Source organism: Antechinus flavipes, chromosome 5 (genome assembly GCF_016432865.1).
Source record: "Antechinus flavipes isolate AdamAnt ecotype Samford, QLD, Australia chromosome 5, AdamAnt_v2, whole genome shotgun sequence".
Classification (NCBI taxonomy): domain Eukaryota; kingdom Metazoa; phylum Chordata; class Mammalia; order Dasyuromorphia; family Dasyuridae; genus Antechinus; species Antechinus flavipes.
In genome coordinates, this window is record NC_067402.1 from 241,479,756 (window position 1) to 241,551,844 (window position 72,089).

The following is a 72,089-nucleotide window of genomic DNA, read 5'->3' on the forward strand; positions in this document are numbered from 1 at the left end:
GGTTTCTGAATCGGGACTGGAGTGGGGATAAAATCTGGAAGTTTTTTTTTTTTTTTTTAATGTAAAAATGCCAAGAGGGGAAATTTTAAAATAAATTTTAAAAATACAGCAAAAAAATATAAAAAATATCCCTATCTTCAATAATGCTTTTAAATTTTTTTTTTTTTAATTTTTAAAATGCTCTTAAAAAAAGGATTAGCTGTTAAATCAATGAGGAATTTCAAATGATCTGCTGGCTGAAGGTCTGTCTGGCCTTGGGTTTTAGCTTAGCTGTGGGTTTGAAGACTTCTAGAAGATTAGAATGGAATATAAACACATTTGATAAAGCAACAATTACATTTACAACTGGATTGATCCAGTCCAGAACAGAAATCTTGCAGAACAGATAAAATTCCCAAGATTATCAAGTGAAGACTGGGGATGCTGCCTCAATAAGAAAGCATGAGCAGTGTGACTTTAAAGGGGCAGTTAAGGCAATAGAAACTTACTTAGAAACTTTTCAGTGCTGCAATTTATAGAAGTTAACATCAAAAAAAAAAAAAAAAAAAAACCCACAACAAACTTGTCAACATTTGAGTTGGGGAAGATAAAAGAAGATAAAAGTTGGATTATTTTTCAACGAATTTCTTAAAAGTTGCCCTCACTTTAGGTGTGTGTGTGTGTGTGTGTGTGTAGTGTATGTATAGTGTTCTTTACTAATGGAACATTCTTCACTGCAACTTAATCTATTCATCTAGGGGAAAAAATACAGGGATTCAATTACTAACGAAAAACAAAAAAAGACTGAAAAGGTTTAATCTGCTAAATTTTCAACTTTATAAATATAATAAGATAAGGCAAAGCTAAAAGGGAATACTGAAAATACAATGACAATTCCAGTTGTTTTCCCAAGGGCAAATTTTAATATCTGTATTTTTTATTATCTGTACAATAAACGAAATTGCCAGTATGCTGCGATTTCTTTCATAAAATCTACTCTCATGCAAAAAAAGAAAAAAAATTTATTGATTGGGTGTTAGCACATAAGAAAAACCAATTGGTTTCCTTTTTCGGAAATTAACAAAGGGCAGTTATTTTTTCCTCTAAAATTATTACAAGAATGTCCCGTCTGTTCTACTCCTACAGAATAACATTTAGTCTTCGCAAAGACAACTTCACAAAGAATGCTAAATTTTGTTTTATATTAACTTGAAAAACAAATCCTAATACCAAAGATTTTTTTTAATTAGCCAATTTTTTTACCCCTCTGCTAATTATCCTATATATATATCAAGGAAATATATATATATACACACACACACACACATATATATATGTATATATATATATATATACACTAATATATATATACTAATTATCCTAAAAGAATAGGGATGAAAATGCCACAGCCAGTCACAGTTCAAGTTCTACTTATGGGAGTAGTATCTAATCAATGGGAAGATGAAGAAGAGCACCAAGTTTAGTTACATATAAACAATGGAAGTTATATATAAACACTGGAAGTTCAGTTATCTTTAGTGATCAACCACATTATTCATAGTGTAATGAAAACATTTCTACCAAAGACTAGAATTCCTTATAAGGAAATTTTCAAGGCTAAAAAGCAAACAAGACAGGTAGAATCCCATTTTAGCAAAAACAGTAGTAAGCTGTTTTAATGCTGTTTTTCATACCACAGAAATGCAAATCTTTGTTAACCTGGTTATTAGTTTTTTGTTCATTACAAAATCCATATAGCAAACATAATTCACATTAACTTATGAAGTTGGCAATCAGTAAGAAAGTGTTCTGTTACATATAAAAAATACAAATATCAGTATATAGCAATAAGCATGCAAAATGTTATGTTGGTTGTTCAGTTCTTAAAAAAGAACTGTTTCTTGGCTCCAAGTGGCTGGGCTAGTGGGGACTACAAAATTATTATAATTAAATTTAAAAATAAATTAAGACCAATCACACACTAGCAGAAATCTCAGGACAACAAACTTCCTTTAAATAAATAACAACATTATGAACTATGGCAGTTCACAAATCAATTTAGAAGCTCTGACATTTTGTAGGCCCTCCTAGTTTAAGTAGATAACAAGAAGCCAGGAAACCATTTCCACCACATTCCTCCCTTTCTCAATATAGAAAATTACCAACACAACATTCTGGGGGGGAAAAAAGTGTCAAAACTTGTTAATAATCTTTGAATACATTCAAATATAATTTCAGCAGGTCCCAGTGAATTTAGGAATTTAGGAATGTTTCTTTTAGAACACCTACCCCTCCATTATTTGGTCACTACACAAATGTGGCATATCTCTGATAATTGCTTCATGTAACTAAAAGCCAATAACCATTTACTCTTCCATTTTTAGCAGTTTCTTTTTTGAAAAGGGTTGTAATAAACAGCAATTATGATTTTCTTTAAAGTTCATTCAAATGGGATTCTACCTGTTGAAGAAAAACAGAAAGGCAGGAAGAAATAACTGATCAAAAGATACAGAGGAAAAAAAGCGAGATCAAATTTATATCACTAAAAGTGACCTGACAGTAAAATTAATAAAGGACAAATTAGAGATTTAAATTAAAGATCTTTCCATAGCAAATTTTCATACAGTAATTGTGTTCAGTTAAGGATTTCCAGAAGTTATAATTAAAATGTTCTGAAGTGAAAAATAGATGGCACGATGCAAATGTTTTTTCTGCATATTACCCCAAGAATATGCAAATATGTTTTTTGCATATTACCCAAAGTCATGCTGATAGGAGAGAAGTTATAATATTTCTAAGAATGAAATATAATTATTTTAAATTCTTGGCCTTCCCCTTTTTTGAAATTCACAAGATTAACTTCACTATCAAGCCTTAAATAAATCAAACACCCCCCCAAAAAAAAATTAACAGTAATTAGCCTGAGGTATTTTAGTATGGCTCTTACTTTCTCAACTTTCTCGAAGTTCATTCTTGGAAAAAGAATGCATTAATGCCATTAAATCCAGAATCCTCATAATTTTCCATATAGTCCAGGGTCCTAATTCTAGCAGGAGCCACAAAAACCTGCCACAAGAATGCCTCTTGTACAAACCTATGATAAAGGTACTCTCCATTGGTTTTCCAGTCTGAAAATTACAATCCTAATTCAAACAAAATGAACTAAATATAACACATACACAATAAAGGTTAAAATGTCTGACCTTTTAATGACCAAGAACAATTGTTATATAATGTAACTTAATAAGCCTCAACACTCTTGTGAGGTAGGTAAGTAAACAATACTACCCATTTAAATATATGGATAGATTTAGAGGTATGAGTAAATAATATACTCACATTAAGCAATGAGAATTGGATTATTACTCTCTCCCTGGTTTCAACCCCAAGACCATAATAAATTTAACTTTAACAATAATGATCTTTAAAAGGGTTATGATGAATTAAAATTTTGCCCGCTGGTTCTTCATTCACACATTGTTAAATCTAATACTGCTTTTTAAAGTCTGGTCCCCTCTCTCAAATAATGTTAAAACTGTAAAACTTCCAAACTTGTCAAATTAAGACATTACTCCATGAGGACTAACATTCTGCTTGGTAATTTATCTTGAAATTGCAACAAAAGAATTTGCAATATATTTCTATTAGGTGGTATAAGTGATCACTTTCAATGAACGTATACCACAATACCACTAAGAAAAAGATGTTTAGATGGACACAGTTACACAAGTAGAAGAGGACACTAACTTCTGAAAATACTAGGTTTTATTCACACCCCAGTGGTAAACAATAACCTTAATAGGATGACTGAGTTTCTTTGTAAATCACTATGTCACATTAAAATACAAAAGTCCATAAACAAGCAGACAGTTAATAAACATTAGATGTGGTCTTACTGGAAATTCTTAACCGTATACTAGTCTCTTCTCAAATCAAATTTCAAAATGCTTTGTCTCTTAGTTAGTACAAGTCACTGCATTTCTCTAACAAAGTAATGAAGGCACAGCTAGTGCAAGCAGACTTAAACCCATTCAACTACTGGGCTGAAAAAATACTTTGGTTGGTTCTTCAGAAGGATTTCTTTTTTCTAAAACAATATTGGTCTCAACAGTTTGGATTATTTTCGCAGCTGCAGTCTAATAGCTACATGACAAAAGACTTCACAAGAACCAAACTATGTAGCAATGGACATGCGTTAGGGGATTCACTGCATTCTACATATCCGGCAGAAATTATACTATTAAAATGCTAGGTAGAATGAACCTATAGAGTTTGAACTGGTTCTTAAAAGTTCATTTTTTCTTTTTTTCCTTTTTTAACAAAAATTGTTTACTTGATTCTACCAAGAAAATACAAAACATAAGGCTGTAAGTAACTACTAGTTGTGTTTAGGCTGGGACAGTGCAGTAATCCTCAAGGCCACAGCACACACTGCTTACTGCTGCTTGCACTCGGCTGGGTTTGGATCTTTCTGTGGAAAGGAAGACAGAAAACAGTAATGTCACTTTCAGCAGTTCTCTGTAGCTATCAAAATTCCCAGGTAGTTCTTCTAATTCAAGGTAGAAAAAGTACAATTCCTAAGAATTCACTCAAAGAAATCACTCAGTTGTATGCTTGATAAAACAGACATGTGATGTCTGTTGATGATGGGAATTAGAAGCTTAACAGGCTTCCTTATACCTTAGACAAGGTATAAGCCCAAAACCTTAGGTTTTTTGCTCATTGAATCCAATATTTATATGACTTATTGAAAGGAAGGATTGAAAAGGAAGTTTTTTTTTAATTTTGCCATAATGTCAACAACAGATTAAAAAACAAAAATGAAGTTACAAGGGCAAAAAGATAGATATTAAATAAGATTTTTAAATAAGAGCTTCTAAAATCAGTAATACTTGATATTTTAATAAGATTTTAAATAAGATGATAAGGTTGATTCTGGAGAACAATGTTATATATTATATATTATGTAACAATTATATGTTATATAACATTATATATTTATATATTAAAATATGTATATTATATATAACAATATATATTCATCTTCAATTGTGAATGAATTTTTTTAAGGACAGTTTAAAGACATGAAAATAATGAGTAACAGACCTGGGGGGAAGGAGGAAAAGAACAAAATAAATATTTATAATTACATATATAACATTATATTTACATTATTAAATATAAAATATTTATTAACTATCTATTTGATACATATTATTACATGCCCAAAGAGCTTTAAAACTGTATATCCTCTGATCCAGATGTCTACTGGGTCTGTACCCCAAAGAGATAATAAAAAAGGGGAAAGGACCCACGTGCAAAAAATTGGAAACTGAGTGAATCCCCATTAGTTGGGGATTATGTTATTAAGTTATGTTATATGAATACAATGGAATATTGTTTGTTTCCTAAAAAATGATCAGCATTTCAGAGAGGTCTGGAGAGACTTTCATGAACTGATGGCTAACTAATATTATTTCGGAACATTGACAGGAGTCAGACACTGGGGCACTCTGGGAGATTGAGAGCCAGGACTACTCTGGGAGATACAGAAGCCCAGAAGCCCTCTCTCGGAGGTGCAACTAGATTTACTTCATCTCACATCACTGTGGGGGCTGGGCTCCTGCACTTTCCCCACTGAGACCAAACTGGTCTGAAAGGCTCTCGAGAAAGCCCCAAGTGAAGGAGGCAAGAGAGATTCATTCCATTTTCCACCTGGCTGGTTGAAGGACAAACCTTTGGATTTGGAGACATTTGGAGGGAGCTCTTGGAACCAAGCAGAAAGAAAAAATAACCAGGCTATTTTGGAAGGAGAAAATAAACATTTGCAATTTATCACCTGGCTGCGTTTTGAGATGATTATTACTTTCAACTGCAACTAAGGTTGCCTCCAGAAAGTCTCCCCAAGAAACCTGCTTTCTTCCAGAGAGAACTATTATTTTAAAGAACACCACCACCACATTTTGGCGCCCTGAATGTGGGACTGACAGTGGACTTGAGTGGAAAAGCCTGTGATCCTGATCCAGTAGAAAAGACTCCTCAACCCAGAATTGAGAGTGAGTACAACAAAGAAATTTTGTTAAAAGAATTAAAGTAGAATTTCAGCTAAGATGGGACAGAGGTTTAGAAAACAGCCTTCTGTTTCTGTTTAAGGAAAATGTTTAGAGAGCATTGTCAAAGTTATGGAAAGCCAAGGTTTGATTATAATTTTGCAGCAGATAACTGAACTTTTAGAAACTGTTAAAAACATATGTGAGTTGAACCAAGAGATAATAAAATGACTATGTGATGATCAACTTGGCTCTTTTCAACAATGAAGTGATTCAGGGTACTTCCCTGAGTCGTGAGATGGAGAGAGTCATCCCAATTCAAAAAGGACTATGGGGACTGAATGTGAATCACACCACTATTTTTGTTGTTTGCTGCTTGCCCTCTCTCATTTTTTCCCCCTTTTGATCCGATTTTTTTCTTGTACAGATGTGGAATGTGGAATAAATGTGGAAATATATTTAAAAGAATACACATGTTTACTATATTGGATTATTTTCTAAGGAAGGAGATAGAATGGAAAAAAAATTTTAAACAAGTTTTTGCAAGAATGAATGGTGAAAATTGTCTTTGAAAAATACAAAGCTATTTAAAAAATCTACTCTAGACAGAATTTTTCACAGGAAATATCCCAGAAAGTTGCAGAATTTTATAATCAGCGTCATGTTTATCTTTAAAAATCTCATCTTTGAGAACAGAAAAGTATTTCAAATGAAAAACATCAAAAATCTAGACATTTTTGAAAAGTATTATTTTCTTCTCTCACCTTCGGATCATATTCTGGATCATTTTCCTCATCAGCTTCTTCTTCCCCTTCCTATATTAAAGTTCAAAATGCATCCATGAAGTAGGTACAGTAGAAGAAATTTCATAATGTAGGCAGGTTAATCTAAATTATAGTATAGGTCAACAAGTTTTCATCATTACAAGACTTTGATGAAATATGTAATTTAATCTGAAAGCTTCTAATATGAAAATTTCCCAACACAACTCGAGACACATCCAGTCTGCTTTTATTGAAAAGATTTACTGCAGCCAACGTTGAAAAAATTTACTGCAGCTTTTGACTTCTTCAAAGAGCTGATAACCCTGCAGCAGAACAAAATTTTTAAATAAAACATTGTTGCTGATAGTTTTGCAGCTTATCTACTATATACATATACATAGTATACTTTTACCTGTAGAATTATAGCATATATTTTAAGATACATTCCTTTTTTGCTAATGTTTAATGTTATACCAAAAACCTAATGCTAATTTGTTATATATATTTAACAAAACACTATTTTAAAAATTTAGCTGTCTCATCTTGTAAATATTACCTCATCATCAGCCTCTTCACCTTCTTCATCATACTAAAAAAAAAAAAAAAAAATTTAATATGGCAAAATTAAAAACTACCAGAACCAAAGCTATCCTCTTACAGCATACTAGCATTTCTAGTTCTAACACTAATAAGACCAACCAGACCACTCCATCCCCAATTCACTGTAGAATAATAAATTGCTCGAGTCATCAAAAAATATTGAAGATAGGATCCTATATATAGATCTAATTCAATCTTCAAGAGAAAACTAATTCAGAAAGAGGAGAAACCCAAAGTTAACCAGTCAATTTTAGAATCAGTTTTCAACAGCATGATTGTAAAACAATTATTTCTCTGATATATTGTCAATGTTTAAAACAAATTTTATATAAAATTCAAATCTAATCATTTATCATGCCACTAGTGTTAATGTATGATATCATTTAAGAGATCTAACAAACATTATCTTTATCCATTCCAGAATAGTTAACAAGGAAAGTAACAGTTTTAGGATTCACAAGAGCTCTGTTCTCGTCAATGAGATAAGGAAATTCCATAAATATACCCAAGTCACTTTGTGATGACAATGTAATTCACGTTTAATTTAATTACTCTTTATTCATGAGCAAAAAAGGATCTTGCTCTCTAAAGGCAATACTCATCTTCACTTACATCATCATCATCATCTTCAATAGCTTCTCCTGTGAAGTATAATACTGATCTTGGGACTATACGCTCACGTAAAAAGTGACCAATTTCAAAGTCTGCTGCCAGGATAGCTTCTGCATCATCATCCTGTTCAAGATGACAGCATTTTATAAGTAAAAGATTGATAATTAATGACTAATTCCATCATTAATTCACCAATATATTATATATATTCATCATTATACAATTGGTATGGCAGCCATCTCAAATACACAAGAAACAGCACAGCTCTTTTCCTAGCTTATTTTTTTCAACCAAACCAAATACATAGCCAAAAATAAATAAAAAATGACTCATTTCTAATAATCTGAACCAGTGCTTTTAACCAATGTAAAGGGAGTCTTGAAAATGAACAAGAAAAACTATTTGTATTTTCAAGAAAGCACAAAAATAACATGCTCACATTTTATATCAAATATAGACACTACATTTTCTTCAGCGATCTCTTGGATTTAAGAGAAAGAATGAGAGTAAAAAAAAATCTCAAAATAACCTTGCCCCTCCTGGGATTTTAGAATTAGCTTATGTACATGGCTATGTGGCAAACAGTATAGGGGAGATGAGTATGAGAGAACTGAGCAAGTTAAATTAGATGATAGTTAAAAAATATAAATAAAAATAAGAGAATGTAATTGAGTAGCTTCATTAAGAAACCAAAAAATGTCAGGGCAGCTCAAGAGTTTTATATATAAGAATATATCTATCTATCTATATCTATATATATGCATACATTTATATATATATCAAAATATGTATAGTATATATTATGTATAACAATATATTAATCTGTCCGTTTCATTTTCAATTGTGAATCACAATTTTTTTTAAGGACAGTTTAAGGATATGAAAATAATGAGTAACAAATCAAGGGGGGGGGCGCGGAGAGGAGTGAGGGGGAAGGAAAAAAAAATATATATAATTATAATGTTTAATATATAATATATATTATATAAATGTTACATTAGATTATTAAATATATTTATTTTCTATTTGATGTTATATTTATATAAGTAATATATAACATAACAAATTACAAATAAACCATGTATAATCATTATGATAAATATGTAACAAATTACATATATGTTAATTATAAAAATGTGATATAAATTATTATATATTAATATATGTAAAATATATGTACGTACACACACTACACACACACACACACACACACAGTTTTTTTTTTTTTTTTAAACCTGCTAGGGCATTAAATTTTATTAAACCAAGACCTGACTTTAAGATGATTACAGGAAAGTGCTCTTAAAAAAAGTCCTGGTGGATATTCAGTAGTATGCATATGGTTTTAAAAACAGTTAAGCTCAAAAAACAAATTAAAATTCTTATCTTCTAAATGGGAAAAAACTTACCATAAAGAAAACGAGTTAATGGCAAAAATATTATTTCAGAATCAAATTCAGAATGCTTAAGCATATAAAGATATTGTAAAGAAATGCAACTGCCATGTATAGAAAAATATTTTATCAAACAGGAAAACACATAAAACTAATGTCTATCAACAGAACTATATAATGCATATAATGAGAATGTTATTAAAAATTATTAAATGAACAGATATAATTTTATATACTATCATGGCTAAATATAAATATTAGTTATTATATTAAATATAAATATAAATAACTATCAACATAAAAATATTCCATCACAAAAGGCATTCTGTTCATAAAAATTAACACTTCAAAATCTTTCTACATTAAATAATACACACCACCCCAAACCAACAAAATTAGGCACAACTTTCTCTATATAACTTATATAACTACATAACTTAATGCTACTACATTTCTCAGGATCCAGCAGGGGTCACCATAGCATCCAAGAATAACTAACTACTCTGACTTCCAGAACTGAGATGGCCTACAGAAGCACTTTGGGAACTAAATGTTCAAGCATAAGCAACTTCTGCAGGAGTAAATCCAATCATTAATAGGAAAATATTATTCTGTCCAGGAAGTGACCCTTGCAACATAGCATAAAAGCATTCTCATTTCACTGAAGAAACTTAAATGAATCTCAGACAACATGGGTATAAAAATATAAAAACTGGTACATCCTTCAAAAGCCTTTCAATCTCTACATTTTTGAAATTACTTTACTAAAGAAACCAACTGGACTCACCAAGTCTCCACTCTCAGGAACTACAGATAAATGAGAAGCAGGGAGAAAGAAAAATAAAAAGATTACTACCATAATATTGAATATAACTACCCAATCATCCACCCAATCTCAAACTGAAAAACTGTTTACCTTCAGGAGGAGAAAAGAAATTGAAGAAAGAATCGTTGGAAACTGTTTTTGTCACAGTACGAACAGTTCCACGTCCCTTGTGTTTTTGTTTCTTCTTAATAGTTTTCAAAGTGACATTTTTCCCTTTTTTCCAATCTACCTGACACCTTTGAAAAATAGGGATGTTTTCATTATAATTACAATACTAATTTTTAAAAATCCTCAAAAATAAACTAAAATGAACAAATATGCTATGAGTTTTATGTGAGCAACATGGTATTTGCCAATCGGCTTAAGTCCACAAACTTTCTTCTAAGAGCAGGTACTTTTTTTGATAAAAATAAATTTTAATACTTGAAATCAAGAATTTATCTAATATTTGGAAGAACTATAACTGTACATTAACATACACCAACCACCTGTTGATGGGAACACAAGGATAAAAAAAAAAAAAATTCTTGCCCTCAGGGAGAGAAAAATACAAATTGTACTGCGGAAAAATCATGTATGCAGACGTAAATACAAAATAATTTGGGGAAAAGGAGTAGGGAGATTTTAAAAAGGCCTCATGTAGAAAAGTCTAGGCAGAAGCATGGAGGACTATACAAATATAGTTATAGAAACTATGTTACTATTAAGATGCTGACAGAATAAAGAATTGTTCCTACTCCCACAATTTTCATTCTAGAAAATCTGTAACTCACAATATTAGAAATAGCTCCGATTCAATTATAGAGTAAGACATTCCTTTATAAATATATGTAAAACAATCTCACCCTGTGCAACTCATAATTTCTGGTCCGTCAAAGGAGAAGGGATCAGAATCATCTGGCTCTGACCGCATACGATATGTCTTGGTTAACATCTCATTTGTGAAATATTCATTGGGTTCAAAGTGAAATTCTAATGTAAAACTCTAAAGACAGTTGAAGACATTAAGATATAATTTGTTAAAATTTCTTTTGTTTCCACTCCAATAAATAAATACCTGTTTGACAGTACATTAATAAGCAATGCTAACCCAAAGTCCTTCTAACTGAACATAATTGTATTTTACTTGAAATTTTAAAAATGGTCAAATACCAAGAAGAGACGATATGCTAGGTTTGCTATATTTTCAGAAGAACTTTCATACATCCTTTCTTCCGCTTTTAAGTAATTACATTCCCCACCCTCCAATCTCTTTAACAGTCATGCTTCAAATTTCAAATTAGTGTTAAATTGTTTACCATAGGTTGGCCAGCATCTGAGAACTTCACTTTAATATCTTTCAAGTGCTTCAGAATAGGTTCATCATGTTCCTTCAAGTAAAATTATTTAAAAAAAAAAATTTCAAAATGGGTATTTCACCTCTTTTTTCAAGGCAACAACTCTTTCAACAAATTTGATCAATGCAATGGTTAAATTTATTTTCATTATTTTCATAATGCTTAACCAGTAAAATTATAAGCGTTAAGAAACTCAGGCCAAAAGAAAACCACAATGTGGATACTTTAAAAATCCCCTTCTACCCTTTTTCTGCCAAAAGAAGAAAAAATATTATTAAAACAGTGGCTCACATGTCATGATTTCAAAAGACAAGTAGATGTCACTGAGAACACTCAAGTGTTATGTGAAAACAGTCTAAAACATCAATCATTAGGAACTTTTCTTAAACTGTTAAATTATATATAAACAAAACAATTTTACATTGAGTTAAACATAAAATGTCTATTTAAATGTGATAAATACCAGTAGACAGGCAAAGATCTGAACATCCATGGAATTTTTACAATGTATTTCATTTACCTGAACCATATCACTGAGCAAATCAACATTTTTAAAAACAGTCAGCCAAAATTCAGGAATTCCTTTAGGATCTTCTTTTTCTTCATCTTTTTTCTCTTCTTCAAGCTTAGCCTTCTCTTTCATTTCCTCCTTGAAAAAATAAGAGTGTTAATTTACTTGTTAACTTAATTACTTAAGCACTTAACTACTCTTTCTGACTCACTTTAAAAAAAAGTTCATTTTTCTCCCAACCACCAAAAAAATAAAACAAGTACAGTGATAGTTTTGTACTGTAACATTTCTGTCCCACTACCTAATATATGAAATCATGTCAATTAAACACAGAGCAAAGTTGGCTTGGTACGATTTTAGCCACTCAAATACAGTAAAATCTAAATGGGTCACAAACAAAACTTTCTAAAATCCCTATTTAATATTGTTTAAAAATCTGTTTAAACAAGACATTTTACCTTAATGATTAAAAGTTGTACATTATAACAAAAAGTAACTCACTGAAATCTCTTCATCATCATCTGGTTTCCATTCACATTCTTCCTCTGTAGGTTCATAAATTGCATTGATGATTTCACTTCTCTGAAAAGATTAAATCCATAGCTTCTATCTTTAATTAGCAAAAACACTGTTTCACAAAATCCTGTATTTCTGTCAAGCAACAAACCCCAAATTAAGATAAACTGCCATTCTGCCCTTTTACCAATATTAAATAATGGTAATAACCATTTCAACATTAGGTCAAGAAACTAAAACATTTATTCTGTTCACTTTAATTGAAGACACAAATTTCTACTTTTTACAACTGTTATTACATTTTGGGTAAGATATGATAGGGTACATCACCTTATCAAAAAGTGGTTGGTAAAGAACAGCATATTTTCTTTCAAGAGCATGAACTTCCTCATAGAACTTGGCTTCTATCTGTGCACATTTCACCTGAAGGTTTTTGAGAGCATTCACACGTCGCTTAACTACTTTTGGCAAACTGAAATATTTAAAGAGAATCTATCATTATGTGAGTTCCTTTATTTTACTGATAAATCAGATCAAAAAAAATTTTTTTAGCAGTTTAGCAATTTTAGTGCACCATCAATGATAAAAGAATCGACTCTTCATATATAGGACTGCTTGCCATCTTGGGGTGGGAGGGTGGAGAGAGGGAGGGGAAAAAACGAAACATAAGCGAGTGCAAGGGATAATGTTGTAAAAAAATTATCCTGGTATGGATTCTGTCAATACAAAGTTATTATTAAATAAAATAAAATTTAAAATTAAAAAAAAAAAAAAGAATCGACTCTTAACCAAGTGGAACAGATGTTTTGTAATGGATTTTGCTCAACAAAATAAAATGCTAAGCAACTCATATAAAACTGATTTTTCAAAAATTAAGTTTCAGACCAATTAAACACAATTTAAAAAATTTACAGTCGACTATCATGAATCAATAATTAAAAGAGGGATTCCACTAATCAACTAAGTTAAAGAATGTTTTTGATTTACCTTCTATTTTCTTTCAAAATAGTTATATTTCATAGATACTTTCAAATTTTCAGACATATGACTTTAGTGACATTTGGTCAGTCATACATGATTTTGAATTTAACAAGTTGACATAAGTAAAAGTGATAAGTAAATATATAAGGAATACCTAAAAACCAAGTCTTTTCTGGTTGTTCTTTCCATTATCAAGAAAAGTTCCCCTTTCAGTTCATAGCTACCCTAACATTCTGTCACAGAGGAAAGACAAAACATACCACCTCTAATCCCAACCTACAAATGAGACAAAGACAGAGCTGTATAGTAACACTCACTGGACAAGAAGTGGATCTTTCATTTTCACCTCTGCCACAGACTAGTTAGGTGGCCTTCAGAAAAAATCACTTAACTTCAATAGCCTCAGTTTGTCTAAAGTGAGGGACTAGATCACTTAAGTCTTTTTCCATCCTTACATTTCTTGATCTCAGATCCTACATACTAAAATCCAAAATAAAGATTGCCAACATTAATGCTAAGTTATTTAAAGATTAAATAACTTGACAATTTTTTAAATTTCTGGCCTTAGACTAGATATGAGTAAAAAAATCAACTTTGCTATATGGAATGCTCAAAGGCACACCTGTACTACACCTATAGTCTAAAAAAATACTTATTATAAAATAGGATCTCTACCTTTCAATGTATCCAGTTGATGTTCCCACTAAACCATCCAATCTTTCTTGAAGAGCTGCAAGAATTTGAGGATTCTGCATCATCTGAACAGTCAACTGACGAGCTAAATTGAAGAAGGAATTTTTTTAAATTACAATAACTAACATATTAATATAGTCACATTTCCTATAAATCTGTGGTTTAAGAGATCTCAGCTTAGCCAAAATAAATAAATAAATGAACAGTAGGTTATAGAAAAGCACAATGGAGAAAAGCTGTCCTGAATCCTGGTAATGTTACCATATAGCATTACCACATGCTATAGGTTCTAAAGAGCAAATAAGTGTCAATTTAAAGTTTTAATTTTACTAATTTTTTACTAATAATATACTAATTATATTTATATATATTTATATAAAATATGTATTATATATGTAATTATATACAACATATATTAAATGATATATAAAATATATTTATATATTATATATAATATACATTATTGTATTATGTGTTTATGTATAATATTTTATATATATTATATCTAATTTTACAATAATTACTATATTATTGGTAATAATTACTATATTATTTATTATATAGTAATAATTACTATATTACATATTATATAGTAATAATTACTATTATAATTATTACATGGTAATAATTACTATATTATTTACTAATAATTATTATTTTACTAATAATTTACTATATGAATTTAGAAATTAAAGAAGCAAAATAACATCAGAATGTATTCTTATCTTTCATGTAGAAGAAAAAACATATCTGGCTAAAAAACTGCAACACATTTGTTTTTAAAAACTTATCTTTACGGGGCAGCTAGGTGGTGCAGTGAATAGAGCACCAGCACTGAAGTCAGGAAGATCTGAGTTCAAATATGGCTTCTTAATACTTCCTAGCTGCGTGACCCTGGACAAGTCACTTAACCCCAATTGCCTCAGCAAAAATACTCTTTATGGAGGATTTCATTTCTCCTTGAAAATCCAGTCCCTCAAAACATTTTTACAGTCAAAGGTTCTGATAAAGACCTCATTTCTAAAATATATAGAGAATTGACTCTAATTTATAAGAAATCAAGCCATTCTCCAATTGATAAATGGTCAAAGGATATGAACAGACAATTCTCAGACAAAGAAATTAAAACTATTTATAGCCATATGAAAATATGCTCCAAATCATTATTAATCAGAGAAATGCAAATTAAGACAACTCTGAGATACCACTACACACCTGTCAGATTGGCTAGAATGACAGGGAAAGATAATGCGGAATGTTGGAGGGGATGTGGGAAAACAGGGACACTGATACATTGTTGGTGGAATTGGGAACACATTTCTACTGGGCTTATACCCCAAAGAGATACTAAAGAAGGGAAAAGGACCTGTATGGGACAAAATGTTTGTGGCAGCCCTGTTTGTAGTGGCTAGAAGCTGGAAAATGAAGGGATGCCCATCAATTGGAGAATGGTTGAGTAAATTATGGTATATGAACGATATGGAATATTATTGTTCTGTAAGGAATGACCAGCAGGATGAATACAGAGGACTGGCAAGACTTACATGAACTGATGCCAAGTGAAATGAGCAGAACCAGGAGATCATTATATACACCTCAACAATGATACTGTTTGAGGATGTATTCTGATGGAAGTGGATCTCTTTGATAAAGAGAGCTAATTCAGTTTCAATTGCTCCAAGGATGGACAGAAGCAGCTGCACCCAAAGAAAGAACACTGGGAAATGAATATAAACTGCTTGCATTTTTGTTTTTCTCCCTGTGCAACAAGAGAACTGCTTGGTTCTGCACACATATATTGTATCTAGGATATACTGTAACCTATTTAACATGTAAAGGACTGCTTGCCATCTGGGGGAGGGGTGGAGGGAAGGAGGGGAAAAATCAGAACAGAAGTGAGTGCAAGGGATAATGCTGTAAAAAAAATTACCCTGGCATGGGTTCTGTCAATAAAAAGTTATTTAAAAAAAAAAAAAAAAATCCGGTCCCTCATTATGAAACTGTAGAGTGGGGGTCAACTTACTCTGATAGAGGGAATTCCCCAAGATAGTTCTTTACACTCAGGAAAATTATACATTCCCAAACAGGACAAAAGAACAAACATATGCAAGCGCGCAGGCATACATACACATACACATACACACATATACACAATCCAATGCTATAATAAGGAACATTCAAAGGATTCACCCCCACCCTTAAAAATTAGCTCAATAAATCCAAATAGGGTTGGAGGGTAAAGAGAGAAAGTTGGGCTAAAGCAGTAGCATTTGTAACTCAGTGAAGATACAGGTATCAGAAATTATTGGATTCCCATCAACAGACAAAGGCATTTACCTTTGCTATTTGCATCTTCACCAGTTTCTTCTTCTTCCACTTCTTCAACATCTTCCATATCTTGTTGGTCAAGTTCAGTTTCTTTGCTATAATTAACAATTGGAAGATTAACATTTACACGAAGTGAGAAAGAAAAATCTCAAAAATTCATTTCCCCTACACAAAATATTTTTTTAAATGATACACAACTTATAAGATGATCCAAAATTCTCTCAGTCTTTTGTGCTAAAGACAAAATCAACTTGTTACCTAATGGTTTAAAAAATAATTGGTTGTGACAGATAAAGAAAAACTATTTAAAGAAAAGAATCTTGAGCAAATGCTATAAGAGGAATCTATACCATGGAAGGGCTGGTCAAGAGGTTAGGATACAATTCCTTAACCTGAGATTCAACAAATCTGTGAACTCTAATTTTAAAAATATGGATTTTATCAGTTTAAAACATTTATAAGTAGAGATGCCTAAGGAATTCATGACATACAAAAAGGTTAAGAACTCTTGGTACAGGGCAACTTTCTAATCATTGTTCAGACTAGTTCATAATATAAAATAAACAAGATATCCTTGAAGTATCTCACCGTCTTAAACTACCTCACAATCTTTTTCAATTTTAAATCAGGAAGATAAAGGATGAAAGCAAAAGAGATGTCTATGTTTACAAGTGGTATTCATAAGTCTCTGCACCATTGAAATTTTAATGCTGCCATTGTAGGTATGATAAAAACCTAAAGTCCACTCCAATATTGCAAGATTCTTGAAAGCAGGTTTTCATTTTTTAATGTCTTCTATTTTTGACTAAACCCTACAAAAATCTGTGGCACATGGTAGGCACATAATAAATGCCTAATTAATGTAAATCATTTAAGTAAATCCTCAATGTTTAGAACTACTAACTACTCTGGGACACATGGCAGGCAAGCAACAGAAGCTAATCAAGTGGTGTGTTTAGGGAGAATTTTTTCACCTCTATTGTATTGAAGAACTCTAATAGAACAGCAATCAAATCCTCAAGAAATGGGAAAATAAAGCATTACCACATGAAGCATTTAACTATCAAGGCTTGATATTAAAAAAAAAAACCCTCAGGAAAATACCATTTTCCCAAAATGATATTCACACACTACTACTATAATAAAAGGGAAAGATAGGGCCAACATTTTTTATAATGCAAAGAACCAAATTACTTACTTGTCAATGTCCGCCATATTGTAAGACCTTTGTATATTTGAGATCTATAGAAATAAATGAAGTGTAAAAATTTTCATAAATAACAAATTGTTTGAAAAATAGAAAACACAACAGACATAATAACTCTAGGAAGCTAGGAGCCAACATTTCTTATAGCTCAGACCCATTCCCCATGGCAATTTTCACAAACAGCAATTCCTAGATTTCTGCTAAGATCATTTTTGTGACATGCAAAAGTTTGTGACTTTCCCTAGACTATCAAGAAAAGTTTCTGTCACCAAGTCAAACCAGGGTAAAAGACAATTAACAGAAAAAAGAATAATAAAAGGATGTTCCATCATTCTAGCCCGATTCCTGAATGAAAAAAAAAAACACTTGAAATTGATAGTCCAGTCTCTTCAGACACATAGGTCCACATGAAAATAAAATGACAAAGAGGATGAAACCAGGGGTCTGGCTATACAATTACTTTTCTCTGGAGTCTTTTAGGACTTACTTTAAAAAAAAAAGTCCCTAAAAGAGAATGATGGATTTTATCACTAGGTTCAAAGATCTAATAAGGAATTTTAAAATGCTGTTCAAAAAGATTTAAACTTATAATGGCTCCTATACACCTAACAAACTATAAAGAAAAATACTATAAGGTCAAATTGTTTTTATTGCACAGAATTTTGCTGAAATGAACCCAGTGGTGGGTTGTTATGACTACAGTGATAAAAATTTATGTTATGCAACCTTTAAGGTAGGCTTAAAGTATGTTATATCTTAACAGAAGGAAATAAAAAAGATGACCTTGGGATTAAGAGTTGGGTTCAAATTACCTTATCAAAAATTTTCATAGAAAGTAAAATTAATATGGATACAAAGGTACTTTAAAAAAGTCTTACATACTTAAATTTTAAAGGAATTATTTGTCAATGACACTGGGTGATTGATTCTGGCTTTTCAAATTGGCCCAGATCTTCTATAAAGCAAACAAAAATGTCTGGCAGTTACAAGAAAAATAGATTGGAAGGAAAGCTGAGCCCTGTATATAGTCTACTCCAATATTTCAAGAAGATGGGGGATAGAAAAAAAAGGTAATCCAAAAGGAGGTGATACTCCCACATAAAATTTGTGTAATTTGGTAACTAGACTAGATGAAGTGAAGATCAGCTATGATCAAGATTTTAGAGGGAATCTAAAACAAAACATTGGTCAGAAAGAATATCTCAGATTACAAAAAGGTCAATATATTAAGGAAGCTATGAGAACTTCCAGCCATGAAACCTGTCTTAAGAATCATTTCTAATGCAGAACTTGAAATTTGTCAGCTGCTTAAAACTTAAGTAAAAACATACCCCAAAACATCACTATAAATAATAATTCCATACAAAAAGTTTATTCACAAAAGCATAAAACTGGGAAGTCTAATCTTCTTGGAATATTCAAGAATCCCTTCTATTATACAGTGATAGGGTTCTTACTTAGCTTTCATTGTAAATCTAAATTCAAATAACCCTTTTGAAAATAACACCACTCAATTAAGTTTCTTGAAGGTTTCCCTAAAGCACAACAAGTTATACAAAGTAGGTTTGGGCATTTAGGCTAACTCTATGATTTGGAAAAATTATTACGTGAGGCCATTATAAAATGTAAAATTATATTAGTCTCTGATGCAAATATTTACTAACATTTCCTAAGAAAAGAATAATCAGGAGTTTTAGAATCTAGAAGCAAAGAGACTATATATCCCGGAACACTATCCCTATCCAGTTTCCAAACTAATAGACCAATTGTTTTTTATCTCTGCATGAGATGTGGAAAGGACATCTTAACATTATTACTGAGAATCGTCTTGGTGGTAGAGGGTTTTTACCAAAGCCTTCTGGCATTCTACAATAGACAAACAGGAGGTATTGTACAAGTTGCTTTTGACCAACTAGCTGCAGAGAGTTCAGAACAGATTTATTATCCCATAACAGTGTATGAGCAAATTTCTAAGGCTGCAATAAAAGCTTGGAATTCTCTCCCTGGACAGAAAGATGGAAATAATGCTTTCACAAAAATAGAGCAAGGTTCCAATGAACCTTTTGCAGATTTTGTGGGAGGTTTGCAAACAGCTGTAATAAGAACCATTGGAGATAATGCTGACACAGAAATAATGACTATTCATTTGGCTAAGGAAAATGCCAATGAGGTTTCCAAAAGAATTATATGGGGGCTAGACAAAGATGCTTCTTTGGAGGAGATCATAAGACGCTGTGCCACAGTGGCCACAAATGCTTTATTATGCCCAAACTATGATGAACATGGAAAGACAAGGTTCTTCTTGGCAAAGGAATTATAGAAAAATTCGTCGATGTTTTCAATATGGAAAAATTGGACATCTAAGAGCCCAATGTAGATACAGAGATACAATGAGAAGACAGGGTGAGAGAATAAAACCCAAAACCCCATGTCCAAAATGTAACCGAGGCTTTCACGGGGCCTCTGAATGTAGATTGCAGGGAAATGAGAGGCGGAGCCCAGCTTCAGGACCCCAGGTGGGGCAAGATGGCAGCCTTTAAGTTACACTCAGAGAGTCTTTAGAAATTCGATAGTAAGATATGATCAATCAACCAAAAGGCAAACAGATGGAAGAAGGAGATTACACAATCAATTAGCCAAAAGATAATCGGAGGGGAAAAGGGGATTGCAATTAGGAAAAACAGAGTTGTATGCAGTAGAGACTACTGAGATATCCCCTGGAGAGGTGAAATCTGTTCCTGTCCAGCCTATGGATCCCTTGCCTCCGGACACAGTAGGCTTGACCATTTCACCTCCTGAGGGTGCTTACAAAACAGTGGCCATCCACACACTGATGTGGGAAACTGGGGAATTTGTAGCTAATATCCCAGTCACTAACACAGGTAGAGAACCTGTGATTTATCAACCAGGAGTAGTAGTAGCATCAGGCTTACTGTTACATACCCCTGATAGACAATCTGATGATGGCAGAGTCCAGGAATATTTTAGACTGCAGCTGTGACAGATGACCGACCTATGCTCACTATTTATGTGAATGGAATACCACTAAAAGGATTGGTAGACACAGGTGCAGATCATACTGTAATTAGAGGTGCCAGCTGGCCCAGTCACTGGCCAAAGATTAAGGCAGACACCTATATGTCTGGTGTAGGAGGATCAATAGCAGCAGAAGTTAGTGCTGCCCCTATGAAATGGACATTTGAAAATGAAACAGGAGTTTTTACTCCTTTTGTGGTTGAAAAAATCCTCATCAATCTGTGGGGAAGAGACATTTTGCAGCAGATAGGATTACAATTAAGTACTTCGGCTTTTTAGGCAGGGCTGCTGTTGAAGGCCTGCCAGCACTCTCACCAGTTCCTATTCAGTGGAAAACTGATACACCAGTGTGGGTAGAACAGTGGTCCTTAACAAGAGATAAAATTCAGGCCTTAGTAGATATAGTGCAAAGCCTTCTGGCATTCTACAAGAAATAAAGCAATAAACATTTTAAAGAAATAAAGTCACAAAAATAATCATTCCTTTTTGCTCAATTTTTCTCTTGGGCTCATAAATTAGTTCAAAGATAAATATGGAGACCCATATAAATGTTTATAATTGTAAAAACAAAACTACACACCAACTTAATAATTTGCACAAAGACAAAAGAAAGAACAGAACAGAATACTTTACTATGACCATAAAATAAAACTTGTATGCACAAATGGAGAATGGAAGGGGTAATTTAAGGCAAGGTGGGGGGAAGACAACTTTATAACCATTTTGTACTTTTATAGAAATTGTGAGGTTGGGGGGAAAATCGCGAATGACCCATTTCCAAGCTTGTCAATTTTAAATACTCAAGTACTCCCAGTATTTGTACTGCCTTTATCTCTGCTATCCTACCAGCATATCATCCAAATACAATAATTTTCAAAAATTCTAATTATAGCTACTGTATTTCACAAAACGTCACTATCTATACAAGGAATCTTGCTCTTCCAGGACCAGTCTTCTACAAAATAAAAGCTTTTTCAAGTTTTATTTCTTTTCTGTTATGTTCCTAGGACTAAGGACATAAAAATCAACCAGAACCTTATGTATTTATACTGCAATGAAAAAGTTTGGGTCTCTGGGAATGACCTCTGTCTTCACGCCTAAAATCATCCCGGTTGTAATCATCTCTTGAATTCCATGACCGATCATCTTTTCTACCGTATCTGTCTTCATAGCGATTTCCTCCTCCTCTGTAATCATCTTGCTGATAGCCATTACCAAATGCTCTTCTACCACTGCCTCTCCTAGAATCAAAGCCTCTATCATAGTCTCTACTGTCCCTGTCATCATAACGATCCCAGCCTCCATATCAGTCCAAGTCCCATCGCGGACAATCACAATTCCAGTCTGAATCATAAGGATCACGATACTTGTCTCCAAACTTCATGGAGGGTAGTCATCAAAATTGTCTGTGGCAGAGCGAGTCCTCCAGTCTGTGTCAGTTTTGTCGGAATCCCAATTTCGATCCTGATCAAGGCCAAAGGAATAATCATCTCAGTCTTTATCCTATGCTTGATCAGCAACATCCACTTCTTCTGTTGCCTGTAGACTCTTCATTCAGGCTCAAAGCACTAAGCAGTGTGTCCAAGTCCTCAAACTCGGCATAACCAAAACCTTTCAACCTTTCTGGATTGCTGGGTTCACAGGGCAAACATACTGCACTGATATTTAACCCTCTAAAGAACTCCTTGATGGAATCCTCTGTCACATCATAGGGCAGGTTTCCTAGAAAAACGGTATAGGGTGGCGACTTGGGAAGATGGCTCCGATCAATATTGGGTTTCCAAGCAGGCCATGGAGCAGTGAGTAGAATGAAACAGTCAATTGGAGGTGCCCTGTCCATGTCGTCTTCATTACTGTGCCAAGTGGTGGAAACATCTCCTTCCAGGTCATCAGTTTCATCAACCCAGCTGACTGGTTTGGGCACAAAGGTGCTTCCTCCACCACCAGTGCCACCATCCTCAGCAAGGGAAGTCTGTCAAGGTGAGGGTCTTCCCCTTCTTATCATTCTTTTTAGCTGAAGCCGCCATGTTGAGACTCACAACTGATAAAGTACTTTTAAAATATGGTACTCATTACAAATAACTTTCATAAACATCTCATTCATGATTTAGTAAGTATGGGGTTTTCTTTTGTTTATTCCCCATCCCCCCAACAGACCTATCAACTCTTGTACAGACCTATCAACTCTTGTTAAACCAGCCTCAACCGGTCACATCAATTTTAAACAAGATGCTATTATATTTTTTTATCCAACAAATTGAACCTTCACCCAAACTAGTATCTCTTCAATGAATTAAAGAAAGCCAAAATTAGTGTACAAAGCCTAAAGAGTGTAATAAAATACCCATGTATGCCACTCTTAATACATTTAAGGTTTTTTTCTACTGGTTTACTATGGTGATGATATTTAGAATTTACTCCATTATTGTTTACTGAAAACTAGTTAATGATTAATTTACATTGTAATTGTAAATCATCAAAATTAAGAGTTCACACTGATAAAATGCTTTATGGCTTACAAAGTGCTTTACATGTTTTCAGTTAATCTTCATATTAACCCTGAAACATAGGTGCTATTATTTTCATTTTACAATTGAACAAACTGAGGCTGAAAAGTTAGTTTGCTCCGATCACACCAACTTACTAAAGCTCCTGAATATCTGAATTTACCTTCCTAATTCCAACACCAGTGCTCTATCCATTACACCATATCCTACTATTTAATAAACAGTATTTACAGATGATTTTCAATGATCCCTGTGTTGTTGTTTATCCTGATATACTCCAATCCCCTTCCATTATTAAATTGGCTGGAATCACTAGGAGTGATAAGTTATTTTCCAGCTTTCACTGTCCCAGTTACACATTATAACTTACCCTTTGTGAATTATTCCCCACAAAGAACTATCTTTAGTAAAATGCAGGACTCAAAGCTCCCAGCTTTGGATTTTGGAATCTAACTAACACAGAAAGGACATTCTTGTTCAGTAAGGACTTCTAGAAAGAGCATTATATACATAGATCTTTTGCAGTTGGAGAAATAGCAAAGGGAGCAAAATTATGACAAAGGATGGGGAATGTTGGGATAAGGGAAGGTTATTTTAAATGACAAAGTGACAAGTCTGAAAAAAATTGTATAGGAACTTCAAGTGAGAGGAATATCATTGGAAATGATCAAGGTGTGCTCCCCAAACAATCACAGATTTAATTCCCATCCATTTCAGTGCTTTATGTAGCTCCTGTAAATCCTCCAAACAATTTCTGAAATTCCTACTGGAGTGAAAGGCTTCCTCTAACCCATATGTATGTATATGCTACCTTGAGTACTTATTCCTTCGTGATTTATTATGTTTGATTTTATATCTTATTTTATATAGTTATATACCAATGGTGAAGTAAAAATTTCTCGAGTTAAAAGAGGTCATGAATGGAAAAAGTTTTAAAAATCCTGATATAGAAGACCTGGGTTCAAGTCCTCCCTCAAATACTTATTAGCTATAAGACTCTGGCAACTTCTGAATTTCAGATTCCTCTACTATACAATGATTGGGAGGGGTTGGGGGGGAGGGGGGAAACGGGCATTTGGATTAAATAAGCTCTAGTGCTCCTTTCAGCTCTAAATCTATGATTCTGTGGACTCTCACTTAGGATTCCCTTCTTTTCCATTTGCAGCACAACTAGACTACTGAAAATATTAAAATATCATCTTTAGACTACATCTTTGCCTCCAATCATTCAAAAGACACTGCTACCAAAAGAAATCTTCCAAATGCACAGTCTGAAGAGATCACTCCCAATATTACAAAATACAATCTTTCACCTGACATTTAAGATACTTTACAATCTGGCTCCAATTTGATTTATTTCATGTATACTAATATATGTATTACACATAACACATAAGCTCTTTGTACCTAGCACAGTGTTGAAGTAGTTAATTTTTTCTAATTTCCAATTTTACATGCACTCTATAAATCAAAAGGAACCCCTAACTATTCTCTCCAAATTCAGGCAAGCAAAGTTAACGACTGCAAACAAGCAACTTATTCCTGGAAAGCATTCCCCTCAACTCAGGCTTTTAGAATTCTTTTCTTTCCAAGCACAACTAAAGCGACTCTTTTCTTCTATTAGGCCTCTTCAACCCTAACCCTGATCTCAAAGGCCTCTTTCCCTCCAATTCAGAGAACACTGTTGTCTGAACCGTTATCTACACTACATTTTTACACTTCAAGTTGTATTTTTCACCCTTCTCATAGAAGTTCCTTTCTTCACAGAATGATATCAAAGAGTGAATTTGAACCTTAATTCATCAAAATAATTTACTAGCAATGTTACTATTATTTATTTCATCTGTGCTGGTTGACTATATACGAATTTGGGGAAATGCTACATTTCAATTAGAGGTTAAAGGAAAAATGTAACTTTCCCTTTTCTATCCAAGTTCAGATTCTCCCTTCCCTCCGAAATCTACCCCAGGTAATCAATCTTGCTCTAAAGTACCTTTAAGTATATCTTGAAAACATTTGGTACTCCAAATAACTTATTTGGATACTCAGGCATTTACTTACAAGTTTACATCCCTTCTTTACCCTCTCAAAACTGCATCCAATGGTAAAAACCTACCTTTAAAAATTTTTCTTTATTAAAAAAAAAAAAAAAGGCTTCCCAAAGGATCTCTCTGTCATCTGAAATCATCTAGTACTTAATATCTACCTTATAGTATCTTAATATCTATTTTTGCATGAGGAACAGCCCATGAAAAGAAGAGACTGAAAGAGAAGAGAAATGAAAGAGAATGAAAATCGGGGAACGAATCATTTTTGTTAAGAATATAAGGGAAAAAATAGGCAATAAATCTTTTTTTTAAAAAGCTAGACAACAATAATACTAAAAATCACCATTTATTAAGCATCTAATAAATATTTGTGCAACATCTATTATGTAAGGTACTGAGCTAATAAATACTTTACAAATGCACTCATTTGACTCCCAGAACAACCTGATAAGGTAAGATATTCTTATGCTTGTTGGGTGACCTTCTTAAGGTCACACAGTATATGTCTAAGGCAGGATTTTAAGTGCAGTCCTGTTGACTCCAGGTTCAGCACTCTACATAATTCACTTAAGCTGGCTGAAGTCATATGGTGAAAACTAGGGCAGAGGAGATTCAATTCAGCATCATTAATGATCATTTTTGATATTAACACACTCCCCCCTAAATTAATGACAAAAAGGGCAGAGACCCTTTTTATTTTTCATCTCTATCTAGTACTTAGCATAATGTCTAGCACCTTCAGTGTCCCCTCTTTTGAAGGGCTAAATTGAAGATAATGTAAAAGCCATCCAGAAAGAAATCTGTCAAGTTACACAAATTTAGTTCTGGAAATTAATTATCATCCTCTTTTACAGATGAGCAATCTATGGAAAAGGCTGTAAAATCACAAGGAAATAGCACTGTGGATCCAAAAGGAGTTCAAAAACTGGTTCTCAAGGCAATTTCAAAAGGAAAAGTTTATACCTACAACTTCCAATTTGATTTTGAAGTCTAACATTTGTGTGTTCATAGTCTAGTACGTTTATTGAAAAAAAGACCAGGTTTCATTTGTCATGAAAACATTCAGTTCCAGCTATATTAAATACTAAATAAATATCTATATTAAGTATAATATCTAAACAAAATACCATGAAACTTAGTGAGTTACTTTTAATACATGTTAAAAATTGAGAAACAAGAACCACAGAATCAAGGGTAGTGCTAAAATGGCATTCAAGTCCAATCCTTTCATTTTACACAGGAGGAAAAACTCTTGGGGTTACTTATGACCCAGTCACACAGTTATCTCATAAGATTAAAAAACATGTCAGGTCTTCCTCACTTCAAACAAGGCTGGCTTCCTATCTACCACATCACTTTGCTGTCAAGAAAAAAAAAAAGCAATCAAGAAAAACTGTTGGTCAAATGAGTTAATCAGCAGGCCCAGAAGGGAAGTTGATACTTGTAAATGACAAAAAATGCCCCCAAACCTTTACAGTAATACTAAAGTAATATTCAGTTTCCCTCAAGTTCAAGTCACAGCAGTTTTCTCTAGCATATATATTAAAGTCTAGACTGTGTGTGTGTGTGTGTATGCATACATATTAGATATATAATAATCTTTTCTGATAGATGAAATAAAATTTATTTTATTTCATAGAATTTTTCATAGCATTTGCTTCTATTGAGTAAATGCAGTGTTGTCGAGAGTCCAAGGGCAGGGGCCTCACTAATTAGTCAGCCAAGACTAGATTTAAAAAATGTCTATTTTGACATTCCTTAACAAATTTTTCCAGAGATATCATGTAAAAGTGGACTAACACAGTTTGCTTAGGAGCCAGGAAAAGCCTAGATTCAAATTCTAAGCCAAGATAAATCACTTAACTTCTTAGTGTCCCAGCCAACTCTCTGACTTTTAAGGTATTGATCTACACATTTAGAGGAAGTTCCCTCAAGGAAAATTGCCTATATAAAACAGAAGGTCAAATTTCATCCAGCCCTTCCCAAATTAATTAAATGTATTGAGACTACCAAAAATACAGTATAAACAATCTGAACAGGAAAAAATAATTTAATTTTATTTCTTCAGTCTGTGAGGTAAATTCCTAATCTAGAAGGGCAAAAAGATATTTAATGAAAAACAGCCTTGGATAGTGGCTAGAAGTGGCCCAGAAAGCCAGAAAAATCTTAGTTCAAGTCCTTTTTCTTAAGATGGTGACTATGTAAGCTCACAAGCGTTCTTAGGGACCCAAATAGGTACTGACACTGATAAAAAGTATTTAAGTCACTTGGGAGGTCACTATAGCAGTCAAATTCCGGATCTAGTCCCCTATCTTTCTAATGAATCAGCAGCTTTCATAGGATAATAGATTTAGATTTAGAAATCATTTAACAGATGTGGCAAAACAGAGCAGAGTGAGTTATCCGGAGTCACAGAGCTTTAATTAATAAGGAAGAAAACAAATAGGGACAGTTAGGACCTATGATTCTATTAGTATAGGAGACTCCCAGAGAAAAGAACCTGCTGCCTCTTACCAATGCAGATTAGCACCTCCTCCGCATACTTCAGAGATGTTTACCGCACTAAATTAAACTACTTGACTAGGGTCACTCAGCCAAGTATGAGAGGTGAATCCAGGTCTTCTCAATTTCAGGCCCAGCACTGCTTCCCTTCCTCTGAGCAATCAAACCAAATTCTGATTTGGCTAAGACAGACACAAATAAGTACCCCAAATTTCTGTTACAAGTTTTTGCAAATAGCTTTTAGACCCTACCTAATAACTAAAATTGAAGATTTGCCAGACTGGTCTGTCGTCAGTGTTTAATCAAAAAGGCCACCGGGAGGAGATATTTTAAAGTCAAAAAGGATGTTTATTCATTTTTTTTTCCCTTTTTGGCAAAGATTTTAACTACCTCAAGATTTCTTGATGAAAGAATAAGGAAAGGGTGGAGTCAGAAGGCAAGGAGAGAAATGATGAAGGGAAAAGTAAGGGAGGATAATTAAAGAGGGTTGGGGGAAGGGGAGAATAGTACGAAGTGGTGTGGGGGGGAATGAGGAAGGGGATGAGGAGAGGGCGAGCGGAAAATGATGAGGGGAAGGAGTGGAAAATGATAAGGGAAAGGAGAGTGGAGAATGATGAGGGGAAGGGAAGTGAAGAATGATAAGGGGAGGGGGAGTGGAGAATGAGGGGGAAAGGCAGGGGGGAATGACTGCAGAGAGTGTCGAGGGCTAAAGAGGAGAGGCAGCACTCCCGAGAAAACGGCGGCCATGCAGCGACTACCACGTGTTGCAGGCAGCGGATAAACGTCGCCTCAGCCCAGATCCCAACTTTGCCGCCGCCTCCCGGGGACCAGAGGCCCGACAAGGGGCAGAGCCCCCATCACCACGCTCCCTCGTGGTGGTCGCATGAGCTCTTCCGATTACCGCCCATACATACACAAATTCCCACAGGCGCGCGCGCGAGAAATGCGCTCCCGTGACTACGAGCAGCCCCCACCACCGGCCTTGCCTGCCTCCCTCCTCCTCACGACCACATCAGCCCAAACTCAGGCTCCACGTCTAGGTTCCGTGGCCCCCGGTCCTCACACTCCTCACTCTTGCCCCCGCCCCGGCCCCGGCTGCCGTCTTCTCCCATGGGGGCTGATCTCAGCCAAGACCCAGGCCCCGGACACTCCTACGTCCGTGCACAGACCCTTCACTCTGCCCCAACCCCGACCAGACTAGTCCAACCCAGGCCCGGGAAAAGCAGGCGAGCCTCGCTGGATCTCCCCCCCCCCCCCCCCCGCCCCGGACCCAGTCGGCCGTTGGAAGCCCCGCGCGCTCGCTCCCCTCCCTTCCCGCTTCCGTTACCCGCGGCTGCTGCAGGGACCAAGAGCTCGGAGCTGCGCAGGTTGTGACTCAGGGCGGCGGCGGCAACTGCGGCGGGAGGAGACGAAAGAGGCGGAGGAGGAAGAGGAAGAGAAGGAGGCGGTGCCCTGAGCAGATGGCGCTAAAAAAAGACCCGAGATCCCGCCGCTCGCGCTCATATACAATTAGCGTCAGCACGTAAGTGCCCGTCACCTTCCTCCTCTTCCCCTCCCCTCCGGCAGTCACCTAGGTAACGCAGAGTAGGGCGGGACTGGAGTTGGGTGCCTAGCAACAGGGCCACCTTCTAGCACACATTCTAGCCTTCTCTTCCTCCTCTGTTCTCCGACTAACACCCTAGCTGCTCTCTAGTATAGAGCTCACCTTCCCGGGGTCAAACGCCCCCAGATTTTTCCGCGTGCGTGCGCGCGCACAAGAACGCGGTAAAGAAATCCCGGCTCGAGCTCTGCCAGCGAGCCTTGTCCTTGCCCTGCTTTGCCCTGCCCACTAAATGCCCACCCTCCTTCCGACCCCGTACTGTCGTTCTAGCCCTGCCGAAGGTTCACCCTCTGCCCTGCTCAGCCCCTGACCATACATTCACCGTGAGTGCAGCCGGCTTTGGGTGACACCTCCTCCTTTCGTTCCCTTGAAGCTGTAGCCTCTTCCCTTCTCCCGCTTCTGTTTACTCCAGTGATTAGTATTTATTTAGCGCTCATTACGTGCCAAGCACCATGCTAAGGGCCAGTGGGGAAAGAAATGGGGTGGGAGGAGGGAGAAGCACCATATTTACCTGCACTCTCGGAGCTCGCGTTCAGAAAGGAAAAACAGCATGAAAATAAAAATGTACATACGATAAAAGATAGACGATACAAAGCGTGCATACCTTTCTGTTCTGCTCACCGAGCTCTTTAATGAGAGCAACCTCCTTGTGCCTTCAAGTCTCGGAGCAAGCGCCCTTAAGGGGAAGTCTATCGCGAAATCGCTCAAATCAGTCAAATTTGGTGGCTATTTTCTCAGCCAGTGCTAAACTGACTCATTTTTTAACTCCCTAAAACCTCCCTTTTCCTTCCCCCACTGGAAACTTCATACTGTGATTAAATTCCTAGACTGAGGGGAGTCATTTACTCTTAATCATCCAATTTAGCAAATCATCTTCACTGTTTTCACTGATGCAATACTTTTCCCAAGCAACCCCCCAGCCCTACCCATTCTCGTGAAAGTTAGCTGCCTCCAGCTGGTTGCTATGCTGATACCCTTAACCAACCCCACTAGTATGCAGATTCCTTCCATCTCCTTGCCTTTTCTGAGGTTTTTTTTTTCTTCTTTATAATCCTCCTCCTTCATTAGCTCTATAATCCTTCCCAACCCCGCTTATTTTAAAAACATTCATGAAAAGTTAAAATTAGCTGTATCAATAATCACAGAATCTTGGGAAGCAGGTGCTAATACCACTTTACAGATTAGGAATTGAGACAGGACAGGTGATTTGTCCAGGGCCACAAAACTAATATCTGAGGTCACAGTTAAATTCAGGCTTTCAAGTTTCAGGCCCAGTGCTCTATCTGCTAAGCCACATGGATGCTGCTTTCCAGCCAATCTCAACCTATCCAAAGAAAACTTCATAAATGTTGAGTGAGTTCCACACAGTCTCAACAGAGAAGTAACTAGCCTCTGATAACTGAATAGCTCATTATGGATCAATCCATGACCAGTTCTCAGAGCTTCAGTCTTCAGTTCCTACTTCTGATACTTGAGAAGTCAAGTCAAGGCAGCTGCCACAACTTGTCCACTTTAGCTGAGCAGCTACAAAGCTGTTACAAGGGGTCAGAATTGACGATCTGGAGCTGGCAAGCAGGACCCTTTTTAGGCAGACAGGTTGGTTTGTAATAACTTTTGACTGAACCCAGCTTTTTTCACCATCCTGATTGGGGACTCAGAGTCCTCAGATGAACTTGGAATCAGATACCAGAATAAATCCCAATATGTTAGCCTACTCAAATTCTCATCTTTCAAATGCCATTTCCTGGGATATCTTTCAACTGTAGCAACTCGAGGTGATTGTGTATAAAAGTACAGGGAAGCCACAATCTTCATGAGTAAATAACCACACAAATAAAAATGTCAGATACTTAAATATAAGCACTGAGATGCACCAATTTTAAGTAAATTTTAAGTAAATATAATTCATCAAAGAAATGGATGTTCAAATCGGCTCACTAAAAATAAGTATCCATGAAAACTCCATTAAAAAAAAAATCAGATCTACCTTCACATATGTCTCTACCCTGGTCTATTCCATTAATCAAAAAATGTGGGCAAAGTGACAGTTCAAAGAGTACTTGCTTTTCTTTGCAAAAAGTATTTATTCTCTTCTTTCGGGATCCTCTCTGTGTACCTTACACCATTCATCTAGCTGCTTCCTTCTTTCCTTCATTGGGGCAGGAAGTAACATAAAATAAACACTACCTTTATTGGATTGATCAGTTTTTTTTTTTAAAGGTTAACATAATATATATCATTTATCATCTTAATACATACTGTATAACCTATGCCATCAATAGATCCCTCATACCCTTTAACACATCCTTCAGATATAATATGGGGGTGGGGTTGTCTCTAATTAATGATAATCTATGGCTCATTGCTTCCTTTCAGAATCAGGTTTATATTTCTAGGGATTCCCTAATCCTAATCCTAATCAAGTTTCCAAAGCAATAAACAGAGAACAGTTTTATTTTCAGTATGTAAAGAAGAGAGAGCATCATATCCAAGCCCTTAAAGCAAATCAGTAGTTCCTACCCTCTCATCTGATAAGCTTAGTTTCTCTTTACCATGAAAAGTTCTATCACAATATGCACAGAATCAACAGTATCTCACTTAGAGAAAACCTAACAACTTGAATATGAATCTTAAGTTTCTAAATTTTTACCATTTCCTTCTTTAGAATCAATTTCCTGGATTCTTAGGGATCAATCCCTTAGTCTGTTGTGGATTTCTTATTTTTCCTGAGTTGTCTCATGACAACTTGACTTGACACGTGAAGCTGTGAAGATTCTTTTCTCTAGATTATGCTAAGCTTCTCATATTTGCCTACTAGCATCTGCATCTGCTGTAATGTATTTCATGCCCACTGCATGTTAGACATAGGACTAAGCTTTAAGAATACACATGCAAAGAATGAGGAAAACATTTTGACTCTCAAGAAACATAACTGGAAAGGCAATAACTGCATAGTATGTTTAAAATAAATATAAAGAAAATCAATACAAATAAACACAAGACTTTTTTTTCTTCTGATGTTCCAACCTGGAAGTTTCTTTCTTCCTTTTGCCTCTGCTCTGTCCCTATCTCATTCCCTAGTGGTTGATCATAACTTTCCATGTACCTGTGTGAATGAATTAGCCCTATTCTAATCAGTACATCCAAGTGAGAAGGGACAGGCAACTGCCTAGGTCCTTCAATGAATTCCATGCCTGCCATATATAAAGTATATTTCTGCATTAGAATCATCTGGACTAAACTGACATGTGAATTCTGTGAAATGATGGCCCCAGTCTTTTCATTGAAACAACTTCTTGAATGATTAAATGTGATGATCACATTAAGCACCCAGGGTATTTTAAAATCGGCAAGAGTCAGGATCAGTAAAAGTCCTTGATCTTTATTCTTTGTGGAGGTGAAAGGGAATGACAATAAGAAGTGAGAGCAATCACAATACAAATCCAGCCAGCAGTGCCTCTGGCTCTCACACTCCACTTACCTCATCCTCTATCTCCTATATAACACATCAAACTTGCACAGAGAGTGGGCGGGGCCATTCTTTCTCCAAGCATATATTAATAGAGTATTGTCCAATTGCTAATTAGCCTTAAGTGCTTAGACGGGACCTCAGTGCATCTGCTCAGCTTCAGCCCATTACAATGAAATCAATAAAATCTATTGTGTTGATGCTATGCCTTCTGAGATTGTTATTGTCCAAAGGAGAGAGGTAAAGAAACATTCTTATTTCCACTCACTAGTGTTAGTCTTTCCACCAGGTTTTACTTTTGCTTTCTCATATCATTGTATCCCAAAAAGATACCCCTCTCCCCTTTCCCTCCCTTCCCCGCAATGTCCTAAGACAAAAATGAGTCAAAAGTGAAAAGAAGAATTTAAGAGAAGCAAAAAATTAACTGAAATATTTTATATTTAGAACAACATACACTGTCATACCATTGTAACATTGCTAAGTGGTTCCTGCACCTAGAACACATTCTTAGTTCTGTCATTAAACCAGGATCTTTGATATGGAATACAAGCATGAAAAATGTCTGAACTAGCCTCAGGCAAAATATCAGAACTTCAAGCACAAGGTAGGAGCTCAGGGAATATTTGAAGACTGATTGAGTTGGAAAAATGCTTGGTAATTTGTCCAACTAACCTTTGAAAAATGCATTTTCAGAAATACTAGAGATTAAACCATTTGAAAAAAAGAATAGATTAATTTGAAAGTAGTTAAAGAATGAATAATCATCACCTAAAGCAGGAGTTCTTAAATGTTTTCCACAAGACCTCTTTTCTCCAGGAAAATTTTTACATAAACCTGGGTCTCTAAGTATATATAATAGGAATACATTTACTGATAATAAATCATTTCATAATTCTTACATTAAGCAGTTTAAGAAGCTTTGACCTAAAGCAATAATAAATGGAAAATGATAATAAACATTTATTAACAGTTTACTTTGTGCCAGGTACCATACTAAGTACTGGGGAAACAAAGTCAATCCCTCCCACAAAAAAAAAAAAAAACCCTGAAACCACTGTCTGTCTCTAAGTAACTCACATTCTAATGGGAGAGACACTATATCTATACAAAATATAAACAGTGAAAGTGGAAAGTAATAAGATGACAGGAAAAAATAATGATGAATGTTGGAGGAGATGTGGGAAAACTGGGACACTGATGCATTGTTGGTGGAGTTGTGACCAAATCCAACCATTCTGGAGAGCAATCTGGAATTATGCCCCAAAAGTTATCAAACTGTGCATACCCTTTGATCCAGCAGTGCTACTACTGGGCTTATACCCCAAAGAGATACTAAAGAAGGGAAAGGGACCTGTATGTGCCAAAATGATTGTGGCAACCCTGTTTGTAGTGGCTAGAAACTGGAAATTGAATGGATGCCCATTGATTGGAGAATGGCTGGGTAAATTGTGGTATATGAATGTTATGGAATATTATTGTTCTGTAAGAAATGACCAGCAGGATGAATATAGAGAGGCTTGGAGAGACTTACATGAACTGATGCTAAGTGAAATGAGCAGAACCAGGAGATCGTTATACACTTCGGCAATGATATTGTATGAGGATGTATTCTGATGGAAGTGGATTTCTTTGACAAAGAGACCTGAGTTTCAATTGATAAATGATGGACAGAAGCAGCTACACCCAAAGAAAGAACACTGGGAAACGAATGTGAACTATTTGCATTTTTGTTTTTCTTCCCAGGTTATTTTTACCTTCTGAATCCAATTCTCCCTGTGCAACAAGAGAACTGTTCAGTTCTGCAAACATATATTGTATCTAGGATATACTGCAACATATCTAACATATATAGGACTGCTTGCCATCTAGGGAAGGGGGTGGAGGGAGGGAGGGGAAAAATCGGAACAGAAGCGAGTGCAAGGGATAATGTTGTAAAAAAAATATTACCCTAGCATGGATTCTGTCAATATAAAGTTATTATTAAATAAAATAAAATATTAAAAAAAAAGAAAGTGGAAAGTAATTTAGGGAGAAAGGTTCTAGTAACTGGTAGAAAGAGCCTCTTAAAGACCATGGGACATGAACTGAGTGGGAGCCAGGGGAAACTAATGCTTAAGGCCTAATGGGGATATAGATATGTAATCCCATTTGTTCATTTTAACAACCAAGTCAAGTAAATACCACAAATATTTTCCCCATTTTACAAATGAGGAAACAAGATGTTGCCCAGGTTCATAGAGTAGGTTTTAGATGTGGGTCTGAGTACAACTCTTATCATTTTATTCATTTTTTTTTCAAGAGTTATCTAAACTAGATATCTAAGCCAAACATAAAATGATTCTGGAGTTTCAAAAAAAGAAGGGCTCATAATTTCCTCCAATTATTACTCTAAAAGTATACTTATTTTAAGGTAATATGGATAACGATGCTTTTTCCTAGCATCAGTTCATCAACTGGGAGCAAATTCTGTCTCTCTGTCTCTCTGTTTCTGCCTCTCTATCTCTCTGTCTCTGTCTCTGTCACTATCTCTCAATGTATCAGTTTGGCCTTCTCAAAGAGATGAATTTCTTTAATCATGCTCCCCACATTGGTTGAATCTAGTTTAGATTTCTGTAATGTATCAAAAAAAAAAAACTATTAGTTTTTTATTTATCAACCATTATTTTAAAAAGACCTTCAGAATCTGCAAATGCTACAAAAAAAGTGAACTACTGTGCAACTATATCATCTGTTACTACTCCCCAAATAACAGGTTCTCTACAATGTTTCATTCACCATGCAGAGTACATTAGCATGGCCTTGAGAAAACAATTCTAAAATTCTCTCCTTTATCAGTCTTAGCAGATTTCCAGGTCTCTCCTTCCTCCTGAAGCACTCAACCCAAAGCCTGACTTGCATCTCTTCCTTAAAGGTATGAATCATGGGCCATTATTAGACTTTCTACTTTTCCAAGGATCCAATGCTTGTTGCCTTCCCCACTTTCCTTTCCTTTCCCTTTTTAGGGTTCTTTTTGCTTTTATGGTACTGCCATCAGATTCCAAATTTGAAGAGATGAATGGAATTAATAAAAATTAAAAGTTCATTTCACAGAAGGAGAAACTCACAGGGTAAAACAAATTTTTGAGAATAGAATCATACAATTAGATCAGGAATTGAAATTAGTCTATTTCCTGTGAGATTCTGGGGGAAGTGTGTATGGTCTAGTACAAACAAACAGTTTTTGTACTGGTTTTTGAGTCAGAGGATTTGAATTCAAATCCTAAGTCTGCCTTTAACTGTGGGACTTTAGCCAAATCTCTTATCCTCTCTGGGCCTCAGTTTCTTCATGTATAAAATTAAGGAGTTAGACTAAATTGGCCTCCATAATGCATTTTAGCTCTAAATATTTCATTTTAGGAACCACTTTGGACAGATTTCTCACTCATGTGGTAAGAGAGGGAGAAAATTAAAGGGTTGGACTAAATGCTCTCAAAAACTTCTTCTAGCACTAAACCTATGTTCCTAAATAAATCTCTGATCCTATTATTTCAATATCTGTGCTGATTTCTCTATCCCATCTCCAAACCATCTCTTTTCCCAGCCTCTTTCTGTCTTACACCTTTGGGGCTATTCTTTACTAATTGTTGGAATCCTTACTAACTGCTAAGTAATTAGAGTTGATCTAATCTTACAAGAAGTTGTTTTGGCCAGAACCTGAAACAAGGTACTAAGTAGAACTAATCAAGACAAGGCTTGTGTTCCCACCTTTACTCATTGGAGTCCACAAGTATGCTAGCTTCACAAAGTACACTTTCTAACTTCAAGAGAGTCCACACCTTAAAGCTCTTTGGGCCAGAGAGCACTATGGGAGAAAACCCATAATCCCATTCTTTCAGAAGGTTCACATATAAGGCGAGACAGCCATTCCAGAATACACTTTTTCCTCTTGGCTGGCTGATCGCGCTGGACTCGAGAGGAACGACTCTGGTACAGAGAACACTTTTGACGGATTCCAGGGGAGCTACGCCAGAAGCCCTCTCTCCGTGGCAAGTTGGTGGCTGGGCTCCCCAGAGGGAGATAAGAGAGACCTTCCATCTCTGTCTTGGTTGGAGGCAGAAGAAAGCAGAGGCAGAGGCTGAAGGACAGAACCTTTGGATTTGGAGACATCCGAAGGGCTCCAAGCCTCTAAACCGGCTGTGCTCAGAGAAGAACAAACTCCAACATTTGAACTCTTAACAACTAATCATTATCCGTCACCTCACACATCCCAATAATTACCAAATCATATGTGTTCGGTTTTCACAATGGTTCTTATCCATTCTTTACACTCCATTGATAGAGCCACTACCTGCAGCTCAATCCCTCATCATGCTTGCCTACACAATTAGCCACTAATTGATCTCCCTACCTCCTTTCTCCTCTCCCAAATATATTCCCCAAGTGACACTCCTAAAGAAGGACATATGATTCATTTGCTTCTCAGATCAATTGTTTTCAGTCATGTTTGACTCCTTGTGAACCCATTTGGGATTTTCTTAAAAGATACTGGAGTGATTTGCCATGTACTTCTCCAGCTCATTTTACAGGCAAAAAGGGTGAAATGATTTGCCCAGAGTCACACAGCTAGTCAGTGCCTGAGACCAGATATAACATACTCAGGAAGATAATCCAAGCGGCCTGGCCTCCCTGGTAAAGAAATACTAGTGATTCTCAATTACCTTTAATGGTTTGGCATTAAAAGCCTATCACATTCTGACCACAACTGATTTCCCCTCCCCCAGGATTATTATTTATAACTCTACTTTATGCATTCTTGGATCCAGATGAATTGACCATTATAGGACACTTTGATTTCTCAGATTTGGACTTTTTTACTTAAGGTTCTCAGAATCCCTCTTTTGCTTTAAAACTCATGTGCAGCTTCAACATGAACCTCCCCAACTTCTATCCCTCCACTACTTCATGTTTATTGTATATATGTGTATACATGCATGGGTTTTGTGTACATGCTGTTTTCATGAATGTAAATTCCTTGAAGGCAGGGGCTGTTTCATTTTTGTCTGTGTATCCCCTATACCTTTGGCAAATAGTCAGCACATAGATGCTTACCACAACTGCAAAGTGGGGAAAGGTTCTACATAGTCACACCATAAACAGCAGCTGAGTTCATCTCATCCTTAAGATAGGAAAGTTAATTCATTAATTTTGGTGGTCATAATAATTTTGAATCATCATTTGACTAATTAGATTGGGGCAATGTTATCAATTTTAAAGACAACCAAAGGAATAAGAGTTAATTCCTCCAATAAGTATCATGATTGAGAATATAGGAAAGGGGGAAAAAAGCTCTTTATCCTAAAAAAATTTTTGTTTTCCTGAATCATAGTCAAATACATTTCTATAATTCTGTTATTTCTTTGATATCTGGGCATGGTATTTTTCCTTAGGCTGACAATTAGCAGTATCCTCACAGATATATGACTGTTAAAAGCAGTTTGAGTCCTGACTCCCAAAGTAAATGTGTGGCTTTATCTAGGCATATGAACTGAAGCTGTATGACCCTGGGCAAATCATTCAATCTCTCTGATGCACATTTTCTCACCTGCAAAAATGGTAAAATTAGATTAGAGAGATGACCTATAGAGCTTCTTCCTGCTCTAGAGCAAGAACTCTATGACTTTATCCTTTTTGAACACTTCACATTTTGATGCTTTAATCATAAGCATTCCAAAAGAATATAAATTGTAGTTATTGCCCATGTAAATTTAGTCTTTGCCAACCGTCATTTTTAAATCTTATGTTTGATGTTTATTTGTTTTGTGTAAAGGAAATAAATATACTACCATTGTACATTGTTAATCTTTCTACTTCTTTTTGGGGACATGCTAGACTTGAGTTAGACCCAAGTTAAAAGTGATTTTCCCCAGGGCTTCATAAAAATGAAAAAAAAAATAAAAATAAAAAACAGAAAAATCAAAGAAAGAACTTGTTATTTCCCTAGAGGTCACCATTCCCTAGGACTGAATTTGGGGCCATGAGCATGAGCCTAGAACTGAGAGAGCCCTTTAGTGGAAGAAAAATTCCCCATAGCATCCCTAAGCCCAGAAGTGATACTATCTTGTTACATACTTGATAAAAATCTATTCATACTGAATGGGACAGTAGGAACTGTTTTCTTGTTCTTCTCCTCCCATTTCTGTGTCCCACTTCCCTCCCCCTTTACCCTACCATTCTACTCCAGGACATTCCCTGCCAAAGTACACATGAAGAACTTGGAGAATACACGCTTCCTTCATCCATACCCACTGCCATAGGTATGTCTGGGAATAACCACAGATAGTCTTACACAGCTGCCTCTGGGAAATTCTTTAAGATTAAGAGCGATAACTAGGGATCACTGATCATACATTTAGAGGTAGGAGCCACTTTAGGGACCCATAACACATTTTTTTTAAAGAGACTTCTGCAGAATGATGATTTCATCCCAAGTAAATCTCCCCTTTCCCTCTTTCTATTAATACAATCCATATGTCAATTAAGAACAAAAAGATCACACTTAGTTATGAAAGCTTACCAACTTTAATATAATGACTTATTGCCTCATACCTATTAATCTGAGATCATTTGAATTGGGCTCTTTTCCAGCTGTCATATAGGTGCATTCCATTCTCTAGTCAACACTCAGCTAAACTAAACTAACAATGTTTATTACATACAGACTTCTTAATATGATCCTGGCAGGTCTTTCTGACTCTGAAGAAATCACTAGGACTCCTTTGCACTGCTGATATCTGATTCTCCCTATTCTTATTTTTCATGTAATTTGCATCCCAGGAGGGAAGGGCAATGCACTAGGGAAGGAAACATTCCAAGAGTGTCCACCATAAATATGACCAAATGGCTTGAGATGGAGATAAAGAAAGACATCTCCTATCCAAAAATCTAGATCTCTAAGGAATTGTATTTAAAAGGATCAAGACCAATTTTTGGAATTGTGTGGTAGATTGAATGATAAATTAGGACTTCAGGGGCTGGCTCAGAGACTAGAGAAGGTAAGATTCCAGTAGGTCTAAGAGAGAAGACCTAATAAGTAAGCAAGTGGTAAAAGAAGATTAAAGGATCACAAACTCTATTCAAGGAGAGTTTTAAATCTACCACTAGCCATTTCTCAGGTATCATCTTTCTTCTTTCTGCTGTATTTAACATTGTCAAACCCTCTCTTTCTTTATACCCTCTCCTATCTGAAACTCATGACACTGTTTTTCTTGGTTCTTCTTCCCCTCTGTTCTCTCCTTTTAAGTCCCACTTACTATGTTAACATTCATGTCCCATAACTGTGATAGGATAAAACTTTTTTTTTTCTTTTCTTGTACACACCTTTTTTAAATGATCTCACCTGCTCCCTTGAGCTCAGTTACCTTTTTATGTAAATAATTCCCAGATCTATATATATCCATTTATATGTTATTCCTCTCCTGAGTTCCAGTTCCACATAATCAACTTGCTATTAGACATTTCCAACTGAATATCCTGTAGGACTATAGCTCTAGAGCCCATCTATTTCAACTCTCTTATCAAGGAAACTGGGGTTTTGGGACATTAAATGACCTTTTTAAAGGAAAAAATAAAGATAGAATTTGAGCCTAGGTCCTCCGATTCTAGATCTAATATGCTTTACACTCTACTACACTGATCGCTGAAGTATCCCAAACTCAACATTTTTTTAAAAAATCACATCTTTCTCCCTCAAATCCATCATTGCTCTGTTGAAGGTACTACCATCATTTCAGTCATCTGGTTTCTCAGTTTCAGAGCTACCTTTGCCTCTTTACTCTTTTTTTTAACACATCCAATAGATTGACAGATCTTTGTGAGTTTATTCTCTTAGTATCTCTCATTCCCATTTCCTCTCCATACACATGTCTATCCCCTTAGTTTAAGATTTCATAACACCTTTCTTACTCTATTACAGTAATTCCCTAGAGGCTTCCTTAATTCAAATCTTCCCACACTACAAGCCATCCTCTGGCCTCAAAATGATCCAGCAGCTTCCTCTTGCCTCCTTGTGATAAAATACAAATTCCTCTTTTTGGCCCTTCATAATATAATTCAAACCCATTTCCTCAAGTTATTCTCCCATGTACTCTTTGCTCCAACTTTGCTATTATTTATACAAGATATTCTATCTCCTTGAATCATTATAGTTTTTCTCAGTTCCATTCCATCCTCATTTCCCAACCTCACTCAGAAATCCCTAGTTTCATTTATAAGGTTCAGCATAAGACCTGCTTCCTACATGAGGCCTCCTTGACTCCCCTAGCTGCTAATACTTCCCACCATCCCTTAAAGAATCTTGCATCTACTTTGATTATATTCTACAATTCAGCTCCTATGTACATGTTGTTTCCCTTTTAGAATTCCAGGTTTTTGAATACCAGGCCTATTTTCTTTTTCTCGTAATTAATACCTTTCCAGGTAACTTCATTCTCTACCAACAGTTCTACCATAAAGCACTAAATAAATGCTAACTATTATTATTATTAAAGATGGATACATGGGCATGGTTCAAAGATGGTAGAGAATAGACAGGACATTTTCCTGAGCATCCCTTCCTCATAATCAATACTAAATCAAGCCTCTGATTGTTACTTATATAGGTTATATAGGTTAAAACCTATACTTAGAGTATAGTAATTTTCTAAATTAAGAAAGGACTTTGGGAAAGGTCTGTCTCTCTGGACCAGGGGTAATGCAGCCCAGTGCAGATAGAGGACAAAGACAGGGAGGCCTGTGCCAAAATATAACAGTGTTAGTTACACTATCCTGGTTCAGAAGTCCAACTATGAGACCTCCAATGCAACTACAGAAGGCAAATTGTGAGCCTCTGAACTCCAATATAACATTCAGAATTTGACCAGACCCACCCAGCACAGTGGCAAAGTCTATAGCACCAACTGTCCCAGCCCCAATCCTAACCCAGCACATTCAGTGAAAAATCCCTGTCTGCCTGCAAAAGAACTTGGGATAATTTCCCCAGTACCCCAAAATCAGAACTCAACTTTTAAAAATGAACAAAAAAAAAGCAAAAAGAGCTCTGACTATAAAAAGCTACTATGGAGACAGGGAAGATCAGAATACAAACCCAGAAGAATCAAAATACTTTCAGGTGAAGCCTCAAAGAGGAATATAAACTGATCTCCAACTCAAAAGGCTCTCTTGGAAGAGTTCAAAAAGGGATCTTAAAAGATACGTAGCAGAAACATTAGAAAAAGAAAAGAATGCTATGGAGGAGAAGTATGAAACTTTGGAGGAAAGAGCCAATAGCTCGGAAAAGAAAACACAAAAATTGTCTGAAGTAAACAACTTCTTAAAAAATAAATTTTACAAAATGAGGAAAAAATAAATTGAAGAAAACAACTTTTTAAAAAATAAATTTGGTAAAATGGAAAAAGAAAACAACTCCTTGAAAAATGGAAAAAAAGAACAACTTCTTAAAAAATAGAATTGTTGAGGCAGCTAGATGGCACAGTGGATTGAGAGCACCAGCCCTGAAGTCAGGAGGACCTGAGTTCAAATTTGGTCTCAGACACTTAACCCTTCCTAACTGCGTGACTCTGGGCAAGTCACTTAACCCCAATTGCCTCAGCAAAAAAAAAAAAAAAAAAAAAAAAAAATTAATGTCACAAGATATGGTGCTGATTTCTAAACCAGGAAGAATCAAAAAAGAAAAAGCAAATTATCAACAAATTTCCTTAATGAATATTCATTCAAAAATCTTAAATAAAATATTAGCAAAGGCGATTACAGCAACTTATCACTAGGATAATATATTATTATCAAGTAGGAATGCAGAACTGACTCAATAGAAAACTATCAGCATAATTGACCATAACAATAAACAAAGTAACAGAAATCATATGATTATCTCAATAGATGCAGGAAAAGCATTTGACAAAATACAATACCCATTCTTATTAAAAACACTGGAAAGCATAGGAATAAATGGAGTTTTTTTTTAAATGATAAGTAACATTTATCTAAAACCATCAGCAAGTAATGTATGTAATGGGGATAAAGTAAAAGTATTCCCAATAAGACCAGAGATGTTATAAGGTTGTGCATTGTTACCATTACTATTCAATATTGTGCTAGAAATTTTAGCTTTAGCAATAAGAAAAGAAAAAGAAATTGAAGGAATTATATTAGGTAATGAGTAAAGTCTTTGCAGATGATATGATGATATACTTAGAGAATCCTAGAGAATCAACTAAAAACTAATAGAAACAATTAACAACTTTAGTAAAGTTTCAGGATACAAAATAAATCCACATTAATCATCATTTGTATATGTTATTAATAAACTCCAGCAGCAAGAGATAGAAAGAGAAATCCTATTTAAAATAATTGTAGAAAATATAAAATATCAAAAAAAATTGTAGATAAAAAAGTTTTAAAATAATATTAAAAAAATTTTTAAAACCTACCAAGGCAAAGCCAGAAACTTAATAACAATTATAAAACACTTTTCATTCGAATAAAGTTAGATCTGAACAAAGAGAAGAACATCAAATGCTCATAGGTAGGCCAAGCTAATATAATAAAAATGACAATTCTACCTAAATTAATCTACTTACTCAGTGCCATACCAATCAAAATGGCAAGAAATTACTTTATAGAGCTAGAAAAAAATAACAAAATTCATCTGAAAGAACAAAAAGGTCAAGAATTTCAAGGAAATTAATAGGAAAAAATGCAAAGGAAGGTGGCCTACCTGTACCAGACCTAAAACTGGGTGGATCTAAAACTATATTATAAAGCAATAGCCATCAAAACCATTTGGTCCCAGCTAAGAAATAGAGTAGTGGATCAATGGAACAAGTTGGGTTCACAAGATACATAGTCAATGACTATAGTAATTTAATGTTTTAAAAAAACCACAGACTAGCTTCTGGGATAAGAATTTACTATTTGACAAAAATTGCTGGGAAAATTGAAAAATAGTATGGCAGAAACTAGACACTGATCAACACCTAACACCTTTACCAAGATAAGGTAGAAGTAGGTTCATAATTTAGACATAAAGGGTGATACTATAAGCAAATTAGAAAACCAAGTGATATACTTCTCAGATCTGTGGAGAAGGGAGGAACTTAAAGCCAAAGAAGAACTAGAGGACATTATGAAATGCAAAATGGATAATTTTGATTATATTAAATATAAAAGGAGGTATTCTAATTCTAATTCTAAATTTATGATACTGTATTTGATTGTCCATTGTGGGGGATTTCTGGAAAAGCAATTTGTAGTATAATAAGTTATAAAGGTATTACACCCATGGCAGTGAAATTATAGGCCCATGGCAGTAATCATCTTCTATTATTTTAAAGGCTGCTTAATATTTAGAGTGATAATGAAGTCTTAGGATACTTTTTAAGGATGAGCAAGTACCTGGAAAATGAGGGTGTCAGCAAAGAAGGGAAGATTCATATATTTAAGATGCAGTGGATCTTAAAGGCCATTTAGCTCAACCCTCCCTTTAAAAACAATGCATTTTTAATAAAAATTAACAATAATTTGTTTTCTTTCCCTCTTACCTCCCCTATTGGAGAAAAAGAGAAAAGAAAAACAAAACTCTTGTAACAATTATACATAGTTAATCAAAATAAATACCCAAACTATCTATCTATCTAAACTATCTAAAACTATCTAAAATATCTAAAAATGTATGTCTCATTCTGTATTTCAAGTCTATCATTTCTCTTTTGAGAGGTAAGAAGCATTCTTCCTCTTCATCACTGGTCTTCTGGAACCATAATTGATATTTATCAGATTTTTAACATCATTTAATGTTATTTATCTTTACAATGTTGTTATATAAATTATTCTCCTTTTTTTTTTGGTTCACTTTGTGTCAATTCATACAAATTTTTCCAGGTTTCTCAATACTTTCTTTTAGATAATGTGTCTAATTTCTACGAGACAACTGTATTCCAATGCAATTGTTTAACATAATTTGTTAAATGATTCCCTAATTGATGTGCATCTGTCCTCCCTAGTTATCTTTTCTTTGTCATTACAAAAAAGAGCTGCTATCAGTATTTTTGTAGATATAGGTTTCTTTCTTCTTCCTTTGATTTCTTTGGTCCCACTTTTATTTTACAGATGTGGAAACTGAAGTATAGGGAAAACAAGTTTATCCAACATCACCTAAGTAGTTATTGACAGAGCTAGATCCTTACCCCAGATTTTCTGACCATTAGCTGCCATATCAAATAAAACCTTTTTTTTTTTTTCCTTTTTTTGGGCCAGATCTTATGGCTTAGTCAATGTCTCCCTGACATTACATTAGGCCAGTGATTCTTTAAATTCACTGTTATTTATTACAAGGAAATTGCACAGATTTATGAGAGAGGGAAAATATTTAAAGAGAGGTAAACCTTTTTTTTAACCATTCCTGTAATTTTTTTCAGTATAGGAGTCTTTCTCTACCAATGCAAATCAGCAACTAGTTTGAATAACTGAGATTTCCTAATCCTGAGGTGGCACTCAGTCTATGTCCCCATCTAACATTCTTCATTATAGAGGATTAATGCCAAGTAATAGAATTTAGAGAAGAATCTCACCTAGAACTAGTCAGAGATGACAGGTTCATATTCTGGAATTCTTGCCCATGCTCTTGATCAAATACTTGCCAGCATCTCCCTTGGGATTTCTGATGCATCTCTTAGACATTTCATGGGGTCAAATTTACCCAGAATATCTGAGAACTGTAAAATTATAAACTCCCTCCAGAACTACAGATTTTGGGAGACAGTGTTCACATCAGAATTAACCCTCTCAGATAACTGCAAACTACAGGAGGAGAGATCTCATAACCAAACAGAATCGTGAATCATAGATAAATGGGAAGACAATATAACAGTTCTATTATAATCTGTCCATTAACAAAAATTTGATACCCTACTTATTATATGCAGATAATAGGGATAGAAAGGCAAAAATAAAACACTCTCTGTCCTCAAGGAGTTTATATTTAAATGAGATAACATACATATAAATAAGCATACATAAGACTCTGTCCTGAATCTTCTTCTCTTACTTCTTTATACAATCTCACTCAAAGGCCAAGGTCTTCCATTGCATCCTGGGCCATCACCAATCATCTTGACTTACATCTTCGACCTGGATGATTCTAGAGGAAAAAGTGAGGCTAATGACTTTGCACAGCTCTGGCTTACTTAAATACAATTCACTTGCAAGTCCAGATATTACTCTCATGAGTTATTGGTCCTCTTCAACAACAAAGGATGAGTAACAATCTGTGAATAGTAATAGATATACCCTGGGGACTTAACCTGTCTATTCAAGTTGGGCAGTACTTGCAATCATCATAATCATCATTTGCTTATCCTTCTCATCCTAGTCCTCTTCCTCCTCCTTCTCTTCCTCCATCATCATCATCTTCTTCTTCTTTTCCTCCTCTTCTTTCTTCTCTGCCTCTTCTTCCTCCTCCTTTTTTCCCCTTCCTTTTCTCTGTCCACATAGGAAGCCATACCTTTATATATGGGTGCTCTGTTCAAAGGAATATAAATTCTGATTACTTACATTTTGTAAGCTATCTTGGGATTTGGGGGCTAGTTTTTAAAATTTTTCCTATATATTTTATCTTTCCCCCTCCAAAAAGAAAGCCAATTTATTCTGTCTTGTGAGGTTTTCTTTGTTAAATTAAAAATTAATTTAAAACTTAAATACAAAATATAAAAGAAAAAAATTGCCATGCACACAGCAGAACCTAAGAGAGGATTCAGAATATAAAGCAAATAAATTTCTATTTCAAGAGGGCCTCTATAATAAATATTACATGTTTTGTTCAGAGCTATCCATCTTTTCTTTGCTTCCTTATAGGTTTTCTTGTGTTCTCTGCTATGCACTTTTAACTTATTCTTTTCTCCCTTGCTCCCTCCCCCCCCAAGAAGGCTACAATTAAGCATCGTTATAATTATATATACATACTTATGTATACATGCATACACATATACATATATATATGTATATATATACAAAAAGATCTATATGACACTGTACTATGCTTATCTTCTGATTCTCTAAAGGTGGATAACATCTTCCTTCATAAGTACAAACTTTTCTATTTTTCTAAATTCATCAATTTGTCATTTCCCACACCACAGAAATATTCCAATCTTATACTGGCTAGTTATTTTAAATTGTCTAAAACAATATTGATAGATATGGTTCACATATAGTGTGGTTTCCCTACTTTTCTCTTTCATTAAATCTTTTAGCCTTAACTTTGTCTTAGATCATGATTACTACCCCTGCTTTGTTTATCTAATAAAATCTATGTTTCTGTGATTTCTCATTTCCTCTCTCTCCTGATTCCTCTGCTTTACTTCTGTCTGCTACTTTGCCCTCCTCCAAATCCCATTATTCTCTCAGCTTTACCCTCTTGTTTCTATATGAATTTAAAAGACTTTTATAGCCTTCAAAATATACAGATGCTGTTCCTTCTTCATCTCATTACCATTAGTCTACACACTCTTATAACACCCCCCCTCCCAATTGTATTCCCTTACCCTCTTCTTTCTTTATAAATTTTTATCCCAGATCTAATGTGAATAAGGATCCCTCTAAAAATCCTTCTATTATTCTTTCCCCCCCTCACCTTATCCCCTTAGCCTCTTATTTCTTTCTAACATTGGAAGACTTTTATATCCACATATATATATATATATATAATTTTTTTTCTTGTTGCTTATAATATTTGCATCCAGATTTAAAAGTGACTATTTGATATTACTCTTTCATGTAGGAGAGGCTTCTTCTTTTTCTTTGCTTCAGTATCCTTCACTGAAGATGAACCTTCATCTTCTCTATGGTAACTTTCTATGGTTGGATTCCTTCTCCTTTGCCTGCCCACTTCTTCTTCTTCTTTTTTTCTTTTTTAAATAGGGACTTATTATTCTAAGCACTTCTAGTGACTAGGAAGCAGGGGATGATGCCTCTGATCTCAGGTCCTCCTTCAGTTCTTTTCTCAGGCTTGAACTGAAACTAAGAATTCTGCCCTCCTGAAAATGTCCACAGCCAACAGCATCCCTTCCTCACAACATGTGCTGATTTCTTCTCACCCAGGGCCACATCTCCAGCAGCACAGATGGGCCTGATGTCCCTTATCAACAGAGTTTCCCTCAATCTTTTCCCACTTAGGTATCCCACTCTCTCTTAGAGGTGAAAATTTCTGTGTCTTTTTATAAAGAAGTTTGAGGCTGGGGCTTCTATTCAATGCCCCCAGCCCTAGATTTCCAATTGAAAAGAGAGTATTTATCTTGGAGTTTCAAGACACTCAATAGGAATATCAGACCCAGATCTCCAACTGAATGAGACCACTTAAATTCAAGCTACTGGAAGTAGTCCTGGGCTAATCTTCAACTCAATAGAGGGTGCAGCTAATCCCTGCAAGATTTCCAACAGAATGAAACCACTTAACTGCCCTGAGGTCTCTGTCAGAGGAAAGTTTCAGAATTCACCCCCATCATTTTTCAGGGTTCACCCCTGTCAGTCTCTGGGCCCACTACTTGGCTGTGTCTATATATAGGTCAAACGTCCATCCTGGGATTTTTCATCAGATCTTTTCCAGTTATCCCAAGGACACTGTTCTTATTTTTCAGCTCTACATTTTCCCCAAAATACTATCTTGTATTATTGGTGGGGAAAATTTGGAGAGCTCAGATTTTTCTGACCTTCTCTGTCATCCCAGAATTTTCTCCTATAGTTTTCATTTATGAAAACTCAATGAGAATCAAATTGAACTTTTTAACAATGCCTTTAAACCCAAATCACTTTGGTTTTTACTAACTGACCAATAATAGTTCTCAGCCCAAACCTCACATTCATTGTTTGGGTTTTGATGGTTCAGAGTGAGTGCAAATAACAATTATTTTCTGTTCTGTACAAAAACTCTGAGCATCTTTCTTCTCAGATTGATTCTTTTGTAAAGGCAAACTGATTATCTTTTGTCTTAATCTTATCTAATCTTTAATCATTGAATTGACATCACTTCAGACAAACTGAGACCTGGGAAAGACCCAAACTTGAAAAGGTCAAGGTCCCTCAGTGCAACCTGAGTCATCATTGCCTTAACTTATATCTTGTCAGTAAACCCAAATTACAATGGAAGAAAGAGTGAGGCTGATGATTTTGCATAAATCTGCACCAGTTGCTGTTGAATTATTTCAGTCTTGTCTGACTTTTTGTAGTCATCTCCCATTTGGGTTTTCTTGGCAAAGATACTAGAGTGGTTAGCCACTTCCAGCTCATTTTACAGATAAGAATACTGAGACAAACAAGGTAAAGGAACTTGCCTTTGGACTAATAAGTGTCTAAGGCTAGATTTTAATTCAGGACTCCAGAGTATAGTGCCTGGGTTAAATGTGCTTAGCTCAATTCAAAGACTCTTTTCAGGAGGCAGACTACAGAGCAAAAACATTTTTGTCCACAACAGCTCTGAAAAATCATATATAGCATTATAAAAGGACTGAGTTATAAAGTAACTAAGTCAAGGAAATTATAGATCTCCTAAGTATTGAAATACCAAGTATAGCCAAAGGAAATAGAAAATAACTGGGGAGGAGGAAGGAAGAGAAGATACCAACAATTGGAGTCATTAGTAAAGGTACTAGGAGAGTTCCAAGAGAAGGAGGCAAAGAATGAATATATGTCCTTTGGAACAACTTAACCAGGGTAATAAGTATCCTTAAAGGACTTGACCAACAAAATTGCAAACCAACCATCTAAGGTTATTTTAAATAAAAGCACCTTCCTCATTTGTTTCCTCCATCTTTGCAAAGAGAGAGTCAGATTTAACTCAGACTCTGTGAGCTGGGAGAAATAATAATTTTCCACAACTTAGACTGAACACAGGAAGGAGGTGGTGCCACAGAATTTTCAGTAACCATAGAAATTACAGAATCACTGAGCCAGGAACCATCAGAGGGTAGCTGGTACAATCATCCATTTTACAAATAAGGAAACCAAATCAGTAAAGTGACTTGATTCTTAGGGAACAAGAACTGGAATGAGTTTCTTCCAACTGTAATGCTGGAGAAACTGAAGCAAGATAGAGATTAGAGAGTTTTTAACATTTTATTAAGAGGGAGAGATTGACTGGGGATAAAACAGGAACCATGTTGACACCAGTTGGATGGATTGGACTCTTGTCTCAAAATCCAGCAGGAAGCAAGGGATTCCAGAGACTCATAGGGCTCCAGCAATCAAAGAAACAAAGGCAGAGGTGGGGGTAGCGCACTGGTGAGCAGGAACTTGCAGGAATGGACCATAAATTTGGTTCAGACAGGTGAGAAGGATTATAAATTATGATAAGTTGAAAGGAACTAGGATGTCTGAGATAGAAGCTATGCCCACCTATCTTGAGATAAACTATCTGCATTTTATGACTCTTTAGAATGCTAGTGGTCAGAGCTCCCAATCCTAATTATCTCAGTCCTAATGGCCTTAATTATCCCAAACCTAATGAGGGGGTTTGCCACCAGGGAGACTGAGGCAGAATAATTCAAGGAAACTGAGGCAGAACAATTTAGGGAAACTGAGGCATAACACAACTCAGTCCAGCAGATCTTGTGTTTCTTACATTATCTCCTAAAGAAACTTTTTTTTTTTCACACAAAAGCATAAAAATTATTTTTCTTTCCTAGTAAGAAAAAAATATGAGGATGGATCTGAAGAAGTAATCTGAAATAAAGTTAAGGGCCAAGGAGATTTTAGCTAGATTTCCCTCTGAAAATATGTGGACTTTAATACTAAGATATATTCTTCATAAATTACATTTGGGAATTTTGCCAATAACTAAAACACAATTGTGAGACCACTGATGGATTAATTAAACTGGAATGGCTCATTTAATATAACCTCTCATATAATGGAAGTCAAGAGAAGTAGAATAACTTTCACACATTCATAACAACAAAATTGGTGCTAGACCATCAATGCTAACTGAAGCTGGAATGTTTTTTCTTTCTTTTTTCCAATCAATCAAGTAAAATTTTGTTTCTACTTTTTGCAGTTTTTCACTGGCAACTTCAAAAAGGAAAGATGACAACAGTTACTTGAAGGGGAAAAATTATAGATATTTTAGCAGAAAGAAATATAGATTAAAATAGAGAAGTTAAGTACAATTCATTTGAACATTCTGGTAAAGTTGTTGTTGAGTTGTGATCACTTTGGTTAGTTATGCTCAATTCAACAAACTATTAAGAGACTGCTAGATACAAAGCCAGTCCCTAGACTGGAAATACAAAGACAAAAATCAAAACAGATCTTGTTCTCAACCTATTTGCATTCTGTCAATGATGAAGCTAGGAGAGGTATAATAGGCAGAAGTATTAATTTGACAGCAGTTAAAGGAATCAAATATTCCACCAAGATTTAATGCTTTATGTAAGAACAAACAAGCATATTTTTCTCATTATTATGCAAATTTGCTTCCATCTTTAATAAATAGTAAAATTATGTATAGATCAAAAAAATTTTTGAAGTAAATTTCTTTGTGATTTATTAACAGTAAATGTTTAATTTAATAGCTATATACCTAGGTGTATAATGTCTGGGCTAGCTTTCTGGAGGATCTCTAGATAGGCCTTGGTGGAGAAGTGATGAAGGCAAGAGACTCATGAGAAAGATGGTTAAAGATGGAGTCTAGAGTCTTCTTTGTGTCTGTGTCCATGACTCTCCATTCCCAGTCCTCTCAGCCTTTAAATGCCTCAGTACAATTACATCATTACAGCAACAGAGCATGTGCCAACTGAAACCATTACACCACCATATCACACTAAGTATATGCCAACTAGAGTGATTACATCATTACATCATATTCAAGTATACCTTTCCAGAGTTCCAGTTCTCTACAATGTCATCTCCAAACAAAAGCATCTGAAGGGCCTCAGCATCCAAAGGAAATTGCTTTTCCCATTGGACTTCATGCAAGACAGACTTTGGGATAGTAGCAACACTTTTGGTAAGGAAGCATTTTTTTCTTTTATATCTCACTTGATATTGTTGATCAGAAGATTGTCAAAGTTATTCTGTGGTTGCATTGATCAAGGATTCTTTTATAATATTAATATAAGCATAGGAGAAATTTCATTGGAAAAGATCCTTTGAAGCTGTTTTCTGTTTTATGATGTCAAAATCTTTTTTTTAAAAATCATGAATAAACATTAAATACAGTGAGATTCTTTTCAGTCAATTGTGAAAATATGGAGATAATGTTTTATGTGATGAATAGTTTTCAAAAGCCTGTTTCCATCTCATAGTTTTACCAAGTCCATTTCATGTATGATAGATAAGACTTATAAAGAAAAAAAAGTCACAGATGAGCTAGTAGTTATTGTGGTGCTCTTGATTTTCTTTTTTTGGGAGTAATAATATCACTTATGATGAACAAGTTATTTTATATATTTTTCTCTTCAAAAATAATTTAGAAATATGCTCCAAAATTGTGTTCCTCATTGTTCTATACACTCTGTACATAGTTCGTCTGATCCAACTATTCTTCTCAACTTATTTTCTTAAGTACTATTTGTACTTTCTAATTTGAATTTAACCAATCCCCAGAGTCTGACTACTTAAACTTGTGGGAATTATAGTCCAAAAAAGCAAGGTGAATACCTCTTCTTGGGATAATTTCAAGTTCTGGGCAATAGACTAGACATCTAATTTACCTTCTTGAACTAGAACATGGAAATACAAACACTATATACCCTGATATTATTAATACTGAAAGGCCCATAGGAAGGCAGGATGCTGTTGTGTATTTGTGTAGATGTGGCAAGTGTTAATTATATCTTGGGGTCTAAGAGAATATCTAAGTATTCTCACTTTGGTCTTGGTGGTATGATATAGTGGTGAAAACCAGTCCGTGGATGTGTTTGAGAAAGAACATTGAGTATTAATTGCATGTAATACATATTGGTTATATTTGTGATAAAGAGAGCATAAAGCAGTTATTGAGTGAATTCTACCCAGGTGGTTCTGGAGGGAAAAGTGTAGCAGGTGACCTTGCACAGCCATCTCTCAGCTAAAACTAATTTACATTCACTTGCTTGTCATGGCATCCTCTCTTGTCATATTTTTCTTTGAGAATGAAGGACAACAGAATGGGAGTAGGATTGGAAGATATAGAGGCCCGGAACTCTGGAGAAGTATACTTGAAACAAAGATACTCACAATAAGGTGTTAATTCAGTGGAATTGATGAGATAATGGTTCTCTAGTTAACATATATCTAGTATGATATAATGATATAATCACTCTAGTTGGCAAATACTCAGTATGCTACAATGATGTAATTGTAATAGGGTATTTAAGGGCTGAGAGAACTGGGGACAGAGTCAGTTGGTCAGTCAGTCAGAATGAACAGACTACAAAGGAGACAATAAAGACTTTAGACTCTATTCCTGACCATCCTTGTGGTGACTATCCTGATGAGACTGGAAGACCTCCAGAAAACTAGCAGGAAGGTAAGAGACAGAGAAAGAAAGAGACAGAGAGAAAGATAGAGAAGAATGAAGAGAGTGTAAATTAGTTATCAAATGAATATTAAATATGAAAATGTGAGTAAAACAAAAAGATCCCATACTCTGATCCCCTAGAACTGGATGAATACATAAAGGGCATTTTAGTGCAGATCCTTAGATTTGATTCTGTATTGGCTGTCTGGGGAATGGATCAATACAACCAATCAGCAAGCATTTTATTAAGCACATATTATGTGTGAGGCATTGTTCTAAGTGCTACCAATGCAAAGCCAAAAATAAAATAGACTTTGTCCTCAGAGTTTATAATGTACCAAGGAAGATAACACATTTAAAAATATGTTCAAAATATACACAAAATAGATATAAAGTGATTTCAGAGGTTGGGGAGAGACAGCATTTCATGAGAAATCAGAGAAGATCTCATGGAAATATTTCTTGACCTGAGCTTTGAAGGAAACTGTGGATTTAAAAAAAATGCAGGAGAGGAAGAAGTACAATCAAGATATAGAAAGCAATCTGTATTAGGGCACCGGACTTTGAAACATCATGCATAAGGATCACCAAAAAAATAGTTTGTTTGCATGGTAGAGCAAATGAAGGAGAGTAATATATATAGGCTGTTCCCCTCCCTCCCTCCCCTCCAAAAGGCTGGGAAGACAGGAGCTTGGCTTGGAGCCAGGTAGTGAAGGATTTTAAATGCCAAATAGAGGAGTTAGCTTTTGATTATAGATATAATAAGAAGCCACTGGGAATTTGTTGAGCAGGGAAATGATTTAGGTCAGACTTATGATTTAGTCTTTAGGAATATTATTTTTGCAATTGTGTGAAGGATGGATTTAATAAGATAATTCTTGTCTTTGTAATCAATTAGAGATGTTTTAGACATTCAGCCCTAGTGCCAATCCCCACAGAGCAACAGCAGCATTTGAAGAACTAGTATCTGAAGTCTTAACCACTGTAAAGTTCTAACCAACCTTTGCACAGACCTTTTTCCAGGATCTTCACAAATATATCCCAAATATATACTGAGCCCCAGAAGTCTCTACAAAGAAAAAGAAAACAATTGGGACAAAATTATTGAACCTAGAATTATAAACATTATTGCTATCATTTCTATATTAAGTGGAATATGCTTATGAGTGTTTGTGTATTTAGGTCTCAAAAAAGATGAAAACAAAAGGCTATTTTTAACTTTTCCTTTTTATTTTTATTTTCCACCTAATTCTTGACCTCCTAGTTTCACACATGAATGCTCTTGGAATAATTTAATTCAGTTGGATGTCATATCAAACTTTCTTTTCTTTTTCTGTTTAATTTTTCTTGCTTCCTTCCCCCTTTTTCGTTAAGTGAGATTACTTCAACAAACTTCCCTGTAAGTTTTATAAATGAATTTACATCATGAACTGCTGTTGCCATTGACAGCTATTTCTCTTTTCTTTGTAAGAACATAAAGTATTTGCTAACTGAGTTGGCTTCTGGGGTCTTTATTAGGTCCTTATTGTGAAATTTGTTGTCAGACAAGTTTCTTATGAAAATGGTGGTAATAAAATCGATGTCTTTTGTTCCTTTCCCATTTTTTAGCATCAGTAGTTTGTATAGGAAAGGTAAGAGCTATTGTAATCACAACCAATGTCTTTCATTTTAATCTTTTCTTCAACTTTGCTGCCGATTTTGATCTCTGTGCATTTTCTGTTAAAATACAGTCCATTTTCTTTTTTATGCTGTTTGATGCTTGTGATTATATGGTGATTTGTGACTCTCTTCTTGAGGAAAATGATACACAGACATAAGACATCAGAAGTTTACTGCTACTCCTAGAGACTATTGAACCTCCTGTGCATCCATCTGCCATTACCACTCAATCTGGGCACAGAACATTCAGTCTTAGATAAAAACGAGTTAGTGCAGAAGACCAAATTGATGAGCAGGATGAAAGATATGATGACTGGAGAAGGGCAGAAAAAGTTCACAAGTTCATAAAGTTACTTGCTATTTGTTTTCATTATTTTTGTTACATTCATTTTATTTGTATTTAAATAGTTAAGGCAACCTAAGAACAAATGTACAAGATGAAGTAAAAATGAATTGCTTGATATTCATGAAGTCATTCAAGCACAGTAGAGAAATAGACACCATATGTATTTAAGGGTTTTTCTTAGGGTTTTTGCTTTTGTGATTTTTTTTTATACTTGCCTAACATGTTATCGCATCAAGATCCTGAATATCTTAGACCCTCTTCTACATGATCTAAAACTACTATAAGATGACCACTCTACTGAAGAAGCAGTCTAATTTAGTAGATTGGGAATAGAACTTGAAGACAGAAAAAACAGGATTTAAATCTCTCTTCTGATACTAACTAATATGTGATATCAATTTCTCTGTACTTCAATTTCCTCATCTCTAAAATTAAAGGAATAGACTCATTGACCTCTAATATTGTAATGTCAAAGAAATTGAGGCAAGGTAAAGCTCTATTAGAGAATTTTTAGTATTTTATTTGAGAGGGAAAGATTTTGCTGGGGGCATGTTGCCCTCAGGGCTGATGTCTCAAAGCATCCAGCAACCAATATGAGGTTCCCATGAAATATATATACATGTGGCTCTTAAACTATCAGGGTAGAGTCCAAGGCAGGGGGGTGGAGTCCAAACTCTGATGAGCAGGAATCTCCAAGAAGGGACAATCAATCTGGTTCTGACAGATTGAGGGGTAGGACTATAAATTCTTAGAAATTGGGAGTAAAGGAGATAGTCAAACTAGAGTCAGGAAGTCTGGAGAGATAGAAAATGCCAATTAGGTATCTGATATAGGATATCTGGAGTTTTATCTTTTAGAAAGTCAGATTGCCACAGCCTTAATTATCTCAGTCTTAATGATTAGGAAAGGGGGGTTGTAACCAGGGGGATTGAGGCAAGACAATTGAAGGAACTGAGGCAGAACAATAGGGAAACTGAGGCAGGACAATTAAAGGGAACTGTGGCACAACAATATCCCCTCTAGCTCCAAATCTATGGTCCTAAGATTCACAGAGGAAGAGTTAAATGGATTATTTTGAAAAATTATTTTTTATATTTTGACATGAATTGGGTAGGCAGTCCATTAAGTTAGTACCCCTTTCTCTCTTTTTCTGTCTCTTTCTCCCTCTCTCTCTCTCTGTCTCTCCTGTCTACCTATCTCCCATTTCTATAATTTCATCTCATAGAAAGCTGCTTAATAAGGTTCTTTTTACCAATGAAAAGGCAATTTCAGTTTATAGTTTGGAAGGGTTTCCTGAGCACTGAGATATTGTGCCTTGCATAGTGTTTTGAGGGTCAGAAGGAGGATTAGAATCCTGATTCCAAAACAAATCATCTATCATCATCTATCATCATCATCACAATTTATAAGTGAATTATAAAACACTTTAAAAGACCTTTTGTATAACTACTAGTCCTTCTGATCTATTTGCAAAATTCCTTCTAAATTCCATTTGTTTTGCTTCTAACTCCTATCTCCCTTGATCTATCCTCACTTTTATTTTTCCCCATGCAGGCCTGAGATCAGGAAGACCTGAATCCGAATCTGACCTCAGACAATAGCTGTGTGATCCTATGCAAGTCATTTAAGTCTGTCTCTGTTCCCAATCTGTAAAATGAGCTATAGAAGGAAATGGCAAACCACTCTAGTATCTTTGCCAAGAAAACTCCTATAGAGGTCATGAAGAATTGGACTCAACTGAAATGACTGAACAACAACAATTCCTTTCTTTTTATTTTTTTCCCTTTTATTCTCCAATACGTTTAAGACGATTTTTTGTCTTTGATTCTCTCTTTAAGTGTATCCTTTGTACATAGGCTTTTCATTTTATCATTATCTGGTTGGTTTTACTTCACTGAGAAATCAGTCATCTATGATAGGTACTTCCTCTTTCTCTTTTTAACAGTATTATAATGATTGAAAGCTACACTAATGTCATAAAATCAGGAGGAAAAAAAAAGATTCTTTAAAAAATATTTGTATCTAAGACCCGTGGTTGTTTCTATTTTTAATTTGTGAATTTCTGTTTCCTAATAATTTCACCATCTGTAACTGTTTCATTGTATGTGATGAAAATCTTGGAAGATATTTTTGCATGTGTCAATAATTGCAAACTGTTTAATGATTACTAAAGCAAAAGATAACATGAAAACATTTATTTTTAATGATTCTATTGTGCTTCATTTGGTAATCCTTTCTTTCATAGTTCATTTTGTATTTTAGAATAAAAAAGATTTCTAATCCCAATTCTGTCACTAATAATAATTACTTTAAATACTGACGTGGTTTTAGTAACTCTTATGTTAGAGGCTTTTCCCCCCAATCAAAGGGCTCAGGCTGACTTAAAAAAAAAAAAAAAAAAAAGATTTTTTGATATCTTTTTTTTCTCATGGGACAGGCATTTCCTGATGTCTGTCCACCCAGTGAATTGTCCCTTGAAACAAAGAAAACTAACTTTAAAAAAGAAACAAAACAAAATGCAATAACAACAAAGTGTCTACATTTTATACAATTGATCACACTCTACAACTTGCTACTATATTTGTTTATTTTCTATGACAGAGAAGCTATTTTTGGGTACATCAGCCAGTGGCCTAAATTCTAGGCATGTGAATATTTGAAGACAATGACAGTTAACTAGTTAACTGCTAATGCTAGATAGATGGTTGTGGTTATGGTTGTTGTTATTGTTTGTTCTTCATTCTCAAAGAGAACCATGACATAAGGGAAATGATGTCATGATATGCAAGTGAATTGGATTTAAGTGGGGAGGGCTGTGCAAAGTTACCTGCCTCACTCTTTCATGCAGAACTATGTGAGTCCAGTGATATAGATTAGGATATCTAGAGAAGGCCCTCAGTGGTTACTACTTGCTCTTGTAGTATATCTGAATATTCATCTTAAAAAATATTTTTTCAATTAACAACTGTTTTTTCTCCCTCCCTCACACTGGAAATAAAGAAGAAGAAAACTCTTGTAACAAATATGCATAGTCAAACAAAATACTTATTGGCCATTTCCAAAATTGTACTTATTATTCTGAAACTCATCCTTTCTCTGTTGCTTCATCATCAACTCTCAGAAATTGTGGTTAATCATTGCATTGATCAGTTTTTCAAGTCTTTTCTAGTTGTTTCTTTGTAAAATGTTATCATATAACTCATTCCGATTCTGTTTGCTTTACTCTGAATCAGTGCATAGCAGTCTTCCTAGGTATTTTCATTTCTTATACTACAGTAATATTTCATTCATATACCAAAATTTGTTCAATCATCATTTTGGGTCCTCTTTACCATATTCTTTGACCAAGTCTGCCATAAATCTTAGTTGTCCTCTAAAGACAAATTATTTGACTTTAACTTTTAGATAAAGGCTTGGCTGGATCTAATGCTTTGTTATTCTTTCTTGTATGTACCATAAAAAAGAATTATTTCTTTAGAAGCTTAATCATTTTTGATATACTTTGTGATCTCTTGAGTTCTTGTTATGGAGTGGCTTTAATTGTTGTAGGTATTATGTCCCATATAGCTAGTCCTGACAGCTAGTTTTAGCAACAGTTATAGGGATTCATCTTGGCAAATCCCCAAATCTTTCTGAGCCTCAGTTTTCTTTTTTGTAAAACGAGGTTAGGCTAAGTGACCCCTAAGATCCTTTTCAGATTATATTATATTATACCAAACTTCTCTTGGTGTGCAATAGGTAAAGCACTGGGCCTGGAGTTAAGACCTGAGTTCTAATTTAACTCAGATTCTTACTAGCTATCTAAATTTAGACCTTTGTTTGCCTCAGTTCCCTCAATTGTAAAATGGAGATAATAACAGCACTTACCTCCCAGGATTGCTGTGAAGACCAAATGAGATAATATCTATAAGATATACTGTGTTTTCAGTGCCTGACACAAAGTGGCACTTAATAAATGTTGGTTCCCTTTTCCTCCTATCCCTTCTTTAAATGTAACACTATTTTCTTACAGTCTAATCTAGTCTTGTCTCTACTGTTTCTTCTCTGTAAATTCTCAGACATGTCCCCCTTCTTTACCCTCCAATGGAGGGGAAGGAAAAGGAGGGGCTTCATTAATTGTCTTGACATTGCCTAGATACAAAGGGAGTATACATGCTTTCCATCCATTCTCTTTCACTTTCACTATATAGTATACTTATCTTCTTTTCTGGTCATATATATCTTCAATGACATCTACTCTATACCATTTCTCCTACCCCATATTTTTCTTAATTATTTTTCTTTTTTTGTTATAAACTTAATGAACATCAACAACTTGAAAAATTCTATATAGAGAGAACAGGAAAAAATGCTCAATATGTAGAAAAAAATATAGAACATATATAAATATATATAGATAAAAATTCAATATATAATGAACAGGAAAAACCTGGAAAAGCAAGCTTCCTTTACATGTTTTAAAGTGTACATTCAATTTTAAACAATAGAAATATAATTACTTCTGGAGAAAGAAATGGCAAATCACTCCAGTATCTTTGCCAAGAAAATTCCAAAAGGGGTCACAAAGAGTCAGACATGATTGAAATGACTAAACAGCAAAACTACCCTGGCTGTTTACGTCCCCTTCTGAACTTTGCTCTGCTCTTGTCTATATGTTTGCTTTAATGTTTAATTGGAGCTTCCATTTCCCCTCCCTTGTTTTCTCTTCCCCTTCCTTTTTTCCTTTGTCTTTGATGACGCTATTACTACCTACTAACTCCTTTCACCTCAAATAGAATTCCTTCTTTATAACTAATAATAATAATAGCTTCCTTTATGTAGCACTTTAAAGTTTGCAAAACATTTTTCATATGTTATCTTGTTTGATCCTTATAATAACCCTGTTGAGGTCAATGCTATTACCCTCATTTGTAAAAATGAGGAAAACTGAGGCAGAGAGACGCTAAGGGATTTGCCATATGGCTGCATGATTTGTCTTTCTGAGACCAAGTCCAGTACTCAACTCACTATCTCATCTAGCTGTGTCTATAAATATAAAATACTTAAATGTAATACAAATTAATATAGTCCAACAAAGAAAACCAACATATTGACCAGGTCTGACAATGTGCACATCATTTTATATCACTAGTCCATTAACTCTTTGACAAGAGGTGGAAAACATGATTCATTATCAGTCTTCTGAAGTCATGATGGGTAATTTCATAAGTCTTTTGTAGAGTTATTTCCCTTTACATTATTGTATACATTGGGCAGTTTTTTCTAGTTCTATTCACTTTGCTTGTAATACATTCTCTTAGGTAAGTTTGAATCTATTGTAGTTGTCTTCTCTTTTATTTATTATTCAGTCATTTTAATTGTGTCTGACTTTTTGTGATCCCATTTGGGGTTTTCCAGACAAAAATACTGAGGTACTTTACCATTTCCTTCTCCAGTTCACTTTATAGATGAGGAAATTGACTTGTCCAGGGTCACACAACTAGTGTATGTCTAAGATCACTCCAGGCCTATCACCATAGGTTCTGGGATTGATGTATAAAAAGACATTGTGAGAAAAGAGCCTGACCTTTCTTTCTCTCTTTTTTAGATTTGAAATTCCCTCAACCTTGAATCCACTTTTTGCCTGAACCCAAAACTTGGATTCCTTACTAGGAGAGGCAGCCTTTCAGTTTCCTGGGATGTTGTCAGAAATATTGTTACATATATAAGTCCTTTCCCTTTAAAAAAAAATACTTCTTTGGGAAATATGCCTTAGTAGTGGTATCATTGGGTTAGTTTAATATATGCCTAGTGTAGTGATTTGGACCAGAGGTTATAGCTTTTGGCACAGTTCTTTGTAAAATATCACAGGTAATTCTTGACTACCATATGCTTTCCTATTGCTCTATGAATAAACTTCCCCATTAAATTTTCTGTAACTCCATGAATTGATGCTAAGTGAGAAGAGCAGAACCAGGAGATCATTATACACGGGCAACAACAAAATTATACAATGAACAGTTCTGTGGATGTGGCTGTCTTCAACAATGAGATGATTCAAACCAGTTCCAATTGTTTAGTAAGGAAGAGAGTCATCTACACTCAGAGAGAGAACCCTAAGAACAGATTGTGGAACACAACATAGCATTCTCACTTTCTCTGTTGTTTCTCTGTTTCTCTGTTGTTATTTGCTTGCATTTTGTTTTCTTTCTCAGTTTTTCTTTTCCTTCCTTCTTGATTTGATTGTTTATTATTGTTTTTATTATTATTATTTTTTCAGGTTTTTTTTTTCTTTCTTTCTAGATCCAATTTTTCTTGTGCAGCAAGATAACTGTATAAATATGAATATATATATACATATATATGTATATATATATACATATATATGTGTATATATATATATATATATATATATAGGGTTTAACATATACTTTTAAACATATTTAACATGTATTGGACTACCTGCTGTCTAGGGGAAGGGCTGGGGGAGAAGGAGAGAAAAAGTTGGAACAGAAGGTTTTGCAAGGGTCACTGTTGAAAAATTACCCATGCATATATTTTGTAAATAAAAAGCTATAATAATAAATAAATAAATTTTATGTAACAGAATTATGTCAATGTCAGCTTCAAATTGTAGTTTGAAGAGGAGCTTTGTTGGTAAGCTAACTTTTTTTCCTGAGGCAATTGGGGTTAAATGACTTGCCCAATGTCACACAGCTAGGAAGTGTTAAATGTCTGAGACTAGATTTGAACTCAGGTCCTCCTGACTTCCACTGTGCCACCTAGCTGCCCCAAGCTAACTTTTTTTTAGTAGCCAACATCATTCTGTCAATATTCATGCTCCTGCTCAAATACCAGGGAAATATTATACAGCAACAGCAATATCATAATAATATCATTCAACAATGAAACACAAAACTACTCTGATCAAGACAATTATCCAAGGCAATTCCAAAGTAGTCATGATGAGAAATGCCATCTACCTCCAGGGAGATAACTAATGAACTCTGAATTCAGATCAAAGCATTCTTTTTTTTTTTTTAACTTTGTTTTTTGTTTGTTTTTTGCAATATGGCTACTATAGAAATGTGTTTTGCATGATTTCATATGTATAATTGATATCATATTGCTTACCTTCTTTCTTATTGGGTGAGGGAAGATGGGAGAAAGGAAAACAATTTGGAATTTTAAAAAATGTTAATGCATGTTAATATATATATATAAATTTAAAAAAAATTTTAAACTTATGCTGGTAAGTAATAGTAATGATGAAGATGATATTCCAGCCAGTTTTATTAGAAGACTGGAGAAATTAGAATTCAGTGGATTAATAGTTAACATTTTAAAAATTCTTTCATCACTACCCAACTTATTTTTTTATTAGAGCCTAATTTCTTTCATGCTTTGTCTTCATTCCTGTACTTTATTGATGTGACTCTCTTAATTCTTCTACTATAGATTCCTATGCCATCCAGGCATGTTGTCAGATGCTTTGCAAGAATTAAAATAAAATTAAAACAGTTTGCACTGTTTCTTTTTGAAAGTGATGGAACCTTCCATATATATTGTTATTCTTTTCTTTCTGGGTAACCTCCAGACCAGCTGTTGTCTACTGTTAGTTTGCCTATCTCCACAATGCAGCATCAAGACATCCAGGAAGATATGGATGGAAATGTGGTCATCCCTCAGCACAAGTAGACCTCATTGCTGTCTGCATCCATCAACTCTTACTTCATTCCATATAAGTAAAATACTTCTCCCAAATAAGCAACCAGGCAGAGAATCCAAACTTTGCAAATCTTATAAAGAATCGTTATTTATTGACTCAGGGAACTCTTAAATGTAAGAAAAATTAGACTAAGGCTAAAAGTAGAAATTTCACTTGAAAATACAACTCACAATATTACTCAGCATGTGATCAGGATTATTTTCATTAGATAGTATTCAATCAAGAGGTAAGAATGAACCAAAAATCTGGGGAGATAGAAGGGAAACTCTTGAAAACCTGGACAAAGCATGAGTCAAATACATGAAAATCCAGAATTGTCACTGGGTCCTTTCCCTGCAAATAGTTGTAATGGGCTGAGGCTTGAGTTGATGCACTGAGGTCCCAAGCACATGAGGCTAAATAGTAATTGGACCATACTCTATTAATATATAAGCTTGGAGAAAGAATGGCCCCCGCCCACTCTTTGTGCAAGTCCTGATGTGTTGTATAGGAAATGACGATTTTGGTGGGTGAAGGCAGGGGAGTGGAAAAAGAAGGGGAGGAGGTGGCTCAGTGGGTAGAGCACCAGCCCTGAAGTCAGGAGGACCTGAGTTCAAATCCAGCCTCAGACACTTAACAATTCCTGGTTGTGTGACCATGGGCTAGTCACTTAACCCCAACTGCCTCAGCAAAAAGAAGAAGAGAAACAAACAGAAAAGTCATCGCAATGGCAAAAAGCAAGCAGTCTCTCCTCCCCTTCCTTTTCCACTCCCCTGCCTCCACCCACCAAAATCGTCATTTCCTATACAACACATCAGGACTTGCACAAAGAGTGGGTGGGGGCCATTCTTATTTAGCCTCACGTGCTTGGGACCTCAGTGCATCAACTCAAGCCTCAGCCCATTACAAATAGTTCCAATTAGTTTTCTCTATCCCTTTCAGAATAGGAGAATGAATTCCATACAGTGCACACTGTAAACCTGTATCCACAAAATGTATTGTCATTGGGAAAATGATCTCATCATTTTATTATTAGGCCAAAAAAAGGCTAATTTTTATTATCAGACAGTGCCGATCCTCTGACTGTTATTTAAATGTGAGAAAAATCCAAACTTTTTTCATCTAGAAGAATACAGAACAAAAAGTCACTCATTCCACATTGTCCCTTCTAGTTATACTAAGAAAAACATCTGAGGTGACTTTCTTGAACCCTATAGAAACCAGGGGTCTGATGGAATTAAAAGGAATTTTCATAACTAAGGAATTTTCTAACTAAGAGGAAGGGGGAGCTGAATTGAAAGCATGCAGTTGAAGGAGAGTGAAAGAGAACTAAAGTACTTAAAAAGATGACTTCTTTGATTGGCTGACTGACTAAAGCCACAGAAGAGTTGAAATGACTTCTTTAGCTAGTTGCTACAAGAGCTAAGAGACCCTTCCCTTTGAAAGGAAAAAGAAAGACTGTGCCGTACTACAAATCAATAGAAAATAAGAAGTTACTAACAGCAAAGATCTGGCCAAGATCGGCTCAGTCAAGACACCAAGAGATGGCAGCACATGGATGACAAATAGGCCAAGAAAGCATTCTTCTTTCCCCCATCAGTGAACATCAAAAGAGAAAGTAGATCACAGCCTGATAACATCTTTAGACCAGCAGATGACATCAGCATTTCTGTGGCTAAGTCAGTAAATAGCATCAAAATAAAGAGTTAATGGGACAGTTTGGGAAAGGAGAGCATGAATTACCCTGCTACACATGTTTCTGGGTCACGCATCCCCCAAAAATATGTCCTCTCTCCTATGTACTGCTTTGGTCATACATGCTACCTTGCGTGTGCATTCTCCCACAAGGTCCCCATAAATGTATCTTCTTCAAGTGAGTTCTCTGGCTATGTGCATTCCCTCTGGATAGAGTGATCTTAAATATAAGGGAATGGGAGAAGACATTCTTTGTTCTTTATTTTGCCATATTATTTGTCTTTTGCTTTGAGCTAGCATGTCATGTCACATGGTTGATTTGGTAAAAAGAAACAACAGGGTGTTATGAACTGTGGTTTTGAATGAATGATGACCCAAAACACATTTGAAAGCTGGATAGCTTTTGGGAGATTCATATTCTTTGTAAAAATCAATTTGATTATTTTGACATTATCACAGATTCACACTCCACTTTCTATCTGCTGTTTTGGTTTTAACTCTTTGGAATTAGATACTCCTTGGTATCTGTCCTCTACCTCTTCCCTTCCTCCTAAATTCTCCCTCCTTTTGTGTATCGTTCCCCCCCCAAAAAAAAAAATTGTAAGCATCTTGAGAGTAGAGACTGTTTTTCTCCAGCACATAGCACATTGCCTGGCACATAGTAAATGCTTAATATGTGTTTATTGGATTGGATTGGAGATCCAAGTTGGAAGAGTCTCAGTCCAAAATCCTTACAGATGAGGAATTTGAAATCTAGAGAGGCAGTGTGACTTCCTCAATCACACAAAGGTGATCTCTAGTTCTTTGATTCCAAATTCATTACCATTTCTAGTGTACCCTATTGCATCACCCTAGCTGGGCTGAATATAGCAAGGCATTGAAGCTTGGTTTTTGCTGACACAAATAGTCTAGTCTTTGGAAACAAGGATGAGGAAAAATGCTCAAGAGAGAGGGAGCAAGAGAGAGAGAGAGAGATGTAGGGACATGATTGGTGTGGTTGGTGTTTAAACACTTCTATTGCCCTTTCCTTTATATAGCTTGATAGAACAATCTGAGGCTGAGATTAGTGGCTGACATGGGGCTGCTTTTGGCTGGAGATAATTGTTAGATTTCCATGTGGGTATTTATACCAAAAAAAATAACAAATACTACAAATCAGAACCTTATTTATTATGTGTAATGTTTGGGCTTAAGACAGTAATGGAGAAAATATTAATAAATATTAAAGTATGTTGTGTGTATATTTTTTTCTCAGGATACTGTTTGTTAAACATTTACCCAGTTGACTAATTCTTGATGGCAAGTCTTATTGCTGAATGATTATTCCTATAAGAGAACTAATGCAAATAGTAATATCTTTTTGTATATCTTCACTTTATTCCAATCCAAAGTTTAGTTTCTGTTTAGTACTGAATGTCAGCTTAGGATAAGGTAATTGTTCACAATGATATCTGTGTTGTATGCTTTTAATTCTATGAATGGGAAGGCAGAGGAAACATCAGTGTCTGAGATGATGTACCAATAGAAGGAACCAGACAGAAATTGAGAATCTTTCAGGAGCACCAGGTTCTTTCTGACTGGGGCTCTAGAACTAAATGAAAGTGAATCTTATTGTTGTTTGTTTTTTAATAACATTTAACTCCTCAAATAGAAAGAAAATTAAGTCAAACAACCACAATAGTAAACTAAGGATGAGATCTCCATGTACAACAAAATATGGGATGAAATGAAAAAGAAAATTCAGTAAAGACCAACTTTAATAAGTGCTCAACACAGCAAATAGAATAGAATATATTTCAACCATAGAGAACTTGGCTGAGAGAGGCCACCAAAAATGTAGCACAAATCTTTAAAATGACATTTTAATTTGTTTTTTTTTTTTTTGTTAACAATCTATTCAAATCAGAGAAGTTCAACTTTACTTACCAAGCCTCCTTTTCCTACTTAAATCTGCTTATCAAAGGCTTGTTCTTTTGTCTAAAAAAAACCCTAGATTGAATTTTGTTTCTATTTTTTAGAAAATCCCACTTGAGGAGTTTTTAAAAATTTAAAATCCCAATAATTTTCTTTCATTTATCTCTGTAACCTCCAGCTGAGACAATAATCTAACAGGATTGTTGGTTTTTTCCCCCTTTTTCCAAGAGAGTTGACTTTTCTCTGTCTTATTCTCCCTTTCTCTGAATACTCTGTTGTTGGAATCTTTACAAACTGCTAACTCATTAGAGTTGATAGATTATTGATCTAATCTTACAAGAAGATGTTTTGGGCCAGAACCTGAAACAAGGTACTAAGTAGAACTAATTGATACAATGCTTGTGTTTGACCCTTTACTCATTGGAGTTCACACGTTTGGGAAATTTCAGGGTTTAGTATGAGATATCTGAATTCACACCTCCCTTGAAGCTCTTAGGGCCAGAGAGCACTATGGGAGAAAACCCATAATCCCATTCTCTCAGAAGAGTCATATATAAGCCAGTGAAGAGTGATTCATTAGAATATTTTCCACTTGGCTGGCTGGTGGCGGAAGAAGAGTTTTCAGGGGAAGAAGCTACGAGTTGAGAGTTCAGTGAAGATTGAGAAGGCTCTCTCAGAGGCAAGACAGATTCAACTTGGTGCTGGCTCTGGAGGCTGAAGAAAGCAGAGGCAGAGGCTGAAGGACAAAACCTTTGGATTTGGAGACATTCGGAGAGAGCTCTTGGAACCAAGCAGAGAGAGAGGCCTCAACTAACCGGGCTGCTTTGGAAGGAGAAAATAAACGTTTGTATTTTTACCACTGGCTGCATTTGGGGTAATTATTGATCTGAACTGATACTAAAGCTGCCTCCAAGAAAACCTCCCCCGGAAAACCTGCTCTGTCCCCCAGAGAGAACTATTCTACTTATTTTAAAAGAAAAAAATCACCACATTTTGGCGCCCTGAACGTGGAACTAACAGACCCCTCAGTGGATTTCAGTGGAAAAGCTACGATCCTGATTCAAGTGGAAAAGCCTCTGATCCTGATCCAGTGGAAAAGACTCTTCAACCCAGAAATTAGGGTGAGTGCAACAAAGAAATTTTGTTAAGAGTTAAAGTAGAATTTCAGCTAAGATGGGACAGATATTTAGAAAACAGCCTGTTTCTGTTCAAGGAAAATGTTTAATGAGCATTGTCAAAGTTATGGAAAGCCAAGATTTAATAATAATTTTACAGCAGATCACTGAACTTTTACAAACTGTAAAGCACATATGTCCTTGTTTCTCTTTGGAAAAGGAATTAGATCTAAATGAATGGAAATTGGTAGGAGAGGATCTTTGTCAATTCTATAATAAAAATGGGCCTAATTCAATTTCCAAAGACATACTTAATACATATAATTTAATACAACTAGCTTTAGGAAATTTTATAAGTATTAAAATAAGGAAAAAGAAGAAACAGCAGCAGGGAGAGGTGCCAACTATACTAGGTAAAAAGGAGCAAGAATCAGATAACAATGGAGTGTGATACTTCACAGCAGGAGGAATTAGGTGATTCCACATCTCATGACCCTCCCCCCTCAATTAACCCTTCATGGGTGGAACAAAGGGGAGGGAGAGAGGCAGAAACACAGTCAGCTTCTCCTGTAAAGCAGAATTTGACAAGCTTAGAAAAAGCATTAATTATGGCAAAAAATGAGGGAGAAGATATATCTGATTTTATAAATGCATATCCTGTGATTGTAAAGCTTGACTCTTCAGGTCAAAAAGAGAGAAGATACACTCCTTTTAATTTGGAAAAAATTAAAGATTTGAAAAAGGGTTGCACTCTTTATGGGGCTACATCCTCTTATGTGAAGATGTTACTAGATAATTTGTCTTATGAAATCTTAACCCCGAATGACTGGAAATCCATAGCTAAGACATGTCTAGAACCGGGACAAAATTTGTTGTGGCTTTCGGAGTTTCATGAATTATGTAGGATTCAAGCCCAACGCAACAAGCAAACAGGAGCTATTTTACAAGTTGCTTTTGACCAACTAGCTGGTCAAGGTCAGTATGCAGAGAGTTTAGAACAGATTTATTATCCCTTAACAGTGTATGAGCAAATTTCTAAGGCTGCAATAAAAGCTTGGAATTCTCTCCCTGGACAGCAAGATGGAAGTAAAGCTTTTACAAAAATAGAGCAAGGTCCCAATGAAGCTTTTGCAGATTTTATGGGATGTTTGCAAACAGCTGTAATAAGAACCATTGGAGACAATGCTGCCACAGAAATAATGACTAGACATTTGGCTAAGGAAAATGCCAATGAAGTTTGCAAGAGAATTATATGGGGGCTAGGCAAAAATGCTCCTTTAGAGGCAATCATAAGACGCTGTGCCACAGTGGGCACAAATGCTTATTATGCCCAGACTATGATGAATATGGGAAGACAGGGTCCCTCTTGGCAAGGGACTTCTAGAGAAATTTGTCGATGTTTTCAGTGTGGAAAAGTTGGACATTTGAGAGCTCAGTGTAGAAATGGAGATAGGGTGAGAAGACAGGGTGAGAGAAAACCCCAAAGCCCATGTCCAAAATGTAACCGAGGCTTTCACTGGGCCTCTGAATGTAGGATGACCCAGAGAAATGAGAGGCAGGACCCAGCTCCAAAGTATCAATCAAAGGACAGGTGGGGCATGATAGCAGCTGAGGTTACAACCAGAGAGACTTTAGAAATTCAGAACTTTGATGTCATCAACCAACAGAAAAACAATCAGGATTACAGTTGGGGAGAATACAGGCCTTTTAACCCAACAGAGCAGTGTCCAGTGCAAACAGCTCCAATGTAATTGCCAGATGATGATAAGAAATCCCAGAAATGGTAAATGGAAGGGAATTAGATAGGTTAACTGCTAGCTAGTTGGTCAAAAGTGATTTGTCCCTGTTTGGGCGCCAAAATGTGGTGATTTTTTTTCTTTTAAAATAAGTAGAATAGTTCTCTCTGGGGGACAGAGCAGGTTTCTCGGGGGAGGTTTCTTGGAGGCAGCTTTAGTATCAGTTCAGATCAATAATTACCCCAAATGCAGCCAGTGGTAAAAATACAAACGTTTATTTTCTCCTTCCAAAGCAGCCCGGTTAGTTGAGGCCTCTCTCTCTGCTTGGTTCCAAGAGCTCTCTCCGAATGTCTCCAAATCCAAAGGTTTTGTCCTTCAGCCTCTGCCTCTGCTTTCTTCAGCCTCCAGAGCCAGCACCAAGTTGAATCTGTCTTGCCTCTGAGAGAGCCTTCTCAATCTTCACTGAACTCTCAACTCGTAGCTTCTTCCCCTGAAAACTCTTCTTCCGCCACCAGCCAGCCAAGTGGAAAATATTCTAATGAATCACTCTTCACTGGCTTATATATGACTTTTCTGAGAGAATGGGATTATGGGTTTTCTCCCATAGTGCTCTCTGGCCCTAAGAGCTTCAAGGGAGGTGTGAATTCAGATATCTCATACTAAACCCTGAAATTTCCCAAACGTGTGAGTAAAGGGTCAAACACAAGCATTGTATCAATTAGTTCTACTTAGTACCTTGTTTCAGGTTCTGGCCCAAAACATCTTCTTGTAAGATCAGATCAATAATCTATCAACTCTAATGAGTTAGCAGTTTGTAAAGATTCCAACACTCTGTTAGTAGTTACTTCCTTTTTCTCTCTGTTTTTGCATTCATTATCATGAAGCATGAAAATCAGAAACCATCAAACAGGACAAGCATGTTAGTAAGAGTAGCATGTGACTAAGAGCAACAAGGCAGCAGAATATAGTGATTTAGAAGAAAGGGCTCTAATTTGAAGCCAGAGAGGCAGGTCCCAGAGGTGCTACTTACTACTGAGTGAGCTTGGGCGAATCCTTTTATTCCCATGGGCTTAAGTTTCTACAACTCTAATATGAAAAGGTTAAAATATGAAAATGATCTCTAAAACTCTACTTCTAAATTTGAGTTAGTAAACATTTTTCTTACAGGCATATATATGCCTCTCAAAGGACACCATGAATTGAATAAGATGCCATCCAGACATTCACAGGGACACCAAGGCCTTACTCCAGTGGGCATATTGCCATTTTTCCCTGGAGTGCATGTCTATATGCCACTCTGTTCTTACTGCCTCTTCTTTTTTTTAGGAATAATATAAAATATGGACAGAAGTAGCTACACTAAAAGAAAGAACACTGGGAAACGAATGGGAACTATTTGCATTTTTGTTTTTCTTCCTGGGTTATTTTTACCTTCTGAATCCAATTCTCCCTGTGCAACAAGAGAACTGTTTGGTTCTGCAAATATATTGTATCTAGGATATACTGCAACATATCTAACATATATAGGACTGCTTGCCATCTAGGGGAAGGGGTAGAGGGAGGGAGGGGAAAAATCAGAACAGAAGCGAGTGCAAGGGAAAATGTTGTAAAAAAAAATTACCCTGGCATGGATTCTGTCAATATAAAGTTATTATAAAATAAAATAAAAATTTTTTTTAAAAAAGGAATAATATAAAATATATACTACTAATGTTCCTGGAAAGGACTTGATAATGTTTCTAAAACTCCTTTCATTGACCATCATTCTCCTATTCATGTTGATCCCTCCTGTTAGAATATAAGATCCTTGAAGACAAGAACTATCTCACTTGTATTTGTATCGCCATTACTTGACATTATGCCTGGATCTTGTTTAATAAATGTCCATTGTTTGACTAGATTGGTCAACATATTATTCAGCCACAGAGAACTAGTCCAATTGAGAGAGGCCACCAAAAATGTAGCACAAATCTCCAAAATGACTTTTAACTTTGTTTAGTTTGTTTAATTAGCAATCTATTCGATCCAGAGATAGTTCAGCCAAAACAATACCACAACACATTTAAATATACACAGGGTAATCTTACATTGATTATAGGAAGAGATGTTGAAGAAGGGCAGGAATGTCATTTGGGCTATCACTTTTTCAGTTTGCAAAGTGAGTTTTTATTAGTATCTCAGGCTCCTTGACTAATTTGCAATGACAGGAACATAGAACATTCAGGAGTTCAAAGTCCTTAGTGAGAGACACAGTTATTGCTGGAACTGATCTTGGTTTTAACTTTTGGTTGTGTCAAGGGTGAGCTGTAACCTGCATTTGTCACTGCTTGGGCCAAGAAGAAGAAAGTTAAGGGAATATACTGGCAGGATACATGTAGCATAAGCCATTGCAATGTGTCACAAACAATCCTTTGAATTATTTCTCTTTGAATTACCCTGAGAGTAATAACTGATACCTA

At 35.3% G+C, this 72,089-nt stretch overlaps 1 protein-coding gene and 1 pseudogene across 5 annotated transcripts; both read right to left on the reverse strand.

The window, feature by feature from the left end:
* Positions 1–3,726: 3,726 nt before the first annotated feature.
* On the reverse strand, positions 3,727–30,227 carry NAP1L1 (nucleosome assembly protein 1 like 1). Of its 5 annotated transcripts, none has more exons than XM_051961265.1 (15): positions 30,093–30,227; positions 17,787–17,830; positions 16,598–16,683; positions 14,243–14,345; positions 12,917–13,058; positions 12,572–12,652; positions 12,080–12,208; positions 11,521–11,592; positions 11,068–11,207; positions 10,313–10,458; positions 10,184–10,203; positions 8,006–8,128; positions 7,350–7,382; positions 6,794–6,844; positions 3,727–4,450 (listed from the first exon to the last, which is right to left on the reverse strand). In XM_051961265.1, the coding sequence occupies exons 2-15, from the start codon at positions 17,801–17,803 to the stop codon at positions 4,415–4,417; spliced, it is 1,179 nt and encodes a 392-aa protein (XP_051817225.1). In that variant the 5' UTR covers positions 17,804–17,830; positions 30,093–30,227; the 3' UTR covers positions 3,727–4,414. The 5 variants fall into 5 exon arrangements, with proteins under 5 accessions (XP_051817225.1, XP_051817227.1, XP_051817224.1 ...); XM_051961267.1 differs by lacking the exon at positions 30,093–30,227 and adding an exon at positions 29,216–29,387 and having other exon boundaries at positions 12,080–12,205; XM_051961264.1 differs by lacking the exon at positions 30,093–30,227 and adding an exon at positions 29,216–29,387.
* Positions 21,521–23,276, reverse strand: LOC127537915 (eukaryotic translation initiation factor 4B-like; annotated as a pseudogene).
* Positions 30,228–72,089: the final 41,862 nt, after the last annotated feature.

Coding starts and splice junctions, on each gene's coding strand:
- NAP1L1 (XM_051961265.1), bottom strand. Junction 14,346..16,597: donor TGAAGATGCAAATAGCAAAG/GTAAATGCCTTT, acceptor TCTTCAATTTAG/CTCGTCAGTTGACTGTTCAG. Junction 10,204..10,312: donor TTTCTTTTCTCCTCCTGAAG/GTAAACAGTTTT, acceptor ATTTATCTGTAG/TTCCTGAGAGTGGAGACTTG.